General features: G+C 43.1%; 3 protein-coding genes across 5 annotated transcripts; all 3 read right to left on the reverse strand.

Moving 5' to 3' along the window:
- Positions 1-10,354: 10,354 nt before the first annotated feature.
- Positions 10,355-39,715, reverse strand: LOC311135613 (uncharacterized protein). The gene is made up of 11 exons (XM_084169626.1): positions 39,394-39,715; positions 31,042-31,162; positions 25,878-25,988; positions 25,661-25,709; positions 23,562-25,375; positions 23,303-23,336; positions 21,364-23,174; positions 21,165-21,213; positions 19,146-20,953; positions 15,014-15,050; positions 10,355-13,329 (listed from the first exon to the last, which is right to left on the reverse strand). Exons 1-11 carry the CDS (start codon positions 39,492-39,494, stop codon positions 11,156-11,158), a joined length of 8,109 nt encoding a protein of 2,702 aa, XP_084025752.1. The 5' UTR covers positions 39,495-39,715; the 3' UTR covers positions 10,355-11,155.
- A 450-nt stretch (positions 39,716-40,165) lies between these two features.
- On the reverse strand, positions 40,166-45,673 carry LOC311136603 (52 kDa repressor of the inhibitor of the protein kinase-like). The gene is made up of 5 exons (XM_084170795.1): positions 45,433-45,673; positions 44,802-44,922; positions 44,534-44,641; positions 44,375-44,411; positions 40,166-42,586 (listed from the first exon to the last, which is right to left on the reverse strand). The coding sequence occupies exons 1-5, from the start codon at positions 45,519-45,521 to the stop codon at positions 40,725-40,727; spliced, it is 2,217 nt and encodes a 738-aa protein (XP_084026921.1). The 5' UTR covers positions 45,522-45,673; the 3' UTR covers positions 40,166-40,724.
- Positions 45,674-46,025: 352 nt separating this feature from the next.
- On the reverse strand, positions 46,026-59,872 carry LOC311136036 (cytoskeleton-associated protein 2-like). Of its 3 annotated transcripts, none has more exons than XM_084170100.1 (7): positions 59,811-59,872; positions 49,072-49,139; positions 48,172-48,962; positions 47,707-48,061; positions 47,540-47,600; positions 46,992-47,277; positions 46,026-46,816 (listed from the first exon to the last, which is right to left on the reverse strand). In XM_084170100.1, the coding sequence occupies exons 2-7, from the start codon at positions 49,108-49,110 to the stop codon at positions 46,540-46,542; spliced, it is 1,809 nt and encodes a 602-aa protein (XP_084026226.1). In that variant the 5' UTR covers positions 49,111-49,139; positions 59,811-59,872; the 3' UTR covers positions 46,026-46,539. The 3 variants fall into 3 exon arrangements, with proteins under 3 accessions (XP_084026226.1, XP_084026225.1, XP_084026227.1); XM_084170099.1 differs by lacking the exon at positions 59,811-59,872 and adding an exon at positions 49,511-49,589; XM_084170101.1 differs by lacking the exon at positions 59,811-59,872 and adding an exon at positions 49,511-49,579 and having other exon boundaries at positions 48,172-48,852.
- Between the last annotated feature and the right edge of the window lie 5,721 nt (positions 59,873-65,593).

Consider the following 65,593-nt stretch of genomic DNA (forward strand, 5'->3'; position numbering starts at 1 on the left):
GTCCAGGCCCGTCTGAAGTTTGCTAGAGTGCATTTGGATGATCCAGAAGAGGATTGGGAGAATGTCATATGGTCAGATGAAACCAAAATATAACTTTTTGGTAAAAACTCAACTCGTCGTGTTTGGAGGACAAAGAATGCTGAGTTGCATCCAAAGAACACCATACCTACTGTGAAGCATGGGGGTGGAGACATCATGCTTTGGGGCTGTTTTTCTGCAAAGGGACCAGGACGACTGATCCGTGTAAAGGAAAGAATGAATGGGGCCATGTATCGTGAGATTTTGAGTGAAAACCTCCTTCCATCAGCAAGGGCATTGAAGATGAAACGTGGCTGGGTCTTTCAGCATGACAATGATCCCAAACACACCGCCCGGGCAACGAAGGAGTGGCTTCGTAAGAAGCATTTCAAGGTCCTGGAGTGGCCTAGCCAGTCTCCAGATCTCAACCCCATAGAAAATCTTTGGAGGGAGTTGAAAGTCCGTGTTGCCCAGCAACAGCCCCAAAACATCACTGCTCTAGAGGAGATCTGCATGGAGGAATGGGCCAAAATACCAGCAACAGTGTGTGAAAACCTTGTGAAGACTTACAGAAAACGTTTGACCTGTGTCATTGCCAACAAAGGGTATATAACAAAGTATTGAGAAACATTTGTTATTGACCAAATACTTATTTTCCACCATAATTTGCAAATAAATTCATAAAAAATCCTACAATGTGATTTTCTGGATTTTTTTTTCTCATTTTGTCTGTCATAGTTGACGTGTACCTATGATGAAAATTACAGGCCTCTCTCATCTTTTTAAGTGGGAGAACTTGCACAATTGGTGGCTGACTAAATACTTTTTTCCCCCACTGTACTTTGTGCATGACACAAGTAATTTTTCCAACAATTGTTTACAGACAGATTATTTCACTTATAATTCACTGTATCACAATTCCAGTGGGTCAGAAGTTTACATACACTAAGTTGACTGTGTCTTTAAACAGCTTGGAAAATTCCAGAACATGATGTCATGGCTTTAGAAGCTTCTGATAGGCTAATTGACATCATTTGAGTCAATTGGAGGTGTACCTGTGGATGTATTTCAAGGCCTACCTTCAAACTCAGTGCCTCTTTGCTTGACATCATGGGAAAATCAAAATAAATCAGCCAAGACCTCAGAATAAAAATTGTAGACCTCCACAAGTCTGGTTCATCCTTGGGAGCAATTTCCAAATGCCTGAAGGTACCACGTTCATCTGTACAAACAATAGTACACAAGTATAAACACCATGGGACCACGCAGCCGTCATACCGCTCAGGAAGGAGATGCGTTCTGTCTCCTAGAGATGAACGTACTTTGGTGCAAAAAGTGCAACTCCATCCCAGAACAACAGCAAAGGACCTTGTGAAGATGTTGGAGGAAACAGGTACAAAAGTATCTATATCCACAGTAAAACAAGTCCTATATCGACATAACTTGAAAGGCCGCTCAGCAAGGAAGAAGCCACTGCTCCAAAACTGCCATAAAAAAGCCAGACTACGGTTTGCAACTGCACATGGGGACAAAGATCGTAGTTTTTGGAGAAATGTCCTCTGGTCTGATGAAACAAAAATATAACTGTTTGCCCATAATGACCATCGTTATGTTTTGGAGGAAAAAGGGGGAAAATAAAGTCAATGCTACCAAATACTAATTGAGTGTATGTAAACTTCTGACCCACTGGGAATGTGATGAAAGAAATCAAATCTGAAAGAAATCTCTACTATTATTCTGACATTTCACGTTCTTCAAATAAAGTGGTGATCCTAACTGACCTAAAACAGGGATTAAATGTCAGGAATTGTGAAAAACTGAGTTTAAATGTATTTGGCTAAGGTGTATGTTAACTTCCGACTTCAACTGTATATCAAATAAAATTTTATTGGTCACCTACACATATTTTGCAGACATTATTGCAGGTGCAGCGAAATGCTTATGTTTTTTAGCTCCCACAGTCCAGTATACCTAACAATACAAAAGAATACACACAAATCCAAAAACTAAAAATAAAGAAATTAAGAAATATCTGTCACGCCCTGACTCTGGGGACTGGTATTTGTTGAGTCAGGGTGTGTATTTTCTGTGTGGTTATGTTCTAGGTTGTATTTTCTAGGTTTAGATCTAGATCGTCTAGATCTATGTTGGCCGGTTTGGTTCCCAATCAGAGGCAGCTGTCGCTCGTTGTCTCTGATTGGGGACCATACTTAGGTAGCCTATTGGCACTAGTGGGTTGTGGGATCTTGTTCCGTGTGAGGTATGTTGTTGTGTCTACCTTGGACTCCACGTTTCGTTTCGTTTATTGTTTTGTATTCAGTATAAATAAACATGTATGCATATCACGCTGCGCCTTGGTCCGTCCAGTCTGTAAGCGAACGTGACAGAAGATCCCACCAAACGAAGACCAAGCAGCGTGTTCAGGAGCAAACGCCGGGAATTCAACAGGAGGTTACATTAGTAGATGTCCTCCTCGGTTGGGGGAGAATTACGGAGGAGGAGGCCGTCCGTTACCGGAAGGCGATGAAGGAGGATGCCCAGGTAGGAGAGGAGAAACGGTGCCAACAGTGCCGACGACGGAGACCCGAGATGCAACCCCAAGAAAAAAAATTTGGGGGGCACACGGTGTGGACGACGAGGCAGCAGGAGGCCGCGACAGGGCGGATCTGCAGGTTAGGAGAAGAGGCCACCATTTTTTTATTTCATGTTACGGGGGCTATTGGTTCAGAGGGAGCAGGAGTTATTCGGTCAGAGGGAGGCGCTACAGGAGGCTATAAGGGAGAAGGAAAGTGTAGAGGCACGGCGAGAGGAGCTGGTTAGGCAGCAGAAGGAGCGGGGGTTAATAAAGGAACCCAGTCCCGCTCCTCGCACCAAGCAAGTGGTGCGTGTCGCCAGTCCGGTCCGGCCCGTTCCTGCTTCCCGCACTAAGCCAGTGGTGCGTGTTCCCAGTACTGCCCGACCCGTTCCTGCCCCTCGCACCAAGCCAGTGGTGCGCGTCGCCAGCCCGGCCCGGCCTGTTCCTACCCCTCGCACCAAGCCAGTGGTGCGCGTCGCCAGCCCGGCCCGGCCTGTTCCTGCCCCTCGCACCAAGCCAGTGGTGCGCGTCGCCAGCCCGGCCCGGCCTGTTCCTGCTCCTCGCACCAAGCCAGTGGTGCGCGTCGCCAGCCCGGTCCGGCCTGTTCCTGTCCCTCGCACCAAGCCAGTGGTGCGCGTCGCCAGCCCGGCCCGGCCTGTTCCTGCCCCTCGCACCAAGCCAGTGGTGCGCGTCGCCAGCCCGGCCCGGCCTGTTCCTGCTCCCCGCACCAAGCCAGTGGTGCGCGTCGCCAGCCCGGTCCGGCCTGTTCCTGCCCCTCGCACCAAGCCAGTGGTGCGCGTCGCCAGCCCAGCCCGGCCTGATCCTGCTCCCCGCACCAGGCCAGTGGTGCGTGTGTCCAGTCTGGCACGGCCCGTGCATGTTCCACCGGTGCCTGGTCCGGCACCGGTCAGCTGCTCCACTCCGGAGCCAGAGCAGTCCGCTCCACCGGTGCCCAGTTCAGCTCCGGTCAGCTGCTCCACTCCGGACCCAGAGCAATCCGCTTCACCGGGGTCCAGTCCAGCTCCGGTCAGCGGCTCCACTCCGGAGCCAGAGCAGTCCGCTCCACCGGTGCCTGATCCAGCTCCGGTCAGCTGCTCCAGTCCAGACCCAGACGTCAGCCCCTCTCCAGGTTCGGGGTCTCCTACACCAGGGTCCAGACAGGGCTTGGTACTTCGTGGGAGGAAGGAGAGGGGAAGCAGCGCGCCGAGGTCCAGACCAGACCAGGGGCGCAACAGGAAGGCGGAGAGTAAGAGGTCGTCACGCCCTGAGCCGGATCCGCCTCCGAGGCGGAATGCCCACCCGGCCCCTACCCTGTTATGGTTATGTTGTGCGGTTGGAGTCCGCACCTTTGGGGGGGGGGGGGGTACTGTCACGCCCTGACTCTGGGGACTGGTATTTGTTGAGTCAGGGTGTGTATTTTCTGTGTGGTTATGTTCTAGGTTGTATTTTCTAGGTTTAGATCTAGATTGTCTAGATCTATGTTGGCCGGTTTGGTTCCCAATCAGAGGCAGCTTTCGCTCGTTGTCTTTGATTGGGGACATACTTAGGTAGCCTATTGGCACTTATGGGTTGTGGGATCTTGTTCCGTGTGAAGTATGTTGTTGTGTCTACCTTGGACTTTTATTGTTTTGTCGTGGTGTTTATTCAGTATAAATAAACATGTATGCATATCACGCTGCGCCTTGGTCCGTCCCGTCTGTAAGCGAACGTGACAATATCAGAACGAGCAATGTCAGAGTCCGGAATATAAATATATATATGGATATAATGGTGTGTATATACATTATGGACAGTATATGAATAGGAAAGGTGTGTACAGCAGTAGTTATATAGGATGAGCCTTGACTAGAATACAGTATGTAAACATTATTAAAGTGACCAATGTTCAATGACTATGTACATAGGGCAGCAGTGGTAGCCAGCTAGTAACAGTGACTAAGTTTAGGGCAGGGTACTGGGCGGAGGACGACTAGTGGTGACTATCTAGATGGTAGCGGGGTGAACAGGCCGTGGCTCGGGTGGCTGAGGTCCATAATGATCTTCTTGGCCTTCCTGTGACACCGGGTGCATTAGATGTCCTGGAGTGTCCTCTTGTTGATGATACAAGTAAGAAGCACATGTCCCAGCTTAATATTTCAAAAGATCCTCACTGTAAGCTTAGCTTCTTCTGAAAGCAGATGGAAATGCTGAAAATCTCTGAGACAGAGACAGCTCTTTCTGGCTTCCTGCAACATTATTTCATAAATTATTACCCCTTATTAGCACTGAATTTGCTGAAAATGGTCTGTTTTAATTTTTCATCAAATGTCTACCACCAAACACTGAACACTACAGGATTCTATTGTCAGTTTGTTCTGATATAAAACATAACATTTGTGTCTACGGCATCCTATATAACACAACACCATAATCAATGACTCCAACACCATCATTAAGTTTGCCGACGACACAACAGTGGTAGGCCTGATCCCCGACAACGATGAGACAGCCTATAGGGAGGAGGTCAGAGACCTGGCCGTGTGGTGCCAGGACAACAACCTCTCCCTCAACGTGACCAAGACAAAGGAGATGATTGTGGACTACAGGAAAAAAAAGAGGACTGAGCACGCCCCCATTCTCATCGACGGGGCTGTAGTGGAACAGGTTGAGAGCTTCAAGTTCCTTGGTGTCCACATCACCAACGAACTATCATGGTCCAAACACACCAAGACAGTCGTGAAGAGGGCACGACAAAGCCTATTCCCCCTCAGGAGACTGAAAAGATTTGGCATGGGTCCTCAGATCCTCAAAAAATTCTACAGCTGCACCATCGAGAGCATCCTGACTGGTTGCATCACCGCCTGGTATGGCAACTGCTTGGCCTCCGACCGCAAGGCACTACAGAGGGTAGTGCGTACGGCCCAGTACATCACTGGGGCCAAGCTTCCTGCCATCCAGGACCTCTATACCAGGCGGTGTCAGAGGAAGGCCCTCAAAATTGTCAAAGACTCCAGCCACCCTAGTCATAGACTGTTCTCTCTGCTACCGCACGGCAAGCGGTACCGGAGTGCCAAGTCTAGGTCCAAAAGACTTCTCAACAGCTTCTACCACCAAGCCATAAGACTCCTGAACAGCTAATCATGGCTACCCGGACTATTTGCACTGCCCCCCCACCCCATCCTTTTTACGCTGCTGCTACTCTGTTAATTATTTATGCATAGTCACTTTAACTCTACCCACATGTACATATTACCTCAACTACCTCAACTAGCCGGTGCCCCCGCACATTGACTCTGCAACGGTACCCCCCTGTATATATAGCCTCCCTACTGTTATTTTATTTTACTTCTGCTCTTTTTTTTCTCAACACTTTTTTTGTTGTTGTTTTATTTTTACTTTTTTTTTGTTAAAAATAAATGCAATGTTGGTTAAGGGCTGTAAGTAAGCATTTCACTGTGATGTCTGCACCTGTTGTATTCGGCGCATGTGACCAATACAATTTGATTTGATTTGATTTGAATGAACGCACCAAACTTTCCCTTTAAAAAGGGAAAAAGTATCATCAGAGGCAGCACCAATGTGAAAATACAATCTTGATGTGTGGATTTTCAGGTGCTATTCTTTTGAAATAGGCAAGAGTGTACCTCACAGCAGGGTCCACAACAGAAACAACTATCACCATCCAATTTGTGCTCTACAGCCAGTAGAAGATAGGAGCACATCTTCTGTGTACCATTTGTTTATAACCATTCTTCAACTCTGCTTTGAGGAGCCTAAACCCTTTCAAGTGACAGATGGGTGGCACTTCATGTGGTCTTCAAGGAGGAGTGCTCAGGCATGTACCCACACAGTGTATAGGACTATTTATCCATTCATGAACCCTTTGGCAAATGTACTTCTCTGGATCCAGAGTCCAACATCATTGGTTACTAATTTCAAAGGTGAAATGATATATTTACAGATTAATTTGAAATTAATATCATAGTTCCATACTAAAATCCGGACACACTATAATATTAAACGGATACTTCAGGATTTTGGCAATGAAGCCCTTTATCTACTTCCCCAGAGTAAGATGAACTCGTGGATACAATTTTTATGTCTCTGCGTGCAGTTTGAAGGAAGTTGCTAACTAGGGTTCGCGCAATTGCTAACTAGCGTTAGCGCAATCTGGAAGTCTATGGTAACTGCTAGCATGCTAGTAGATACAATAGACTTCCAGTCATTGTGCTAATGCCAGTTAGCATTGGCTACCTCTAATTTCCTTCATACTGGATGCAGAGACATAAAAATGGTATCCATGAGTTAATCTGACTCTGGGGAAGTAGATAAAGGGCTTCATTGCCAAAATCCCAAAGTATCCCTTTAAGAGATTTCTCAATTTGCTCTACTGTAACTGTCAGGGTTTATAAAGCACTTATAAAGCACATACAAAGGAGGCCTTCACAAAGATTATGAATGTTGTTCCTTGAGGACATTGTGAGACAAAATTTAATAATATATTAGCATTAAACTACTGAACAAAACCAATCAATCTTTTCTTTAGGGTATTATGGCATGAAATTAGGATCATAAGTACTTTTTTGCCACATGCAGAAAGAGACATTTCATGTAACATGAAAAGAGATGTCAGTGTCGGCTTCTACAGACCCTCCATCATATGAGAGCATATTATGTCTGACGAGGTGTTGCTGAAAGAGGAGGAAAGGGGAGAGCAGGTGATAAGGGTAGCGGCAGGATGTAGGTAAACTACCTGGGTGGGGTGATGCTTCCCTTCACAGTTCAGATTCACTCTGCCAACACCTCTCAGGAAGACTGACTGAGTGCCGCCACCACAGGACCACAGGCCTCTGCAAAGCACATAGATAAATTGTACAGCAGAAAGACATCTGTTTCTTTTCTCCTCCTCAGAATGGGTGGAGGGGTATCAGAGTACTGGAGCACTCTTTATTAATGCGTGACGCTTAATTCTGAAAGTGGAGCAGCAGTAGAAAAAGGGGTTACCAAAGCAGTAACCTAATCACTAGTTAATCGCCCTCTGCTGGTAAAGGGGCAAACTTTTACTGGGCCAACCTCAGCGCATGAGCAATCAGTGACCGACTGCTGATGCCCTGGCTTTAGGAGAGGGAGTATATTTAAGGAAATGTCAGCAGTATAATTAATATCTCAAGCATATCTATCTGTACGTTGTATACACACAGCTTTGGAAGCATAAAGTTTATCAATGGCATTTCTATACATCACAAAGATATATTTCCAATAGTACGGTTTAGTTTTACATGTCTGTCCAGTGCATGAAAACGTTTTTCCGGGTCTGATCAGCAAACTTGGCGTTGCGATAACTCAAATCAAACGGTCTATTTGTTGGTGGTTCTGAATTCTGGTTGGCGATGCCATTTGTCCCCTGCAAAAGGAACCTTTAAATAAAATCCAGTTAAGCCTGTCTGCCTTCCCCTACTTAAATAATAGCAATGGACATGATTAGAGTGCCACAGGTCTTACATCAGAGCAGAACCTTGACTTCCAATAGGAAACCAGCGCAGAAGTTCAATTATGGCAGGCGATTCCTTGTTTTGCTGAGAGATGAGAAGGCATTTCTTGCTTGGTATAGCAAGGGGTCCCAAAAACAACCAACCAAAAAGAGTCAACATGAGATGCAGTACTAAACACCTGCAATGAGGTCCACCTTTATTTCTGGATTAGTGGGGTTGAGAGGAATACCAATAGCTTATGGGACTGAGCAGAGCAAAGTTTTGGAGTTCCTTAGCTGGATGTAGCCACCAGGGTTGGGGTCAATTCCATTTCAATTCAGTCAATTAAGGACGTAAACCGAAAATGTTCTCATAAAGCATCGAGTAAAATTGGAATTTCAGTGTACTTCCTGAATTGAAAAGGAATTGACCCAGCTAAGGAGAATGGGCTCGACTGTAGACTGTAATCCCGTCTGCAAACAAGGCTCCTGGCTTGTCGGTGACGACCCAGAGCACAGCAGAGACAAATCTGTTTGCTCAGCAGCTGACTGAGGACATGGAGATGTTCCTTTCACACGGAGCTGAGCGCCAACAATCAACTCTTTCTTGTCAGGGAGGGTTCTGCTGTTACAGCTCACAGGAAGAATACATATCCCTTGAAGTACACTACTAATAGTTGAGATCCCCATTCTTTGAGATGGGAATGCACTGCTCCTTAATGCATAGATGGAACAAAACAGTTTTTCTGGGTGTGTGAGTCCCAAGGTGATGAAAGAATCACTGGGTCAAACATATTTCCAGTTTATAACCAGTTTGTTTTTGCCAAAATACTAATCGTACAATAATGGTTTATTGTGGTCATTTCAATTCCATAAACAAACACACAACTGAACAAGATTTCATTGGTTTTAAGTCAGTATCTACCTGAGATTATGAGTTATTTTACAAATCAAACGCTTTCCTCAAAACACTTTCTTCTAAACACAAAACATTTTTTTTAAGGAAAATATATTATACCTATGGGACTTACAAAATCAGTTGGGTATTCTTAAATTTGAACACATTTGAGAGCACACAGAACCCCAGTCCCTTCTGCTGAGCACTAAACACAGAAATCTGGCAGGCAGATCACAAAAATAACAATTTATTACTTGTGGAAAATGTGGTCAGTCCCTAGCTTGAAATCTAGAAATGACTGGGAAATTCTCCCAACAATGACAGAGGAACAAGAATTTGGCGCATCATCCATCTTTTCACAAAACCTTTCCAGCTTATCACATCAGGAATGGTTGTCAGGATAGATTCAAGAAGGCAAACTTCTGGCTTTCAAGACTTCTCTGTAGACGACAAACACAATGTAGAAAAATGTAAAATACAGTGGTTTCGCTCACCCAAAACCTGAAAATGTCTTTCTTTTCATAGTATAATATCTACACCATAGTTATACATTTTGAAAAGCCCATGATTCCTTAAAAAAATACTGCATATTACATGTGTTCTACTGATGGCCATAAAATAGTTGATTTGTGGGAGCAATTATTGCATTGTCATATTGTTAATAGCTTTGTCCTACTTGGGTTCATAAGCCTTCTGAAGTGCCTTCCTCACAACAGCTAACCCCAGAAAGAGCATAGGTTATTGCCCTAAACTGATCCAGAGCCCAAGGTCTCACTGAAGACAGCCTAACTCCCTTCAAGATTTGAAGAAGTCAGCTTGAAAACAATACCCCAGTGATTAATGCCCAGTCCAGAGACTAGGCTGAGGATTTGTTGCAAATCATCCACAGACAAAAAAAAATCACCCCACCATTCAACACATTAACTATGACACGGTGGGAGGAATTACACTATGTAGGAAGTGAAGAATCAAAAGCAACCACTGGGAGGAAAAAGTTGGAAGTGTATAGGCCTACTGCACAATAAGCAATCATATGTTTGAGACTTGTCTTCATATGTTTAAGATTTCCCATTAAGATTGTAAACTGGTAAGATATACAGCAAGCTTCATGGTTTATATGACTTTGGATCATATAAAAGGCATGGCAATGCTTACATTCTCCAATCCTCATCAGAGCAGACAGCTCAGACAAAATCGAATTACTTAATTAAAATATGCTTTATAATCAAACATTTTCTTTATCAATAAAGACAAAAAGACAAGGGCACTAAATATATCCCAAATTAAATGCCAAAATAATGTCGCCCTCTTGTGACTGCTTTGAAAATCGATTTACTCATGATGGTCTACTACTGCAACGTGAAGAGTCATACAATAAGAACATTGAGTCTTTTTATAACTTTATTAATTTTTTTTGACAAATATATATGAATGTTTAACTCTTAAGGAGACAGTATTTGGAGAATTCTTTACAGAAAATGAACTCTCCTAAATAGACAAGAAACCAACATAAAATACATCTACATGATTGAACTAACCATTTCTATTTGTGCCAAGGAAGAGAATGATACAACTTATTAAATTGACAGTGAATTGATGCAAGTGATTCTTAAATTCAGTCCAATGTTATTTGGTGCTGACAAAAAAAGTTATTTCAAAAAGCCTGATGGGACTGTCATTTTCAGACATCTGTATTTTTCTGATTCATGGGGTTGACTGTTAGTTTTGCATAAAGGCACACAAGCATTGGTAACCCTCAAGTGAGCATTGCTTTTTTTGGCAAGACATTGGTCCCATTAGGCAGTACAATTATCCAAACAACTTAAACAAAAATATGTTTGCAAAAAAAAAACTAAAAAACTATACGAATAAAATGACCAAAAGATTTAGATCATTCATGTATACAGGGAAATGTCTTCTAGTAAGTAAAAAATTGTAGAGACCTAAATTAATAATAATAATAATAATAAGCCATTTAGCAGACGCTTTTATCCAAAGCGACTTACAGTCATGTGTGCATACATTTTTACGTATGGGTGGTCCCGGGGATCGAACCCACTACCCTGGCGTTACAAGCGCCATGCTCTACCAATTGAGCTACAGAGGACCACATTAGATTGGATATTTACTCAAGGGTACAGTGGGTCAGCAGTATAGGACACCAACTCAGAAACCTGCTTTATGCTAATGAGAGCTTGAGGGAACACCAACTTATTTACAGAGGATGAAGTTCAGAAAGGGACCTGGTCTCCTGCTGTATGAACCCCTGGAGGCTTCGCTTTCCCTGCCTGAAGGTACTTTCCCTCCTGGAAAATGGTAGGATGACCAGGAGCCTTAGGAGGGTTTCAATGTTACTAAAGCTCCTAATGTCTGATGCCTTCAGGGTGTCGAGCACAGTGGCTGGAAGATACCCGGACATGGGATCCAACCACTTCTCTCTCCAAGACTTAATCTCTGTTGGGAGTGAGACCAGGTCAGGCATGTCGTCTTTGAACATGCGGAAAACATGGGCATTTACAATGCAGTTTTCTAGCTTCGACATGGCGTAAGGCACAATCTCCAGGCACCTCAGGGTACTGAGGACCTTCTCTGTGAAGAACTCACTGACCTCAGCAATGGAGTGCTCTATCACCTTATGACTCACCGCCATTTTGTAAAACTGACTCAGGGGTTCTAGCAGTGCAGAGTGCAACAGCGTTATCTGCAGCTTGGAAGCTAAAGCAACAGCTTCCTTGAACCAGGCCTTGTGATGTGTGTCAATATCGCGCTTCAATTCATTGAGGGAAGTTAGGAGATCAGGCAAGCTATTCATAGCTAGCAACACATCTAGGGGTTTGCCTTGAAGAGATTGGCTCAGATTTTTGGTCGAGCTCAGGACATTCTTCAGCACGACAGCCGAGAAGATGAACTCAAAACTTCGGACTTTATTGAAGTAAAGCAGTGCTTGGCCACTCCCTAAGCTATTCTCTTTGCTTTTCAGCTCGTTCAAGCACAGCATGACTACCTCTAGGAGCGCTACCATCAAATCATGCATATCATGACTCTTCTCCCAGTTCTTAATAAGCTTGTCCCTAAACTCATTACCCTTCCCCTCATCATGTTGGAATATGGCAATGATCACCTCTTCCAGTTTGGTCTGTCGTTCTGCATCATCTGTGAGCCACTGTAACATGTTTTCTACAGACACTGCACAGTCTGCTGCCGCCACTGCAGGAGATGACCTGGCTAGCCACACATTCAGAGACACAGCAGAGCTGACCGTCCGCATGGCCAGAGGGTATTTCTGGGATATTACAGCAGAGACATCCCTCATCCGAGACCCTACCTCACCAAAACTTAGCAAGGCTTGCCCTCTACAGTACTCCATATTGAGCCCCCATTTCTCTGATAGGGCTGTTTCAATAGCATCAGCCAAGACAGCAGTGTCCTGGCTAAACGGGATGAAAGCTACAGTCTCCTCGCACTGAGTGTCCTGTTTGTCCAAGTACCTGATGCACAGGGGGACGTAGAGCTGTCCCTCAATCTCAACTGCCTGTTCCGTTATTATTGTAAAGAACTGTGAGTCCCAGAGTTCCTTAAGGATTTCCTCACGCACAGGTGGGTCATAGAAAGACATAGCCTGCCTCTGACCTATGACCCCATCCTCTACCATCACAACACCGTCCTCTGCCTTCATGCTGTCCTCGGCTATCACAATGTCCTCTGCTTTTACACCGTCCTCTGCAAACATGACTTCTTCTGTTATCACGGCGCCTTCTACTTTCAACCCACCCTCTGCTTGCACGCCGCCCTCTGCTCGCACGACGCCCTCCGCTTGCACGATGCCCTCCGCTTGAACGCCGTCCTCCGCCATCACGCCGTCCCCCGCCATCACGCCGTCCTCCGCCATCACGCCGTCCTCCGCCATCACGCCGTCCTCAGCCATCACGCCGTCCTCAGCCATCACGCCGTCCTCAGCCATCACGCCGTCCTCAGCCATCACGCCGTCCTCAGCCATCACGCCGTCCTCCGCCATCACGCCGTCCTCCGCCATCACGCCGTCCTCCGCCATCACGCCGTCCTTCGCCATCACGCCGTCCTTCGCCATCACGCCGTCCTCCGCCATCACGCCGTCCTCCGCCATCACGCCGTCCTCCGCCATCACGCCGTCCTCCGTCATTACGCCGTCCTCCGCCATCACGCCGTCCTCCGCTATCACGCCGTCCTCCGCTATCACGCCGTCCTCCATTATCACACCGTCCATCTCCATCACGGCATCTTTCACGCTGTCCTCTGCCTCTTCCACCGCCTTCAGCTCTCCTGCAGGGGGTTGCTCTGCCATATCAGCTTGGTGTTCCTCAACTGTCTGCTCATGTCTCTCATCAGGGTTTACATCCAAAGCTCTGAAATCTAAACACACAGATAAATAAAACACCCCTCTTTCCATTATTGTCACTCTAAATGATATACTATTACATGGTTCATGTAGAATACAGTGCCTTGCAAAAGTATTCATCTCCCTTGGCGTTATTCCTATTTTGTTGCATTACAACCTGTAATTTAAATTGATTTTTATTTGGATTTCACGTAATGGAAATACACAACATTGTCCAAATTGGTGTGAAGTGAAATGAAAAAAATTACTTGTTAAAACAAAATCTAAAAAAATCAATAACGGAAAAGTGGTGCGTGCATATGTATTCACCCCCTTTGCTATGAAGCCCCTAAATAAGATATGGTGCAACCAATTACCTTCAGAAGCGACATAATTAGTTAAATAAAGTCCACCTGTGTGCAATCTAAATGTCACATGATCTGTCACATGATCTCAGTATATATACACCTGTTCTGAAAGACCCCAGAGTCTGCAACACCACTAAGCAAGGGGCACCATGAAGACCAAGGAGCTCTCCAAACAGGTCAGGGACTAAGTTGTGGAGAAGTACAGATCAGGGTTGGGTTATAAAAAAATATCCAAAACTTTGAACATCCCACGGAGCACCATTAAATCCATTATTTAAAAAATGGAAAGAATATGGCACCACAACAAACCTGCCAAGAGAGGGCCGCCCACCAAAACTCACGGACCAGGCAAGGAGGGCATTAATCAGAGGCGCAACAAAGAGACCAAAGATAACCCTGAAGGAGCTGCAAAGCTCCACAGTGGAGATTGGAGTATCTGTCCATAGGACCACTTTAAGCCGTACACTCCACAGAGCTGGGCTTTACGGAAGAGTGGCCAGAAAAAAGTCATTGCGTAAAGACAAAAATAAGCAAACACGTTTGGTGTTCGACAAAAGCCATGTGGGAGACTCCCAAAACATATGGAAGAAGGTACTCTGGTCAGATAAGACTAAAATTGAGCTTTTTGGCCATCAAGGAAAACGCTATGTCTAGCGCAAACCCAACACCTCTCATCACCCCGAGAACACCATCCCCACAGTGAAGCATGGTGGTGGCAGCATCATGTTGTGGGGATGTTTTTCCATCGGCAGGGACTGGGAAACTGGTCAGAATTGAAGGAATGATGGATGGCGCTAAATACAGGGACATTCTTGAGGGAGACCTGTTTCAGTCCTCCAGAGATTTGAGACTGGGACGGAGGTTCACCTTCCAGCAGGACATTGACCCTAAGCATACTGCTAAAGCAACACTTGTGTGGTTTAAGGGGAAACATTTAAATGTCTTGGAATGGCCTAGTCAAAGCCCAGACCTGAATCCAACTGAGAAGCTGTGGTATGACTTGTGGCTAGATGTGCCAAGCTTATAGAGACATACCCCAAGAGACTTGCAGCTGTAATTGCTGCAAAAGGTGGCTCTACAAAGTATTGACTTTGGGGGGGGTGAATAGTTATGCACACTCAAGTATTCTGTTAATTTGTCTTATTTCTTGTTTGTTTCACAATAAAAAATATTTTGCATCTTCAAAGTGGTAGGCATGTTGTGTAAATCAAATGATACAAACCCCCCAAAAAATCAATTTTAATTCCAGGTTGTAAGGCAACAAAATAGGAAAAATGCCAAGCGGGGTGAATACTTTCGCAAGCCACTGTATGTCATGATGAATCTTCATATGATTTAAACATTCACTTACCACTTTCCAGCTTCAGACGTTTAATTTGTTTCTTCACCTAAATCACATAACAGAATTGAATACATTAAAAACACATTTAATTGCTATGCATATCTCCTTTATCATGGGATGGGGGGGGGTTCTTGCTGTATTTTTTGCTGTTATTATCTGTGTTTGGTAAAACTAAGTATTCATAAATAATATATAAAAGAATTGTATGCATGTCTATACCAGGAATTTTCTGGATCAAAATGGGGCTTAGGTGGTGGGCCATGGGACTGGCCAATGGTGCGGTTGATGACCAAACATTTTAGAGGCCCTCTTTTAGGCCGCAGTGACAAAATGTAGCGGTTTTAAAGCCAATTTCCTGCAATTCTATAAAATGTTGCCATGTGGCAGAGATAACATTTAGCAGTTTTCAAGCTTATTTCCTGAATTCTACACATTTTGCCATGACTTATGCTATCTAAGGGACTCAAGCAATACAACAAAATCAATGGGGGACCCATGCAATGACATAAATACTCCTGAATGCATCATTTTTGGAATTTTAGATTCTCCCTGACTGTCTTGCTTTATTTTGGTGATTCGTTCTCAAATATTATCTTATTTTACAATGTATAGGTCCATTATCGTTTCTACATACTTTATATCTGGTTTTAGTGGTTTAATTTAACACTTAAAATGGTTTTCCATCCCATGTAAAACAAATTACAATAAAACAAAATACATAAATAAATAAATATATACAGTGGGGAAAAAAAGTATTTAGTCAACCACCAATTGTGCAAGTTCTCCCACTTAAAAAGATGAGAGAGGCCTGTAATTTTCATCATAGGTACACGTCAACTATGACAGACAAAATGAGGAAAAAAAATCCAGAAAATCACATTGTAGGATTTTTAATGAATTTATTTGCAAATTATGGTGGAAAATAAGTATTTGGTCAATAACAAACGTTTCTCAATACTTTGTTATATACCCTTTGTTGGCAATGACACAGGTCAAACGTTTTCTGTAAGTCTTCACAAGGTTTTCACACACTGTTGCTGGTATTTTGGCCCATTCCTCCATGCAGATCTCCTCTAGAGCAGTGATGTTTTGGGGCTGTCGCTGGGCAACACGGACTTTCAACTCCCTCCAAAGATTTTCTATGGGGTTGAGATCTGGAGACTCCAGGACCTTGAAATGCTTCTTACGAAGCCACTCCTTCATTGCCCGGGCGGTGTGTTTGGGATCATTGTCATGCTGAAAGACCCAGCCACGTTTCATCTTCAATGCCCTTGCTGATGGAAGGAGGTTTTCACTCAAAATCTCACGATACATGGCCCCATTCATTCTTTCCTTTACACGGATCAGTCGTCCTGGTCCCTTTGCAGAAAAACAGCCCCAAAGTATGATGTTTTCACTCCCATGCTTCACAGTAGGTATGGTGTTCTTTGGATGCAACTCAGCATTCTTTGTCCTCCAAACACAACGAGTTGAGTTTTTACCAAAAAGTTATATTTTGGTTTCATCTGACCATATGACATTCTCCCAATCCTCTTCTGGATGCACTCTAGCAAACTTCAGACGGGCCTGGACATGTACTGGCTTAAGCAGGGGGACACGTCTAGCACTGCAGGATTTGAGTCCCTGGCGGCGTAGTGTGTTACTGATGGTAGGCTTTGTTACTTTGGTCCCAGCTCTCTGCAGGTCATTCACTAGGTCCCCCCGTGTGGTTCTGGGATTTTTGCTCACCGTTCTTGTGATCATTTTGACCCCACGGGGTGAGATCTTGCGTGGAGCCCCAGATCGAGGGAGATTATCAGTGGTCTTGTATGTCTTCCATTTCCTAATAATTGCTCCCACAGTTGATTTCTTCAAACCAAGCTGCTTACCTATTGCAGATTCAGTCTTCCCAGCCTGGTGCAGGTCTACAATTTTGTTTCTGGTGTCCTTTGACAGCTCTTTGGTCTTGGCCATAGTGGAGTTTGGAGTGTGACTGTTTGAGGTTGTGGACAGGTGTCTTTTATACTGATAACAAGTTCAAACAGGTGCCATTAATACAGGTAACGAGTGGAGGACAGAGGAGCCTCTTAAAGAAGAAGTTACAGGTCTGTGAGAGCCAGAAATCTTGCTTGTTTGTAGGTGACCAAATACTTATTTTCCACCATAATTTGCAAATAAATTCATTAAAAATCCTACAATGTGATTTTCTGGATTTTCTTTTCTCAATTTGTCTGTCATAGTTGACGTGTACCTATGATGAAAATTACAGGCCTCTCTCATCTTTTTAAGTGGGAGAACTTGCACAATTGGTGGCTGACTAAATACTTTTTTTCCCCACTGTGTATGTATATATATATATATATATATATATATATATATATATATATATATATATATATATATATATATATATATATATATATATATATATATATATATATATATATATATATATATATATATACACACACACACACTACAGTTCAAAAGGGGCCCCTTGTAGCTCAGTTGGTAGAGCATGGCGCTTGCAACGCCAGGGTTGTGGGTTCGTTTCCCACGGGGTGCCAGTATGAAAAATGTATGCACTCACTAACTGTAAGTTGCTCTGGATAAGAGCGTCTGCTAAAATGACTAAAATGTAAACGTTTGGGGTCACATTTCCTTGTTTTCGAAAGAAAAGCCATTTTTTGGCCCATTAAAAGAACATCAAAATTGATCAGAAATACAGTGTAGACATTGTTAATTTTGTAAATGGCTATTGTAGCAGGAAACGGCTGATTTTTTATGGAATCTCTACATAGGCGTACAGAGGCCCATTATCAGCAACCATCAGTCCTGTGTTCCAATGGCACGCTGTGTTTGCTAATCCAAGTTTATCATTTTAAAAGGCTAATTGATCATTAGAAAACCCTTTTGCAATTATGTTAGCACAGCTGAAAACTGTTGTGCTGATTAAAGAAGCAATAAAATAACTTTCTTCTGAAACTCGTCAGTCTATTCTTGTTCTGAGAAATTAAGGCTATTCCATGTGAGAAATTACCAAGAAACTGAAGATCTCGTACAACGCTGTGTACTACTCCCTTCACAGAACAGCGCAAACTGGCTCTAACCAGAATAGAAAGAGTGGGAGGCCCCGGTGCACAACTGAGCAAGAGGACAAATACATTAATGTCTAGTTTGAGAAACAGACGCCTCACAGGTCCTCAACTGGCAGCTTCATTAAATAGTACCCGCAAAACACCAGTCTCAACGTCAACAGTGAAGAGGCGACTCTGGGATGCTGACCTTCTAGGCAGAGTTGCTCAGTTGTGCACCGGGGCCTCCCACTCCTCTTTCTATTCTGGTTAGAGCCAGTTTGCGCTGTTCTGTGAAGGGAGTAGTACACAGCGTTGTACAAGATCTTCAGTTTCTTGGCAATTACTCGCATGGAATAGCCTTCATTTCTCAGAACATGAATAGACTGATGAGTTTCAGAAGAAAGTTATTTGTTTCTGGCCATTTTGAGCCTGTAATCGAACCCACAATTGCTGACGCTCCAGATACTCAACTAGTCTCAAGAAGGCCAGTTTTATTGCTTCTTTAAATCAGCACAACAGTTTTCAGCTGTGCTAACATAATTGCAAAAGGGTTTTCTAATGATCAATTAGCCTTTTAAAATGATAAACTTGGATTAGCAAACACAACGTGCCATTGGAACCCAGGACTGATGGTTGCTGATAAATGGGCCTCTGTACGCCTATGTAGATCTTCCATAAAAAAAAAAAATCAGTTTCCAGCTACAATTGCCATTTACAACATTAACAATGTCTACACTGTATTTCTGATCAATTTGATGTTATTTTAATGGACCAAAAAATTGCTTTTCTTTCAAAAACAAGGACATTTCTAAGTGACCCCAAACTTTTGAACGGTAGTATATATATATATATATATATATATATATATATATATATATATATATATATATATATATATATATATATATATATATATATACACACACCATTTTTTTTTTTTTTTTTTTGGACATAGGCGGCCCGAAAAAATACTTAAGGGGCCCACCCAATAATTTTCTATGCAGAAAAAATCCTGTATACCAATAAAAATCAGTCACTAAAACATCAGCATTGGAATGTTAAAAGGAGTATTGCTGTTAATTTACCTGCTCAAGACATGGGCTGCTTTCTGGGTCAACTTCGATGCACTTCTCAATGACCTCCCTTAGTCTTTGAACAGTTGGGTAATGCATGAGAAGCATCACAGTGTCGGTTTTGCTGCCCTTGCAGACCGTGTTCTTCAGCAGAGCCCTCATGGAGTTCAGGGTGGTCTTCATGAGGTCCCACTCCATACTGACGCTGGGTAGAACAGCCACCAGTCTGAGCAGCATGGTCACTGTGGGATGGCTTTGAGACTCTGGGTGAAGCAGTATCTCAGAGATAGAAGCTGGTGGTGAGATGTCCTGATATTTATCTTTCCACACTGTGGCCCAGTTACTGATATCCTGCTCTACTGTGTCAGGATCAGGGAGGTCAGACAGGTAGAGACTGTATAGCTTGTCTGTGGACTCTGCACGGATTGGCTCTGAAATGGGCTGTGGATTGCAGGTGGGAAGCAGAGACAGGATCTTCAAGGCTTTTAAATGACTGTCGGAGAAGTTGTACTTCATTTCATCAATGAGGCAGCTCAGTAGAGGAACACTCAAGTTGTCCCTGTAGTACATCTCTGGAGACTCGTAAGAATTAGCTTCCTCTGGGAAACACACTTGCTGAGTGGCCACCTTGGATGCTAGTTGGAATGCCTCTTCAAACCAAGGTGAGTGTACAGTGCTTATGTTCTCCAGCATCTTGTTCAGTGTCTCTATGATTGGTACGATCTTCTCCACCTCACAGATGATGTCAGCAGGGTTACCACAGCGAAAGACAGTGCTGCAGTTTCGAAGAGGAGCACAGGCGTTCTTCAGGATCACAAGTGTGACGACAAAATCCACATCTCTCAAAGCAGTGGCGAGGACCTGTGCATGTAGTGACATAGTGCCCGTGGCACTGGAACTAACTGAATCCAGGCAACTCAAGACTCCCTCCAATGTGTCGACTAGGAGATCAAAAAAGTCCTCCCTCTTCTTCCACCTGGAGCAACAGGTTTCTGGAATCTCCTCCAAGGCCTCTCGAGGTATATTCAGTAACCCATCCACGGCCTGTGCTAGCTCTGCCTCCAGTCCAGGTGACTGGTCAAAGAACAGTAGAAGGTCTTCCACAATTCCCAGAATCTTTGTGACAGGTGGGCAGTGTACACTTCCTGCTAGCCAACAGGCAAGACCACAAGACTCACTGGGTGTGATGACAGACAGAGGATAGCTCTTGAGAAACTCCAAAGACATCTTCTTCAGGCTGTGACAACTTGAGCCCATGCGCATGAATGCTTGTCCACGACACTGACTCATTGGCAATCCCCAGTCTTCGGTTATAGTTGCTGAAAGATTTTTGGCTTGAACATCAACATCACAGGTTTCAAAAAATCGCAAAAAACCAATGAGCTCTACCTTGGGGGCACATTCCCCAACATATCTGACGAAGACAGGCAGATAGCTCTTATTAGCAATTACAACAAGTTTATCTGTGATAAGAGAAAAGAAGGGGGACTCCTGTATTTCTAAGAGTATGACTTCCCTAATGGATTTTGTGAGAAGCTGTACCATTTCCTCCTCTCCTACGTTAAGAGTGAACTTGCCATCTCTTCCAAACCAGTGGCACAGGCCGAGATCCTGTATGAGAAGAACATGATCTTCTTTGGAGAGTTCGGAGAGCTGCCACTTCTTTTTCCCTAGACGTGCAGCCAGTCTGAACACCGTTTCCAAACTCTGTCGATTATCTCCAGTGTGCCCATTCTCATCCACCGCTTTCATTTCCAGGTTCTCTTTCTTGTCAGAAGACTGATTCTCAAGCTCCTCTGTTCTATCTTTGCCATGATCCACTGAAAATATAAAAAGGTAAATTATTTAGTTCAAATTCTATAAATCTTCTAGAATAGAGAGTTCATTTAATTCGTCACTTGACAAAACCTGGGCCCATCCCTATTACCGAACATATACTAAATGGTAACAGTGTTATTACATAGGTATTTCCTAATAATTACTTCATGGTCACATGGGGATTCATTGTAACAAAGCTTTGCTATCACACACCTTCAATTTTGGCTTCAGGGTTCTTCATCAGACTTTTGGATTCCTTATCCTGAAAGAAAAAAAGAAAGAAACATTAAAAGGAAATAATTTCCTTAAAAATGACAACATTTTAGTATAGGCTGCTCTGAAAAACTACATATGCCTAATGTATTACACAAAACAATCAATCATGGAAGTTTATTTAAACAGTGAAACTTACCAAGCAGATGCCCTCTAAAGCCTGGGGAGTGACCTTCAAGCACTTAGTCACCATCCGGTCCAGATCTCTGCTGAAGTTGGTTCCCACTTGCAGCATGGCTAGACATGGGGACCTGTCCTTGGGGCTGGTGTTCCTCAGGTATTCCTGGAACATCTTGTGGCGCATCACTTCCCCACAGTTCTCCAGTACTGTGCTGGGTAACACAGACATGATCCTCAGCAGTGTGTTGATGTTCCCAAAGTATTGCATGAGTGGCAGACGGAGAGTCTGAAAGATGGTGTCTGGGATGGTCACTGACGCAACTTTGGTCTTCCACTTCACCCTCCAGCAGCACAACTCGGTGAAGAAGTTGTCGGAGTCAGGTAGATCACTGGCGTAGAGAGGAGGCTTTGACCTCAGGATCTCAAACATGTAACTCACAGTCACAGAGCAGGGAACCAGGGAGAGGAAGTTTAGGGCCTCCTTGTGGTCCTCAGAGAAATGATCCTTCACAGCATTGGTGAGGTTGTCCACTAGGGGCACACTCAGTGCATCTTTGTAATACAGAGCTGGTTTCATCATGCTATCCCTGGATGCAGATGAATTATCAGGCACTTTTATCTGCACACCTAGACTCTGGGAAAGGGCACAAGCTTCGTCAAACCAATTCTGGTGAAATACTTTGATGTTTGTTTTGACCCTGTTGAGAGTAGCCACTATACCACTGATCTGGCAGAGCTGGGACGCTGCGCTGAAATGATCCTTCTGGAGTCCTGCACTCAACTCCCTGGTGAAGGATGAGGTGTTCTTCAGGGCTACCATGGGCACAATGAAATCAAAGTCCCTTATCAAACGCAGCAGTGCTCCAGCTTTTAGCGAGAGTGAGGATTTCCACCTCTGTGGGTTGCTCTTGATTTTCTCCAAACATTCGACAAGGGGCTCCAGCATCTGCACAAAGACTTCATAGGAATCATGCTTCTCCTGCCAAACGGTACAGAACTTCCCCTGCAATTCTTGAACCTTTTCATAGCTTTCCCTAAGACCAAATGCAATGACATGATCCAGCTGTTTCTCAAGCATAGGCGTGCTCCCAAAAAACATCAAAACCTCTTCAAAAACATCCAGGGCCCTTTTGACTGATGACACAGGGGTGGATTTTGACCACCATGTGTTAAAGGAGTAACAAGAGCAGTGTGTGCATATTGCAAGGGGGTACTTTTCCTGGATTTTGCAGGCAAAGGCTTTCAGCTTGTAGGAGACATCGCCGGATCCTAGGTAGGCTTGACCTCTGCAGTAACACAAATCTAGATGCCACTCTTTGGTGACAATTTCCAATATGCGCTCTGACATGGCATCACAGTCAAGATCCACATCCAGAAATCCCATGAGCTCCAATCGCATGACATCAAAACTGTCCACAAACCTGAGGAAGAGGGGAAGATGTTTTTTCTCCCCTAACTTCACAACGCGGTCGATGAACAGAGAAAAAAAGGAAGTGCCCACCTCCACAAGAATTCCCTCCCTGACTGCATCCTCACATACTCTGAGAACTTCTTCCATCTCAGACTTCGACACATATTTCAATGAGTCTTCAACCTCGCCATCCTGTTCAGCAGAGGCCTCACCAGGCTGTCTGCTCTGGCTGTTATATGCAGCTGTCACAGCAACCTGCAGAGCAGATTTGAGTGCCTCCTTATTAGTTTCTGTGGCTGGGAGTTTCAGTTGCCCCACTCTCTCGGTCTCCAGCTCGGAAGCCATGTCCTGTGGTTCTTCTTGTGTTTCTTCAACATTCTCCTTTAGAGTGTGATTCCCATCATTCTCAGAGACTGGTTCTGAAATAAATCAGTGAAGCGCATGAGCCAAGAAGGAATAATTAATAAAACATAGGTATAAAGGCAAATATTTTGATATATACACACAATGGGGCAATAAATATTATAAAATATATATTAATCCGTACCAGCTTCAGGCTGCATCTCTATTACCTCATCATCCTATGAACACAGAAAATAAAAACATTAGCAAAATAACGCTTTTGTTCCGTTACGGAGACCTACAAATGCAAATATTAGTAAGAAAACAAGTTAAGAAATATCCAACACCCACTTATGGTACCTTCATTTTGTTTTGTTTTTCAAATTATTTGAAATCTTCCGTTTATTTGATTGCTAAGCAAAAAACAACAAGAACACATAACTTTTATATTAAAATAAACTTACCATATGCAAAAACTGCAATATGTCAGGATGCTTCTCCACATAGGACTCAACCATGTCTTCCACATTGAAGTGCACGTCTTGATTGACATAGACAAATGCCATGTTGCACAGTCTCTGATCCTCCGGTGTGGCTTTCAGGTAGGACTGGTACCGCTCCAGCACCATGTTGTACTGCCCATACACGTCTGCCTCTGCGTTCACACAAGGGATGGTGCCCAAAACTCTCAGCAGGCTCTGCACATTTGGGTAAAATGCAATGTCTGGGATTTTCAATGTTGCAAACACTGTTGTGGGCAGGATCCTCCGCTTGCTAGCATGTCTCCACTTCACCTCCCAGCAACCAAGCTCATCATAAAACGTGTCAGGCCGGGCAAGGTTGTTCAAGTTTGCGTCCGCCACTTTATCCCTGCGGATACTGAAATTGTGGTCAGCCATGTAAGACGGCACCAATGAGAGCCATCTCAGAATCCGTACCATCTCAGTGCTGAACACCCTCTTTACCTCCGCAACAAGGTACTGTAAGATCTGCCTGCTCAGAGTCTCTCTGTAGAAATCCTCCAGAGGGGTTTCAGTTGCACCTGCCTCGCCCATCTCAGGTGAGCTCTCCTCCGGCCTAGCGACCTCCACTCCCAGCTTCTTAGCCCTGCCCACCGCATCAGAAAACCACTTCCTGTGGAATATTGCGATCTCCTGCAGATGTTTGTTGACCAGCTTTAAGGCGTTGGAGATTGTGTACTGCAAGGTGCTGCTGATGCTGATGGCTCCCCTGAGACTCGGGTTGAGGATGCTCACGCAACAGAGGGTATTCTTCAGAACAACCAGGGTGATAATGAAATTGAAGTTCTTCAGGATCGGCTTGAGCTTGGCCATCTGCTCACACGTAGCTGTGTCTGCGTTTGCAGTCGAGCACACCTCGTTGATGCAGGCGAGGAATGGCTCAAGAATGTCCAACATGGTCTGGAAGGCATCAACACCATACTCCCAGGTGTTCTGGGAAGCCTCTATGATCCTGTCCACTTCACCTTTAAGGTGGCCGTATGATGACTTGATTTTCACCTCCAGTCTTTCCCAAAGATCTGGGGATCCTCTAAGCATTGTGGCGACCTCCTCCACGGTGTTCACAACCTTCTGGATAGAAGGTATGGGCATGGAGCGGATAAGCCACATGTTAAAGGCGTATGGGTCACTAGGTGCTAGCACTACCTGAGGAAACTCCTGCAGAATCCTGCTGGTGAGATCCTTCATTTTCTGACATAGACTGCCTGTGGTCAGGTAGGTAAGTCCTCGACAATGCTCCATCCGCAGCCCCCACTTATTCCGAATTTCTGAAAGCAGCATGTAAAACAGACCCTCAGCATCTGCATAACAGGGCAGGAAACCCATGAGGTGTTTCTGAGGGAACCCTGCCACTGTGACGGACCTGATGAAAACTGGGATCTGATCTTTTCCCTCGATGTTTGTCACATCTTGTAGCAGGATGGAGAAAAAGCGTGCCAACCTCAAACTGTTCCGGATCTCCTCCCGCATGAGGTCCTCGCTGAACTGGAGGACTTCTTTCTGGTCGATTTTTTCAACACAGATGGGGTTGAGAGACTGTTGTCCTCTGTGGTCTCCCATTGGCTCATCTGTGTTGGGGTTTGCATCGTTCCCTATGCTGAATCCAGTGAAGGCAAGGGTTTCCTTGAAGTAGACTTTAAGGACTTCCTTTGCTTTGGAGTTGGCGACATCCTCTCTCCTTTGGTCCTCTTGCTGTAAATCACATGTTGTACTATTCTCTCCTGGCTTATCTTTCACCTCAGATGGAGCATCATCTTCTGTAGTAAAGGAGAAAACATGGACCGGAAATTGAAAAAGTGTTACTGAATAAATATGTTGAGCAATTTCTGCAAATACCCTATTAAAAGGTGTACTTTCCTTACTTAACATATAGGCTTTGACAATACAGACCACATGAATATGCACTGCCATTAAGTTGCTACCCAACTACATGTCATTCTTGGTAGGAAAATAGATGAAAGCATTTTGCAGTGAGTGCCCAAATATGGAAATATTATATTCTTATGGTAAAACAAACAACAAATGAGAAGAAATAGATTTACCAAACCAATCCCCTTTAGCCTTCTTCAAGGATGCAAGCTCCGCCTCAGTCTAAATGGATAAAATACATACTTAGTCAGATGTAAACTGGAATAAATGCAATGGTATCAGATTATACACTTACTGAGATCAGGTTTGGATGACTATATTGGGTACAACATCATGACTTTATATGGGACACTATAAACTACTTGTGTGTTTTAACATGACAATACTTACAGGTTCTCTTATTCTCTTATTCCTGTTGCGGCCTGATGGATTGTTCAAATGGCTTGTAAAATCAAATATGGTTGGAATAGCACCCTCTTTCAAGGATGTTCTTAAAGTGCTCTGAAAAAGAAACAAGCAAATCATTATGACAATTCCAACGCCACTCTGTTGCATGCCTGAGAGTAAGAACCTACAGGGAGAAGCATGACCTATTAATACTGATAAAACCTTGTTTTCAATAGAGACCTACCAGTGGTCTTCAGATAGACCTAGTGCATTACGATTACGCTAGTCCCAACAAAGGTCTACATGACTTAAACATCCAGTATATGGGAGACCTATTCTACAATAGTTTTTGATTCTCCTAAGCACGTGACAAGACATTATTTCCAGTGGACAAGAGATTTCCCTCTGAGAGCCATGTACATAATATAATATATATTCTTATTGTCACATACATTTACGTCATTTAGCAGACGCTCTTATCCAGAGCGACTTACAGTTAGTGAGTGCATACATAATTTTTTTTTTTTTTTTTCATACTGGCCCCCCATGGGAATCGAACCCACAACCCTGGCGTTGCAAATGCCATGCTCTATCAACTGAGCTACATCCTCGGAGTCTCGGAACTCTACGGACAATTCCTTCGACCTCATGGCTTGGTTTTTGCACTGTCAACTGTGGGACCTTATATAGACAGGTGTGTGCCTTTCCAAATCATGTCCAATCAATTGAATTTACCACAGGTGGACTCCAATCAAGTTGTAGAAACCTCTCAAGGATGCAACTGAGCTCAATTTCAAATCTCATAGGAAAGGGTCTGAACACTTATGTAAATAAAGGTATATGTTTTTTTTTTTTTTTTTTTATACATTTGCAAAAATTTATAAAAACCTGTTTTCACTTAGTCATTATGGGGTATTGTGTGTAGATTGCTGAATAAGGCTGTAACGTAACAAAATGTGGAAAAAGGGAAGGGGTCTGAATACTTTCCGAATGCACTGTAACTAGTGATGGCCAATATTATATCGATACATTGACTCCGGGTATCAATTTGTTTAAAAAAATAAAATAAATACAGTGGGGAAAAAAAGTATTTAGTCAGCCACCAATTGTGCAAGTTCTCCCACTTAAAAAGATGAGAGAGGCCTGTAATTTTCATCATAGGTACACGTCAACTATGACAGACAAATTGAGAAGAAAAAAATCCAGAAAATCACATTGTAGGATTTTTAATGAATTTATTTGCAAATTATGGTGGAAAATAAGTATTTGGTCACCTACAAACAAGCAAGATTTCTGGCTCTCACAGACCTGTAACTTCTTCTTTAAGAGGCTCCTCTGTCCTCCACTCGTTACCTGTATTAATGGCACCTGTTTGAACTTGTTATCAGTATAAAAGACACCTGTCCACAACCTCAAACAGTCACACTCCAAACTCCACTATGGCCAAGACCAAAGAGCTGTCAAAGGACACCAGAAACAAAATTGTAGACCTGCACCAGGCTGGGAAGACTGAATCTGCAATAGGTAAGCAGCTTGGTTTGAAGAAATCAACTGTGGGAGCAATTATTAGGAAATGGAAGACATACAAGACCACTGATAATCTCCCTCAATCTGGGGCTCCACGCAAGATCTCACCCCGTGGGGTCTAAATGATCACAAGAACGGTGAGCAAAAATCCCAGAACCACACGGGGGGACCTAGTGAATGACCTGCAGAGAGCTGGGACCAAAGTAACAAAGCCTACCATCAGTAACACACTACGCTGCCAGGGACTCAAATCCTGCAGTGCCAGACGTGTCCCCCTGCTTAAGCCAGTACATGTCCAGGCCCGTCTGAAGTTTGCTAGAGTGCATTTGGATGATCCAGAAGAGGATTGGGAGAATGTCATATGGTCAGATGAAACCAAAATATAACTTTTTGGTAAAAACTCAACTCGTCGTGTTTGGAGGACAAAGAATGCTGAGTTGCATCCAAAGAACACCATACCTACTGTGAAGCATGGGGGTGGAAACATCATGCTTTGGGGCTGTTTTTCTGCAAAGGGACCAGGACGACTGATCCGTGTAAAGGAAAGAATGAATGGGGCCATGTATCGTGAGATTTTGAGTGAAAACCTCCTTCCCATCAGCAAGGGCATTGAAGATGAAACGTGGCTGGGTCTTTCAGCATGACAATGATCCCAAACACACCGCCCGGGCAACGAAGGAGTGGCTTCGTAAGAAGCATTTCAAGGTCCTGGAGTGGCCTAGCCAGTCTCCAGATCTCAACCCCATAGAAAATCTTTGGAGGGAGTTGAAAGTCTGTGTTGCCCAGCGACAGCCCCAAAACATCACTGCTCTAGAGGAGATCTGCATGGAGGAATGGGCCAAAATACCAGCAACAGTGTGTGAAAACCTTTGACCTGTGTCATTGCCAACAAAGGGTATATAACAAAGTATTGAGAAACTTTTGTTATTGACCAAATACTTATTTTCCACCATAATTTGCAAATACATTTATTAAAAATCCTACAATGTGATTTTCAGGAAAAGAAATTCTCGATTTGTCTGTCATAGTTGACGTGTACCTATGATGAAAATTACAGGCCTCTCTCATCTTTTTAAGTGGGAAAACTTGCACAATTGGTGGCTGACTAAATACTTTTTCCCCCCACTGTGTGTGTATATATATATATATATATATATATACACACTGAGATCATGTGACAGATCATGTGACATTTAAATAAAGTCCACCTGTGTGCAATCTAACTAATTATGTGACTTCTGAAAGTAATTGGTTGCACCATTTAAGTCATTTAGCAGACGCTCTTATCCAGAGCGACTTACAGTTAGTGAGTGCATACATTATTTTTCATTTTTCATACTGGCCCCCCGTGTGAATCGAACCCACAAGCCTGGCGTTGCAAACGCCATGCTCTACCAACTGAGCTATATCCCTGCCGGCCATTCCCTCCCCTACCCTGGACGACGCTGGGCCAATTGTGTGCCGCCCCATGGGTCTCCCGGTCACGGCCGGCTACGACAGAGCCTGGATTCGAACCAGGATCTCTAGTGGCACAGCTAGCACTGCGATGCAGTGCCTTAGACCACTGCGCCACTCGGGAGACATATGCACACACCACTTTTCTGTTATTTATTTTTTAGAACTGTTTTAAACAAGTTATGTTTTTCATTTCACTTCACCAATTTGGACTATTTTGTGTATGCCCATTACATGAAATCCACATAGAAATCAATTTAAATTACAGGTTGTAATGCAACAAAATAGGAAAAACACGAAGGGGGATGAATACTTTTGCAAGGCACTGTAGCTTGTTCCCCATCTTCTTTTTAAATAGTGAGCCAATAACATGTTTTCAACACTTATTACCATGACTGATCAAAACTCATTTTCACATGCTCTCTCGTCTCTCTGCAGCAGACATACACTGCTCAAAAAAATTAAGGGAAAACTTAAACAACACATCCTAGATCTGAATGAATGAAATAATCTTATTAAATAATTTTTTCTTTACATAGTTGAATGTGCTGACAACAAAATCACACAAAAATTATCAATGGAAATCAAATTTATCAACCCATGGAGGTCTCAAAATTAAAGTGGAAAACCACACTACAGGCTGATCCAACTTTGATGTAATGTCCTTAAAACAAGTCAAAGTTAGGCTCAGTAGTGTGTGTGGCCTCCACGTGCCTGTATGACCTCCCTACAACGCCTGGGCATGCTCCTGATGAGGTGACGGATGGTCTCCTGAGGGATCTCCTCCCACACCTGGACTAAAGCATCCGCCAACTCCTGGACAGTCTGTGGTGCAATGTGGCGTTGGTGGATGGAGCGAGACATGATGTCCCAGATGTGCTCAATTGGATTCAGGTCTGGGGAACGGGCGGGCCAGTCCATAGCATCAATGCCTTCCTCTTGCAGGAACTGCTGACACACTCCAGCCACATGAGGTCTAGCATTGTCTTGCATTAGGAGGAACCCAGGGCCAAGCGCACCAGCATATGGTCTCACAAGGGGTCTGAGGATCTCATCTCGGTACCTAATGGCAGTCAGGCTACCTCTGGCGAGCACAAGGAGGGCTGTGCGGCCCCCCAAAGAAATGCCACCCCACACCATGACTGACCCACCGCCAAACCGGTCATGCTGGAGGATGTTGCAGGCAGCAGAACGTTCTCCACGGCGTCTCCAGAATCTGTCACGTCTGTCACATGTGCTCAGTGTGAACCTGCTTTCATCTGTGAAGAGCACAGGGCGCCAGTGGCGAATTTGCCAATCTTGGTGTTCTCTGGCAAATGTCAAACGTCCTGCACGGTGTTGGGCTGTAAGCACAACCCCCACCTGTGGACGTCGGGCCCTCATACCACCCTCATGGAGTCTGTTTCTGACCGTTTGAGCAGACACATGCACATTTGTGGCCTGCTGGAGGTCATTTTGCAGGGCTCTGGCAGTGCTCCTCCTGCTCCTCCTTGCACAAAGGCAGAGGTAGCGGTCCTGCTGCTGGGTTGTTGCCCTCCTACGGCCTCCTCCACGTCTCCTGATGTACTGGCCTGTCTCATGGTAGCGCCTCCATGCTCTGGACACTACGCTGACAGACACAGCAACCTTCTTGCCACAGCTCGCATTGATGTGCCATCCTGGATGAGCTGCACTACCTGAGCCACTTGTGTGGGTTGTAGACTCCGTCTCATGCTACCACTAGAGTGAAAGCACCGCCAGCATTCAAAAGTGACCAAAACATCAGCCAGGAAGCATAGGAACTGAGAAGTGGTCTGTGGTCACCACCTGCAAAACCACTTCTTTATTGGGGGTGTCTTGCTAATTGCCTATAATTTCCACCTGTTGTCTATTCCATTTGCACAACAGCATGTGAAATGTATTGTCAATCAGTGTTGCTTCCTAAGTGGACAGTTTGATTTCACAGAAGTGTGATTGACTTGGAGTTACATTGTGTTGTTTAAGTGTTCCCTTTATTTTTTTGAGCAGTATATATTGAGCAATATTGTTTGCATCAATATGCCTTCAACAATAAATATAGAATTGGGAGCATCGCAATACAACTCGTATCGGCACCTAAGTATCGTGATAATATAGTTTCGCGAGGTCCCTGGCAATTCCCAGCCCTTAATAACAACTGGTCTCTTCAGTAAATAATAATACTTACGTCACGACAGATCAAGGAAGGCTCAAAATGATTTGCACAAATTTTGAAGGAATTGTGCAACTCCTCAGGGGTTTTTGGCTCCAAGTCAGATCGATGACAATTATTTAACCATTGTTTACATCTGAAAGGAAAAATTCACAGGATTAGATTTCAAAACTGCAATATGGATAGGCCTGCCCCCATGTTATAGACCGATGAACAAGATCTATCTGCATATCATTAGCAAATCATTCTGTGACTGTACCTGTTTAGCGACATGGAAGGTAGGCCTAAATCCATAAACCACGGTAATGGAATTGCACTGAGACTCCGATTTTTCACACAAAACAAAAACCATTGATTTCAAAGTTTAACAAATCATCTAACTCTATGAACAAGGACTACTTCAAACAATTTACACAGACATTTTTACAAACACACATTTACTGGAAGAACTGTGCAGATGCAAAGTTAGGTAACAGAATTTCGGTAAAATCTCCCTCAGTTTTTCTGCATGACCACGTTTGCCCAAAAAAATCTTAAATCTGCTCCGAATTAAGATTCAAATATGTCTGCAGAAAGAATGGGGTGTCAGCTATTATATGACACATTGGGTTTGAAAAAAATCTGTTTTGGTTATTGAACTACAGTAAGTGAAGTGGACTTACACCCAGTAACATAATTGTGGTAACGGAATTTCATCATGGATCTGTACTACACAGAAATGCATTGTTATGGATATAAATGTTATTCTCTTCGTGGTGATGTATCCTAAATAGGTATACAAAAAAGGTATAAACATGCAATATCCTCCTTTGCATATTTGGGCTTCATTCTACACACTGGCTATTATTTTAATGAGCTCCGCCCCCAAACAAGACCACATTTGGTTGGTCCGGACCAGACCAAATCTGAACCAATAATAGATGTCTATGTTTCACAAGTTTGGACATCAAAGTATAGTACAGTGCTCAACTGTAGTGTGCTCTACTGTACAGTACTGAACTATACTCTACTTGGGCCCTATACATTTTATTATTCTTTCTTAATGATTCTATTTTCCCAAAATTCTGTTTTCTCCGGTTTCCATTTTACCCAGTTTTTTCAGGTTTTCACTCTCAAAATCACACTTTTTAAAAAATAGAAAAACAACTAAATTGGATGTTCTATGTTCACACAATGCTTAAACCACATCAGTAGACCACTTTTGAGGTCTGTATTTTCTTTTTGACATTTCGATTTTTGGGTGTAGTTACCCTTTAATGCCAGTGGGCACCTAGCAAGAGGCTGTTGTTTAGTTGTTTTTGTAGCGCACATGTGATGGTAGAGTTTGCAAAATAAATACCGGATTGATGCAAATAACATTCTGCCAGGTAAGCATAGGCTACTTTGTAGTTAACATTTAATTTAGAAGGTTTTTGGGAAAGCCTTTCCATCTACCAGAACACTATTCATTAGCATCATCGCTAACGGCTACACAAAGTGGTAGACGCCATGGGGAATTCCCATTGCCTCTTCAGAAAGTTGCAGGAAAAACGAATCACTGATGCATCCTGTTCATGTCTTAAGATAAACTTGGTCGAATTAAAATATTTAATACATTTAGTTGATTCAATAAATTCCATTTTTAAAGTCCATTTTAATGTCTGGATTCCGTGAGTGTTCTCTGCATCGCAGATTTTATAGGGCCCTACTCTACTCCATTTTCTTTACTGTACTGAACTGTCCAAACTTGTGAAACATAAACGTCTATGATTGGTTCAGATTTGGTCTGGTCCGGACTGAACCATATCTGAACCAATTATGGATGTCTATGTTTGGGCCAAATCAAGTCCGGTCCATAAAAAAAATCTACGTTATGTCTGTGGACTTTGAAATTAAAGCCGGTCCGGACCGTACCAAAAAAAGTTGCCTTTTTGGGGGATGTGGGGGGGGTAGCATCTAACAACCGGATTGAATACTTTATTGTACACTGCTCACTGATGTAAGGATGGCAATTAAATAAGAACGGTCTACCACCTTTGGATATGCCTTCCAACGTGGGACATGTACTGCTAAACAGATACAGTCATTTCAGCGTAACTTAAAGGGCGACTACACTTCCTGATTTGGCCTCGTACAGTTAGTGAGTGCATACATTTTTTCATACTGCCCCCCCGTGGGAATCAAACCCACAACCCTGGCGTTGCAAGCGCCATGCTCTACCAACTGAGCTACATGGGACCGTGTAAATGGGACAATATATTAATGTTGCACAATATTTGTATATGAATTTCTACAATTTATAGTTGCCTTGAGGTTAAGTAATTGAAATGCGGCGCTATTGACATTTAAAATATTGTCCCATGTACATTAAGTAATTTACTGATGGTCCCCAACTAGACCCATAGAGATATCAAATGTCATTACGATCGGGTCGTGTGCAGCTGCACTCTGAATTGATGATTACTTGTGTGCTGCCAGCTGTGGGCATGATTTGGACAAGACTGACTTGAAATCAAATCACATTTTATTTGTCACATGCGACAAATACAACAGGTGTAGACCTTACCGTGAAATGCTTACTTACAAGCCCTTAACCAACAATGCAGTTAAGAAAATATGTACTAAATAAAAAGATTTAAAAAGTAACACAATAAATTAATAATAGAGGGGGTACCGGTACTGAGTCATTGTGCGGGGGTACAGGTTAGTTGAGGTAATATGTACATGTAGGTAGGGGTAAAGTGACTATGCACAGATAATAAACAGCGAGTAGCAGCAGCATAAAAAAAAAGGGGGGGGGGGGGGGGGTTGGGGGGCAACGCAAAATAGTCTGGGTAGCCTTCTGATTAACTGTTCAGCAGTCTTATGGGTTGGGGGTAGGCTGTTAAGGAGCCTTTTGGACCTAGACTTGGTGCTCCGGTACTGCTTGCCGTGCGGTAGAAAAGTCTATGACTAGGGTGGCTGGAGTATTTGATCATTTTTAGGGCCTTCCTCTGACACCGTCTGGTATAGAGGTCCTGGATGGCAGGAAGCTTGGCCCCAGTGATGTATTGGGCGGTACGCACAACCCTCTGTAGTGCCTTGCGGTCGGATGCCAAGCAGCTGCCATACAATGCAGTGATACAACCAGTCAGGATGCTCTCGATTGTGCAGCTGTAGAACATTTTGAGGATCTGAGGACCCATGCCAAATCTTTTCAGTCTCCTGAGGGGGAATAGGCATTGTTGTGCCCTCTTCACGACTGTCTTGGTGTGTTTGGACCACATCAAGGAGCTCTCGACCTGCTCAACTACAGCCCCGTCGATGTGAATGGGGGAGTGCTCGGCCCTCCTTTTCCAGTAGTCCACGATCAGCTCTTTTGTCTTGATCACGTTGAGGGAGAGGTTGTTGTCCTGGCCCCACATTGCCAGGTCTCTGACCTCCTCCCTATAGGCTGTCTCATTGTTGTCGGTGATCAGGCCTTCCACCGTTGTGTTGTCAGCAAACTTAATGATGGTGTTGGAATCATGCTTGGCCACGCAGTCGAGGGTGAACAGGGAGTACAGGAGGGGACTAAGCACGCACCCCTAAGGGGCCCCCGTGTTGAGGATCAGCATGGAGATGTGTTGTTGCCTACCCTCACCACCTGGGGGGCAGCCCGTCAGGAAGTCCAGGATCCAGTTGCAGAGGGAAGTGTTTAGTCCCAGGGTCCTGAGCTTTGAGGGTACTATGGTGTTGACGCTGAGCTGTAGTCAATGAATAGCATTCTCACGTAGGTGTTCCTTTCGTCCAGGTGGGAAAGGACAGGGAAATAGAAATTGCCTCATCTGTGGATCTGTTGGGAGGGTATGCGAATTGGAGTGGGTCTAGTGTTTCTCGATGATGGTGTTGATGTGAGCCATGACCAGCCTTTCAAAGCACTTCATGGCTACAGACGTGAGTGCTACAGGTCGGTAGTCACTCAAGTTAATGGCTCGTCAGTGGGAAATTGTCGACACCTAGAGGTTATACGACATCAGGAAGAACTATGCCCAAGGGTCTCTGCGCTAGAGAAGCATTGGAATTAGAGGTCAACTGCCCCTAAAAAGCAACTTCTTGTTTTGAAAACGGCCTGTGGCATCGATATGAGTCACATTTATTTTAGTGTCAGAATTGACTACAAAGTTTAGATAGAATAATTTGGCAAGTGTCTTCAATGACATTTTCAACCTGTCCCTGACCGAGTCTGTAATACCAACATGTTTCAAGCAGACCACCATAGTCCCTGTGTCCAAGAATGCCAAGGTAACCTTCCTGATGTCGTATAACCTCTAGGTGTCGACAATTTCCCACTGACGAGCCATTAAATCGAGTTAAGGAGGAAACCGATGCCTTTGCATCCTGAATGGAAGATGTTTCAAGTACAAGCCGGTCCATGGGGGATGTGAGTGTATTGCCAGCTGGCCACATTAAAGTCAGATGTAAGATGACAAACGACGTAAAAGGAATAATAGCACCATCCTGTGGCTGGTTGGCTTCTACAATGTTAAGACGGAATGTTACAGTTAAAATAACTGTACTTACCGTTATTAACTGTATACATGATGGCAAACTTGCCCCCTGACCTGACTTCTGTAAGGTTACATTTCTAATGACTATTTTCAGGGGGTTTATATTCATAACGCTCACACACTCGATGCATTGACTCAACATACACTCAGTGGACAGTTTATTAGGTACACCCATCTAGTACCGGGTCGGACCCCCCTTTGCCTCCAGAACAGTCTGAATTCTTCAGGGCATGGAACCTAACGTGTCAAGAGACCTAACGTGTGCCAGCAAAATATCATCACAATTACACCACCTCCACCAGCCTGTACCTTTGACCCCAGGCCGGATGGGGTCATGGACTCATGCTGCTTACACCAAATCCTGACTCTGCCTTAAGCATTACGCAACAGGGACCAGGATTCGTCGGACCAGGCAATGTTTTTCCACTCCTTAAATTGTCCAATGTTGGTGATCGCACGCTCACTGGAGCCGCTTCTTCTTGTTTTTAGCGGATAGGAGTGGAACCCGGTGTGGTCGTCTGCTGCAATAGCCCATCCGTGACAAGGACCGACAAGCTGTGCGTTCCGAGATGCCGTTCTGCGCCGTTATTTGCCTGTTTGTGGCCCGCCTGTTAGCTTGCATGATTCTTGCCATTCTCTTTCGACCTCTCATCAACAAGCTGTTTTTCGACCACAGGACTGCCATTCTCAGTAAACCCTAGACACTGTCATTTTGCATATACAGCCTGAAACTAATGCCTGCAAAATCGTGTAAAATGTTCCTTACAAGCCAGAATGTTGAATACAATTAAATTTAAACTTTACTGGCATGCCTGGTTCAATAGCTATTGACAAGCGAAAATCGAACATCCAATATAAAACGAACTTTACCTCGGTGCCAAACCGAACATATAGAGAGCAATAGTAATGGCTAACTCCACCATGGTTGGACCAAACCTATGGGGAAATTGAGTTTTTGTAGGGTTTTTGGATAAATGCCAAAAATAAGGTCTGTGATAAACACAGGCTTAAGAGATCTTATACATTTTGTTCTAAGAGATAATCTTCATCACCTGTCACTGTGAATTTTGAAGCATTTATCTATATATATATATTTTTTGTAAGCACATAAAGGATATTGTCATAGAACAAAACGTATAAGATCTCCTAAGCCTGTGTTAACCTCAGACCTTATTTTCGGCGTTTATCCCAAAACCCTATTCTTCCCCATAGGAATGGCTGAAATAATTTATGTTTTTTAGGACTACAAGCTGGCGACCTCTATAGACGGTTTGGTTGTTTAGCAACAAAAGCGACATGTGCGCAACTATGGGGAAAACAGACGGGGTTGGCTAGATTGTTGACAACATGTCAACTATATTTAGTCTCCAATGCTTATTGAAAAAATAAATTTGCACTTGTCTCAAATACATTGTTACAGTTGTTGGTTAGCTAGCTATTAGCATTGACATGAAATCAGTCAAAACAAGACATGGTATCAAAACCAAGATGAAACTAGCTGAAACTAGTCACTTATGATTCCCTGCATGGCAGTTTGTCATTGTTGGAAGCCATCTGGCCATCCAGAATCACAAAAACTCATGGACATCTGCCCCATTGAAGCATGTGCATCGTTTTCGGGACGTTGTCAGCTAACCCATCTATACCTACAGGCCCTCTAAAAAGTTGGGTAAACAATAACTAGCTACTTTGCTGTGGATATTTTGTCTCAAAATTCAAGCAGCGGAAGGACAAACCATGTAGACAATCGGCAGAGTAAGTTTAAATGTAATTTATTCAACATTATGGCTTGTAGGAACATTTACACGATTGTGCATGCATTAGTTTCAGGCTGTATATGCACCAATTGGGGATTTTGTGGAGGGTAAACACAGTTTAAGTACCTTTTAATTTGTGAAATAGCGTTTACTCGCCTTTTTATTTAGTTAATTAACATTTACCCACTTATTATTGTGTTCCCAGCGTTGATCAACGGTCACAATACTAATATTCTTGATCTGAGTTCTAAATCGCGACTGCCTCTCTGCGAAGAGTGGAATCACGATTTAGGTATGCTCATTATGTTCGCCTACTCCCCCCGGATTTGTCTTGTTAGCAGCATATTCATTCACCACTCTGTCCAAAGTCAAACTCCGCCCACGGCACAGGCCAAGACGTGGAACGAACTGCTTCAGCCCAGACCAGTGGTGTATAGTACTTAAGTAAAAATACTTCAAAGTACTACTTAAGTAGTTTTGGGGTGCATCTGTACTTTACTATTTATATTTTGGACTACTTTTACTTTACTACATTCCTAAAGAAAAGAATGTACTTTTTACTCCATACATTTCCCCTGACACCCAAAAGTACTCGTTAAATTTTGAATTCTTAGCAGGACAGGAAAATTGTCAAATTCACTCACTTATCAAGAGAACTTGAGTCATTTTCTATTAAGGTATCTTTACTTTTACTCAAGTATGACAATTGGGTACTTTTTCCACCACTGGCCCAGACCAAAGCTGGCAAGTGAATTGGCAGAAAGACGCCGTTGACAGTGGCCTTGTGAGATGCCGGACATAAGGCAATTTTTTTACCGTCCCGACTCCTGCCGTGTCAACAAACATCCCCCAAACAAAAAAAAAACTACTCTCTGAGAATGAGTGTACAACTGGTAAATAGTCGCTGATATTTCAGTCAGATGGCTATCCGGCTTTAAGGATGGCGTTAGAAGCTAACGTTTAACAGAGCTTGACCTCAGCAGGAGCAATTGACTGAAATTAAGCTAGCTATAATCTTAACAAAAGACAGGCTACATAAATTCACATAACAAAATAACTTTGCTTTACAGACAGTGGTGAGGCAGACCGTGGTGAAGCTGAGGCAGGCTGCAATGCAAGAGGCAATGCAGGAGACACAGAGAGGAAGCAAGCTGAGAGGTTAAAGCGGTTCCCAAACTTGGGGTCCCCTCAAATTTAAATGGGATCCCCTGAGAGAATCTGTAATCGCATCAAACACAATAACATGTTTCTATTCAAACGCATATAGGTGTACAACATTTTAGAGTCAACTATGGGACTTTTATACAGGGGCATTTTACAAAACAGAACTGAATTGCAGTGCAGCTCACACGAGATACTAAGAACATGAACGTGATTAAAAAGATAACACATTTCAATATAAAGATATCCACATCCTATCTCTCTGGACATTTCTAGTGTCCAGTCCAAATAACTATTTTTCGAGGGCGACCTGATGTGCATTGTGTAATTTATAACTACATAAAATTACAGTAGGCCTTCCCTATAGACCTGCATGAAAATGGAATCAAACAATGCAGTTCTAAAAATGTAATGTTTTGGTTTATATCGGTGGTTGTTCGTCTGATCTCGATCGCCCACTGGAATGTATAGTTTACCCACCTTTGTTTTACCACTACATCACTGATACAAATGAATTGTGTATTACAGCCTGATTAATATGACTACCCAATTTAGCTAGCTAGCTAGCTAGCTAGCTAGAGTTCAACATTTCAAGAGGATGTTGTCAGATTAAAGATAACTTTCATAACTTTGAGGGCTGACCAGGGACCACACTCTCACTAAAACATACTTTTAATTCATCCTTAACATTACATAAATAATACTGTTTCCTTAACCATAATGTAGCCTTTTAGCAAGCTAGCTAGCTGGCTAGCAAACAACCCATATTTGCCATTACCATCAACGTTAGCACAAGCTAGGCTAGCTAGCAAGCTCGAGAGGTTTCAATGGATCAGCCAGCTAGCTAGCTTGCTAATGAAGAATACAAACTTAACTTTAAAAAGTATAGTTTGTAGTGGATTGTACACTATGTACATCTAACACAACTACATTGCACTTACCGCTCCGAGTCCAATGGAAATCTGAAAAATGGGACGTCTGATTTATCTGTATAAATATTACAATTTGGTGCGGCACAGCGGTTGGGCATTTTGGGATCCATGCACTCACTGGTTCAGAATAAATCGTGCATCGTGCAATTAATCAGAAATCCACCCGTATTGAATCTTTAGCTCAATATTTGCACAGTGTCTTGAAATTAACTTTGTACCTAGCTAGGTCATTTAATTATTTCATTCCGTAAAAAGTTGATTTGTTGAGCGGCGTTGTCGGAGTGTTCATAAACCAGGAAGAACACCTATGTAAAGCGGAAATCGACACCGCTTGGCGCATTGATCTCTGTACAATGTGCACAAATCCATATCTTTGTATTTTCCCTTCTATGTATGCAGTGGAGTATCAGTACGATCGTAATATCAAATGTATTTTGATAACTGTATTTTTGAAAGTTCCGCATATGACAACCGAGTAAATTATATCGGAATACCACGAGGCCTCAAAAACGCCTACTTGTCACGTGACAAGATGACTAAACGAGTTCATGGTTGTCAAAAACGCCTATTAAAAGCTTTGAAAACTGTGGTTGTAACAGAAATAGCTACATCTTATTATAGACATACATTGTGTTTATATTGGGGAAAAATTTACCTTATACTCTGAATTGTGTGATCAAAGCCAATTTTCTACAATTATTTCACAGAGATGCTGCTATCACACAAACTAACAGGTAGCCCCAATAAAATTGTGTAAATAAATGAATGACAATAATTGCAATTCTCATTAGAAACATTAATCTTTATTTGTAATCATTCTTACAAAAAGAACACACAGTCTTACATCAAAGCAGGTAGCCTAACAGTTAAGAGCGTTGGGCCAGTAACCGAAAGCTCGCTGGTTTCGAATCGCCGAGCAAGGCACTCAACCCTAATTGTTCCTCTTTGTCGCGCTGGATAAGAGCGTCTGCTAAATGACTAAAATGTAGCATTATTTCAATCACATTGGTCTTAGAAGAAATAACTTCCAAAAGCCTTATGTAATAAGTATACATTTCCAGTTCTGTAATTTACATAACCAGTTGCATAAACATAAAAAAAAGAGTTGAAACAGTGTTTTGTTGCATAATAAATCTTATGATTTTCACAAAAAACATATTTGCAGTGGTCATTGGTCAACTTTATACAGCCAAAATAAGTGGTTTCAAGTCAACATATTAAACATCCAATAAGTAAGAGGTCAGACCATGTCACAAATGCTGAAGACAGACTACGGTTTATACAAGAACAAGTCAACAGGCTGGCACACTTGCTCATTAGGGTCATGAAATTAATTGGATTTAACTTTCATTGTGAGGGTACATCTTAATGTAACTATCAACCATGAAGTCCAGGTCATGTCTGGCATTATAATGTATGTTCAGAAATGCCAGACTCTTGGATCTGTGTTTGTCAGGTGTGTTCTCCAGGTACATCTGAAAGCGTTTACGAGAAGCATCGCCATCCTCAAGGCCCAGGACTGGCAGGTTGCCAAGCACCCTCAAGAAGGCAAGCACATTGGGGAAGAACTTCACTTCAGCAAGCTGCAGCGTCTCATGGACAGTGGAGGGCAGGGTTACCTTGCCCCTATGCTTCCACTTCACCCTCCAGCAGTGCAGCTCAGCGGGGAGTGTGTCTGCGTTGGGAAGGTCGTTCCTGTACATCTCCACGTTGTTCTCTTCAGACGTGTTGAACTTCAGCTGCCCCATGACAGCAGGGACGAGAGTCAGATATCTCAGGGCGTTGAGGTGGTTCTCAGAGAAGAGGTCGTTCAGTTCTTTTATGACGTGGCTCACCACAGGGGCAGTCAGGTGCTCTTTGAAGTAGCTCTCTGGCTGGAGCTCTGTTTCAGTTTCTGGGCGGTGCTTTCTCAAGTACAGCCTGGGAACCTTGACCGGAATCTCTAGTGCAGCAGCTAGGTTAACAGCCTCTTCGAACCAGAACTCATGGTACACCTCAATGTTATCCAAGACCTCGTTCAGCGAGTGTAACACAGCGGTCAAACTGTTTGCAGCAAAGTAGACATCGATCGTTGGCCCTTGCAAGTTCTTGCCGAAGGCTCTTGTGAATGACAGGGTGTTTTTCAGCACAACCAACGCTGCAACAAACTCAAAATCAGCCAGAGCCTCTGATATCTCCAAGGCATTATGTGTGACTTGGTCACTCCACCTCAGATCTTCATTGTCGTGAACACAATCCACGCAGAGCAGTAGAGATTCCATGACATCGACTGCCACCTCGAATGAATCATGCCTCATTGTCCAGTTGGTGCGGCAGGCCTCTTTCAGATCATTGGCCTTCTCTTCATTGCCCTGGTAGAAAATGGAGATGGCATTCTCCAACTCCAATTGCAGTGAAGGTGACTCGTTGAAAAAAGACTCAATCTTCTTGAAAGTAGACATGACAATCTGAACACCTGTCAAAGCCACTCCACTTGCCAGTGAGACATTCAAGGCACAGGTGGAACTTGGTGTGTACACTGCTGTGGGATACTTCTCTGTGAGTTTGGTTGCAATGGCTTTCATTTTGCTGGAATGCACACCGGAGCTGAAGTGGGCCTGCCCTCTGCAGTAGTCCATATTCAAGCCCCACTTCTTTGTCACCTCATTCAGCAGCCTCTCCATCAGGGTCTCCTCGTCTCCCTCAAAAGGAAGGAATCCCACAAACTCCTCTCGCAAGCAGTTGGCCTGGTCAAAAAAACGTACGAATATGGGGATATGGCACTCACCCGAGATCTCGACCACATCGTCAGTGACCAATGAGAAGAAGTGACCCTCTCTGACTTCCTGTAAGAGTTCCTCACGGATACAACTCTCACAGACCTCCATCATCTGCCTCTGCTGTGTGGAAGTGCAGCACTCTGCGTTTAGAGCGCTCATCTCAAACCTTTTCCTGAGTTCCTCGTCACCACCAGCATTCATTCGGTACTCCAACAATGCCTGGAAATTGCTTGGAGTGAGACAGTCACTCTCCTGCACCACCTCGGTATGTCTATTCAGAGGTATGTTCTGTTTCCCCAACACAACAAGAACTTCAAATAGTGATTTGAGGTATTCTCTGTGCTTCTTCTCCTCAGAGGTCAGTTGGGAGGGGTGGTTTGTCTCAGAGTCATCTTGGCCTTCACCATCATCTTTGCTAATCTTTGATTGATCCACAGAGTCCTCTATAGGAAAATAAAGTAATATTGATAAAAAGAGGATTAGTGTAACTTTTTACCTATGTGGGTCCTGTGATACGGCATTGTCTCATGATGAAGAGGGAAAGACATCCTTCATTACTAGTCATTCAATTTAAACCTTGATTATTATTGTATTACAGTGCATTCAGAAAGTATTCAGACCCCTTGACTTCTTCCACATTTTGTTGTTACAGCCTTATTCTAAAATTGATGACTTTTTTTCTTCTTATCAATCTACACACAATACCCCATAACGACAAAGCGAAAACAGGTTTTTATAACTTTAAATGTATTACAAATACACTTATTTACATAAGTATTCAGAGCCTTCGCTATGAGACTCGAAATTGAGCTCAGGGGAATCCGGTTCCCATTGATCATCCTTGAGATGTTTCTACAACTTGATTGGAGTCCAGCTGTGGTACATTCAATTGATTGGACATGATTTGGAAAGGCACACACCTGTCTATATAAGGTCCCACAGTTGACAGTGCAAAAAACAAATGAGGTCGAAGGAATTGTCCGTAGAGCTCAGAGATAGGATTGTGTCGAGGCACAGATCTGGGGAAGGGTAGCAAAAAATGTCTGCAGCATTGAAGGTCCCCAAGAACACAGTGGCCTCCATCATTCTTAAATGGAAGAAGTTTGGAACCACCAAGACTCTTCCTAGAGCTGGCCGCCCGGCCAAACTGAGCAATCGGGTGAGAAGGGCCTTGGTCAGGGAGGTGACCAAGAACCTGATGGTCACTGACAGAGCTCCAGAGTTCCTCTGTGGAGATGGGAGAACCTTCCAGAAGGACAACCATCTCTGCAGCACTCCACCAATCAGGCCTTTATGGTAGAGTGGCCAGACGGAAGCCACTTTTCAGTAAAAGGCACAACAGCCCGCTTAGAGTTTGCCAAAAGGCACCTAAAGGACTCTCAGACCATGAGAAACAAGATTATCTGGTCTGATGAAACCAAGATTGAACTCTTTGGCCTGAATGACAAGTGTCATGTCTGGAGGAAACCTGGCACCATCCCTACGGCGAAACATGGTGGTGGCATCATCATGCTGTGGGGATGCTTTTCAGTGGCAGGGACTGGGACTAGTCAGGATCGAGGGAAAGATGAACGGAGCATAGTACCGAGAGATCCTTGATAAAAACCTGTTTCAGAGCGCTCAGGACCTCAGACTGGGACGAAGGTTCACCTTCCAACAGGACAACGACCCTAAGCACACAGCCAAGACAATGCAGGAGTGGCTTCGGGACAAGTCTCTGAATGTCCTTGAGTGGCCCTGCCAGAGTCCAGACTTTAACCCGATCTAACCTCTCTGGAGACCTGAAAATAGCTGTACAGCGACGCTCTCATCCAACCTGAATGAGCTTGAGAGGATCTGCAGAGAAGAATTGGAGAAACTCCCCAAATACAGGTGTGCCAAGCTTGCAGCGTCATACCCAAGAAGACTCAAGGCTGTAATCGCTGCCAAAGTTGCTTCAACAAATTAGTGAGTAAAGGGTCTGAATACTTACGTAAATGTGATATTTACGTTTATTTTTTATTTTAATACATTAGCAAAAATTTCAAAACACCTGTTTTTGCTTTGTCATTATGGGGTATTGTGTGTAGACTGCGGGGGAAAAAATTATTTAATCCATTTTAGAATAAGGCTGTAATGTAACAAAATGTGGAAAAAGTCAAGAGGCCTGAATACTTTCTGAATGCACTGTACATTGTGAAACAGCATGAACAAATAAAATGTTCTTCAACGTAATCAGATGCACAACTTACTTTTCCTCTCTTTCATTTGCCTTGCTTCATCATCACTCTGTAGAATATAATAGCAAGAGAGAAAGTCAGTAACAAGCTATTAGATGTCTTTAAAAATGGAAGACTTCAATACATTGAGTATTTGACTAGTGATTTGTTAAATGGAAAAGAAACCCCTACCAGGTCTTTAATCCTTTTGCGTGGCCTACTTTGTGGATTATTGAGTTGGCTTGATAAATCAAAGATGGTTGGTGTGGCATTATCCTTCAGCCTTGTTCTGTAAGGACTCTGGAAATATGAAAGATTAGATGATTAACCTACCTATCTGATGGGTGTGTAGCACTGAGGTACACATCTCTGTTCAACTACATCCATTTCAAATGTTAAACATTTCAGCTAAGCCAAAAAAACAAACAAATGCCAAGCAAATTGGATCAGCACTACTTACTGCTTTACAAATCACGGATGGTTCAAAATGCTTAGCACAAAGTCTGTAGTATCTGTTCAGCTGGTCAGGTGTTTTATCTTCAAGATCCTTGCAATGACAGTTTTCCACCCACTGCTTGCATCTGTGCGCAGACAAAACAAACAATTCTCATTCATACATGTAGCTATCATTGAATGAGATTGAACATGAAGAACTAGGTATTCAAACGCTGATCGTCAGTGACCAACGAGAAGAAGCGACCCTCTCTGACATCCTGTAAGAGCGCCTCACAGATACAACTCACAAAACAAACACAATTCTTATACATGTAGCTATCATTGAATGAGATTGAAGAACTAGTCATTCAAATACTGATGAAAATATGATTGCTATAGTCAATGGTATAATCACACAATCACATTGTGTGCTATGTTGACAACAACATGCAAACTAAAACATTGTCATTCTGAATTCTGTCTCGCTAGCAAGCTGCTTGCTGTATGTTTAAATAACCTACTGATTTGTAAACCCCAAAAGTCTAGATATTGCTAGAAGGTGGCTAAATAGCTTACACAAAGCACATATCTAGCTGAGCGCTTACGTTAGTTAGCATACCGTGCAAAGTCAAGTAAGGAACACCGTTTTAACGTACCTTTCAATGTCCCTTGGAAACCTGAAGAATGGCGATGCTGACCGATTGCTTTTCATGGTGCAATTTGGAGCTGCGCAAAAGTTTGACATCGTTTGTTTATGCTAGTATAATGCTTTTCAAAAGTAATTTACTTCAATATGAATTTATCCAGAAATTAGTAAAGAACGGACTCGCACGCAGCAGTGCTTTATGGGGCCTGAAGGAATCAACGCGACGCGCGATTAAACCACAACCTTCCCACAATGCCTTGCTAACATCGCAACCCAGTGCGCATGTCTGTCACTGTCCGTGCCTTATTCATATCGCCCGTGGTATAACAGCATTCCTTACGCCCTTCGGATCAAGACATGCCCGCACAATTATCCACTCATGACATTTCAAAGGACTTTTGGCATTGTTCATGTTTGGCCCTCGAAACTCGTTAGCCAGGTATAGGGCGACAGTATTTTCTAATTTACCATATACCTATTTGACTAGCATTACGGTCTATCAAGAGGCCAGTTGGATGGTGAATAGTCAATGAAGACATGTATTTGTTAAGGTATGTTATTGTATGATTTCCCATTTCAAAAGCAATAATTCCACCAGAGAACCATTTTCGTAGAATTGTATTGAATATTGTAACTTTTCCTGGCTGTGCAACATACATTTCCTTATTTCCTACAACATGATTGGGGGTGATAAAAAGGTGTGCTGTACGTAATTTATTTATGGTAAAACCTAGTGGTAGATTAAATTATCAACTCTGCATTAAAATAATAAACAGTACATAAAACTTAACACAGTAAGACAGCAGAGAGAATATATACAATAAATAAAAGAGAAGGTGTAGCAGGTCAAGATATGGCAAATGCCTCTTCCTTATGAGAAGTAACAACTCAAAAGGGAAATAAGACAAACAGAAAACAAAAGGCATGCATAATTGAGGCACCCAGTCTTTGTGGATTAGTAAATCTTGCCACGCATAGCCCATATTATCACAATTTGGATTAACAACCATTATGGAAGGTAAGACAGCAAATAATCTGTTTTCATTATTTAAAAACCCATCAGTTCCATTTTCTTTCTCTTCCTTTTCAGGCCTCTTCGTCCCACTCATCCAAAGACTCAGATCCTCTCCAGGTCTTTGGGATGGTCAGGCAGGTCCTCCAGGAGAGCAGGGTTCTTCCTGTAGATGTAGGCGTTGGCATTGTCATCCAGATTCACCAGCTCAGCCAGCGAGGACACACAGGTGTCGTGGTCTGTCAGCATCCCAGGCAGGTGGGATGACTTGCGCTGGATGCGACAGGAACGACGGACTGGTGTCAGGAACTTCAGATCCTTGATGGTGTTTTTTCGCCTGGAACCACTTGCACATGCCTCACTGTTGATTGTTCTCTTGACACTAGAAGGGGAAAGAGATGGACATAATTGTGTGGTTAGTTGACAGCCATGTTCAGTATAATATCCATTTCAATATAGAGACGTGAAGTAGTGATGTTCTCCATGACCTCCAGAATTTGCAATAATTGTATGGAAGTGATGTCAAAATAGGTATGTTTTAAGATAAGAAATATCACCTTTGAAGATATGGAGTTGTCTTCAGATTGTATTTCACCATGGAGGCTTCCTCTGCCTCTGGTGTAGTCTCCATCAAGCATTCGTCATCATCACTATCAACTTTCTCAACATAACCCTTCCTTACTTTCTGCTCTGAAGCTCCCTCTCCTACTTCACTTTTCACTTCAACATCCTCCGATCTGTCAAAATAATTGTCAGCAAACTCATTCCTCTCTTGAAATTCATAATTTGGCTCGCTCTCCACCATTTTCTCCTCTTCAGATTCCTTATTTTTCTCATGTGGCTCTAAAAGAAAAACACACCAATGAATATAACACATTACTAAAGTTTACATGATAATAATAATATAATATGCCATTTAGCAGACGCTTTTATCCAAAGCGACTTACAGTCATGCGTGCATACATTCTTTTTGTGTATGATAAAATGTTAATCTCTTACATGATTTGAACCTTCATGTTGCATAATTTGAAATCAGACGATGCCAAGTGAGCAAGTAAATTTGACTGTTTGCTGTGAATGTAAATGTATTGACCGCAAAACTTACCATCCACACATGCTGAGGGTGTCTCCAATGCCTCCAAAGCATCACAAAGGTTGACCACAACCTGTGATAAGACATAGGACAGAGGTGGTTAGGTTATATTTAAGAGTTTTGATGAATACAACTACAGTATAAAATAAATAAATTACTAAACACAGAAGGTTTCTTACATCATTCATTCGAACCTCTGGATCAACAGGGAGAAAATCTGTATCAGAGTTGTCAAGCAGGTCAAGTGTCATGTTCATTATCAGTGGAGTTGAGGCACAGGCTGCCTCCAGCTCAGGGACCACCTGGTCATTTTTAGGCCGAACAGTCGGTTCAGGCTCAGGACCAGGTTGTTGTGACTTCTGGTCAGAGGGCTGAGGCTCAACATTGGTATTTTGTTGAGAGAAGGCTGTGGATTCTGGGTGGACTTCAGGCTCAGGCTGCACAACTGGTTTATACTTTGGGAGTGCCACTGCTGATATGGGAGGCCTTTTCAGAGTCTTTCCCTTGGATGCCAGCCACTCTGCCAGCTTTGCTCTGGGAATCAAAGATTAAAAACATCAGTTAAACTATTTTGAGCAGTTGACCAAATTACCAACAATAACAGTTATTGGACCATTTAAGAACGTTAAACAAAAAAATGTAACCTTTTCTCTTCAGCAGTCTCTGTGTTAGCCCTGTACTGGCTTAGCGTGCTGGCAACCGGAGGCTTGCGAACGTTCTTGTCAGTTGTCATCTTAGGCTTGGTTCTCTGTGGCTGCTCTTTCCCCTTTGATGTCATGGCAGACCTACTGGACCTTTGGAGAGCTGTGGTAAACAGAACCACTCTGGCAGGAGGGACTGCAGAGCGAGAGCCTGTTGGACAGCGTGTGGCTGGGACTGGGCACTTGGAGACTACAGGAGGCCCATCGGACACAGACTTGGATCTTGAGGGTTGACATGATTGAGGGGGCTTGAACGAGGCGCGCTGAGGCAAGTCAGCAACAGCTTTGGGCCTGACCTTTGTCAAATTCCCAGGCTTTTGGCTGTCAGCTTTGGGTGCCACGGTCTTGGTAGCTGCTTTTCTTTCTACCCCTCCCTCCAGGCCACTAGGCTTCCTGAAGGAGCTTATTTTGGATTGGACAATCTTGCCTTTGTAGGTGCCAGGGACAGGTTTAGCTGGGACAGTAGCTGGCTTTGAGGGCTCTGCAACCAGTTTCCTCTCTCTGACAGCCTGTTTGGTGAGGAAGGTTTGGCTTAAAGTGTTGCGTCTCTTCATATCGCCAGCGGTTGCAGTCATGACCTTCTTCAGAGCATCTTCTCCCTTTCCTAAGTCCTCCTTTTTATTGCTTTTGGAATACAGAGGGGCAGATGGAGAGGCCACTGTTTTAGTAGGAGCAGCTCTGGTAATAAAGGACTTAGTGGGTCCACTTGCTGGTCTGGCATTCTCTTTGTTACCCTAATAATAGCAGACAGGACAAAGAAACAAGACCGAGAGAAATCAGACATAATAGATAGATAGGCCTACTACTTTTCTGTATTAACAGAAAGAAATATCGCTACATTACCTTTTTCAAGTTGGTGTTCTTTCTTGTAACTGTATCCATTTTCTTTGTTGTCACAAATGGCAGACCCCCTAAACATTTACAAATATAGATGTTCAGTAACAGAGCTTGAATAAATAGTGAAAAAGCCCAGAAAAATTCATGTTTTACAAGGAATTCAGTTTGTATAGCTAGCTAGTAAAACGTCTTATCTGTTTAGTCATAGATATGGCTAGTTACCTACCCAACTAGCAGCTTAGCTACTAGTAATAATAATATTTTATATTATTATTATTATGTTAGATAGTTAACATTTTTCGACCACGTTGTCTTGCAAAACGCAGATTAAACGGGCTACATTTACAGACGTTAGCTAGCTGGAAACAGAGGTTGCTGGAAAATGTATCAATAAGGATGTCAATTTAACAAGCAAAGTAGATAAACAATTTCAAATCGCACTTACCTTCTAATTAAATGTATTGTAGACAAAGAGAAAAACCGACTGGCACAGCCAAAAGCTAAAACGTTTCTCGCAAAACAAACCCAGATTCAATTTTGGCGCTGTATTACGGAAAATGAGATTGGTCCGGATTGGTCGAGATGTTGTCGGGAAAACTCAATTTAGCCAATCGAATGTCTCGAGATTAGGTCATGGGACAATTTGGAGGAGGGTTTGGGCGGGTTCATCTGAGAAGAAGGCATACGTCTGTACTTTTGAATGTTTGAACCATAATAGAATTCCTAAAATACTGTCTGGCTGCTACACCCAAATCGGAGAGGGAGACAACAACATTTGATATAACTTTTATAAACATTTTATAGCCTGATTAAAATGCCCTAATGGTAATCCAACTTTAGAATCACCTACATGCTACTTTATTGACCAAGATCAACTGTGTATTGCTGCGTTCATAACCAAGTGTGAAGATGGTAATTACAAGTTGTGAAGTCGTAAATACCAGTTGGATGCATTCACGTGCTTTGACCTCGTTGAGAAACGCTGATAGGCTAATGGCCAACAAGCTGTGTCAACCATAAACTTAAAGTACAGCTATTATGCTTGTAAACAAATTAATGCTTGAAACCCATTTTTATACATTGCTTTTTTGTATTGTTTTTTTTGTTACATTTAAATGCCGAAAATGCTGTTATCGAGGTAATTTCCTTAGTAGGTGAAGTCAGAGGTCAGCATGTGGGAGAAGTCGGAGCTCACGGATGATAGACATGTTTCCCATTAGTATGTACTCAATTTCATTGAAGGGGACTATGGATCTGTCTCCGTCTGAGCTAGTCATGACATGTTGTACATCTCCTCATGAGCAACAAGTTCCCATAATGACCGATAAGCTCGGCCCATTACATTTTCAGCAAATTATACTTTTTTCCCCCCACCAAACTTTGAACAAGGATATCTCCTGTCCCTTTTGAGCTACAGTCATTACATTTTGTACATACAGTGCCTTCGGAAAGTATTCAGACCCCTTGACTTTTTCCACATTCTGTTACGTTACAACCTTATTCAAAAATGGATTAAATAAAATCCTCATCAATCTACACACAATACATTTACATTTACATTTTAGTCATTTAGCAGACGCTCTTATCCAGAGCGACTTACAGTTAGTGAATACATTTTTTTTTTTTTATACCCCATAATGACAAAGCGAAAACAGGTTTTTTATTTTTAAAACTAACATAAATATCTTACTTACATAAGTATTAAGACCATTTGCTATGAGACTCGAAATTGAGCTCAGGTGCATCCAGTTTCCATTGATCAGCCATGAGATGTTTCTACAACTTGATTGGAGTCCACCTGTGGTAAATCCTATTGATTGGACATGATTTGGAAAGGCACACGCCTGTCTATATAAGGTCCCACAGTTGACAATGCATGTCAAATCAAAAACCAAACCATGAGGTCGAAGGAATTGTCCATAGAGCGCCGAGGCACAGATCTGGGGAAGGGTAGCAAAACATTTCTGCAGCAAGGAAGGTCCCCAAGAACACAGTGGCCTCCATCATTCTTAAATGGAAGAAGTTTGGAACCACCAAGACTCTTCCTAGAGCTGGCCGCCCGGTCAAACTGAGCAATCGGGGGAGAAGGGCCTTGGTCAGGGAGGTGACCAAGAACTCGATGGTCACACTGACAGAGCTCTAGAGTTCCTCTGTGGAGATCGTTGTCCTTCTGGAAGATTCTCCTATCTCTGCAGCACTCTACCAATCAGGCCTTTATGGTAGACGGAACCACTCCTCAGTAAAAGGCACATGACAGCCCGCTTGGAGTTTGCCAAAAGGCACCTAAAGACTCTCAGACCATGATAAACAAGATTCTCTGGTCTGATGAAACCAAGGTTGAACTCTTTGGCCTGAATGCCAAGTGTCATGTCTGGAGGTAACCTGGCACCATCCCTAGGGTGAAGCATGGTGGTGGCAGCATCATGCTGTGGGGATGTTTTTCAGCGGCAGGGACTGGGAGACTAGTCAGAATCGAGGGAAAGCTGAACAGAGCAAAGTACAGAGCCATCCTTGATGAAAACCTGCTCAGGACCTCAGACTGGGAAGGTTCACCTTCCAACAGGACAATGACCCTAAGCACACAGCCCTCGACAACGCAGGAGTGGCTTCGGGACAAGTCTTTGCATGTCCCTGAGTGGCCCAGCCAGAGCCCGGACCTGAACACAATCGACATCTCTGGAGAGACCAGAAAATAGCTGTGCAGCGACGCTCCACATCCAACCTGACAGAGCTTGAGGATCTGCAGAGAAGAATTGGAGAAACTCCCCAAATACAGGTGTGCCAAGCTTGTAGCGTCATACCCAAGAAGACTCGAGGCTGTAATCACTGCCAAAGGTGCTTCAACAAAGTACTGAGTAAAGGGTCTGAATACTTATATAAATGTCATATTTCCGTTTTTTATTTTTAATAAATGTGCAAACATTTCTAATAACCTGTTTTTGCTTTGTCATTATGGGGTATTGTGTGTAGATTGAGGGGGGGGGGAAACTGTTAAATACATTGTCAACTGTGGGACCTTATATAGACAGGTGTGTGCCTTTCCAAATCATGTCCAATCAATTGAATTTACCACAGGTGGACTCCAATCAAGTTGTAGAAACATCTCATGGATGATCAATGGAAACTGGATGCACCTGAGCTCAATTCTGAGTCTCATAGCAAAGGGTCTTAATACTTATGTAAAAAAAACTATTTTCGCTTTGTCATTATGGGGTATTGTGTGTAGATGAGTATTTTATTTAATCCATTTTAGAATAAGGCTGTAACAAAATGTGGAAAAAGTCAAGGGGTCGGAATAGTTTCCAAATGCACTATATATGCATCTCTTCAGGAGAAGCAAATTTCCCACAAGGATCTTTAAGCCCCGCCAATTCACAAAAGGGTGTGTAGACTATAGGCACTGTAATTCCATTCAGATACAGTTGACCATAATGTTGGCAATATAATCAACTGAAAACTTTGAACAAGCATATCTCCTGTCCTGTTTTAGTAGTGCCAAAAATAAGGGGTCTAATACATTAAAATATATATAGTTTTCTGACCTTTATCTCTCAGGTATAGGAGAGAAACTTCAGAACAAAGTCCCCCCAAAAATCTAAGGGAAATATGTTGGGCTAATAGCAGTAAGGCCAAATAAAAAGATTTGACACTTCAATGGGTTTTAAAATTCTAAATCAAATAGCTAAATTATCTTTGTTATGACTTTCAAACAATTCCATATACTGTAGCTTAGTAGTAATCAACTAATCAAGCTTTAATTATTTGAATCAGCTGTGTAGTGCTAGGGCAAAAAACAATACGGGGTCCCGAGGTCCGAGTTTGGGAAACACTGGTGTACACTGTCCAAGAATCTCTCAAGACTATCCCGCACCTGCTAATGCGGCTTAACATACCAAGTTTTGAGCATCACCCTCCCTCTGCCATCAAGTGAGTATGAATTAATTATCAGCAATTGTCTATATGGTGTAGCTAGCTATAGCTGGTCCTTCCCTCCACCTAATAATGAGAGATTAAAGGAATTAAGATTGTTCAATTATTCTCAATGGTAATTAGTGAGTGTACTCTATATCTGTAGAGAAATAGGTGGGCATACTGCGTATGGGTGAGATTGACGCTGGCAGTGACACCACACATAGGCTGGCACAACACTGCTGCCCTGCATTACATGGTATGGCTCTGTATATACAACAGTATAATGACATATTTTCCTGTTTTTCTAGAGAGGGACAGGTAGTGTGTAATGTGCGATTAACTAAATTGACTTTGCATTTGACTGTGTATAATCTCCATTCTCCATAGAGACACTGGATGCAGAGTTACAGTCCTTTACAATCCCTCATATCCCACTCATGTTCAGTAGAGAATAAGCTGTCATCAAGGCAAAGGGTGGCTGTTTGAAGAATCTCAAATCTGAAATATATTTGGATTAGTTTAACACTTTTTTGGGGTTACTACAGGATTCCATATGTGTTATTTCATAGTTTTGATGTCTTCACTATTATTCTACAATGTAGAAAATAGTAAAAGTAAAGAAAAACCCTTGAGTGAGTAGGTGTTCTAAAACTTTTGACCGGTAGTGTGTGTATATATACAGCTCTGGAAAAAATTAAGTGACCACTGCAAATGTTTCTTAAATCAGCATCTCTACATGTATGACAGCCATTCCATTCCAGTGTCTGTTGAATTCCAACACAGCACACCTCATTCTACTGAATTAGGTACTGATTAGGTGATCACCTGAACCAAATCTTATTTAACGAGGAAAAGTATAAAAACCACTGCTGTGGTCATCACTATCCTCTTGCAATAGGACCAGCTGGATGGCAAAAACAGTGTTAATAGTACCTCAAAAGTAATATTAATAAAAAAATAACTATTGACCATGCCGAAAGAGTTGAAAAGGAATGTTTTGAGTGAGGAAAAGAAGGGTTCAATTCTGGCTTTACTGGCAGAGGGATACAGTGAGCGTCAGGTTGCTTCCATCCTTAAAATGTCAATGACGGCGGTTCATAAGAACAAGCAGCAGACATTGGGGACAACAAAGCCACAGACCGGCAGAGGGTGAAAACGACTCTACTGACCGGGATGACCGCCAACTCATTCGAATGTCACTCAACAACCGTAGGATGACATTAAGTGACCTACAAAAAGAATGGCAAACGGCAGCTGGGGTGAAGTGCACGGCGAGGACGGTTCGAAACAGGCTCCTAGGGGCAGGGCTGAAGCCGTGCAAAGCTAGAAAAAAGCCCTTCATCAATGAGAAGCAAAGAAGAGCCAGGCTGAGGTTTGCAAAAGACCATAAGGATTGGACCGTAGAGGACTGGAGTACGGTCTTCTCTGATGAGTCCAACTTTCAGCTTTGCCCAACACCTGGTCGTCTAATGGTTAGATAGAGACCTGGAGAGGCCTACAAGCCACAGTGTCTCGCACCCACTGTGAAATTTGGTGGAGGATCGGTGATGATCTGGGGGTGCTTCAGCAAGGCAATGGGGCAGATTTGTCTTTGTGAAGGACACATGAATCAAGCCATGTACAAGGTTGTCCTGGAAGAACACTTGCTTCCTTTTGCTCTGACATTGTTCCCCAACTCTGAGGATTGGTTTTTCCAGCAGGACACTGCGCCATGCCACACAGCCAGGTCAATCAAGGTGTGGATGGAAGACCACCAGATCAAGACCCTGTCATGGCCAGCCCAATCTCCAGACCTGAACCCCATTGAAAACTTCTGGAATGTGATCAAGAGGAAGATGGATGGTCACAAGCCATCAAACAAAGCCGAGCTGCTTGAATTTCTGCACCAGGAGTGGCATAAAGTCACCCAACATCAATGTGAAAGACTGGTGGAGAGCATGCCAAGACGCATGAAAGCTGTGATTGAAAATCAGAGTTATTCCACCAAATATTGATTTCTGAACTCTTCCTAAGTTAAAACATTAGTATTGTGTTGTTTAAAAATGAACATGAACTTATTTTCTTTGCATTATTCGAGGTCTGACAACACTATCTTTTTTGTTATTTTGACCAGTTGTCATTTTCTGCAAATAAATCCTCTAAATGACAATATTTTTATTTGGAATTTGGGAGAAATGTTGTCAGTAGTTTATAGAATAAAACAAAAATGTGTAAATGTTTTACTATAAATAGTAAAACCAGAGAAACTGATAATTTTGCAGTGGTCTCTTTTAAATTTTTTCCAGAGCTATATATACAGTGAGGGGAAAAAGTATTTGATCCCCTGCTGATTTTGTACGTTTGCCCACTGACAAAGACATGATCAGTCTATAATTTTAATGGTAGGTTTGGCAATCACAGAGGTCAGATGTTTCTTGTAGTTAGCCACCAGGTTTGCACACATCTCAGGAGGGATTTTGTTCCACTCCTCTTTGCAGATCTTCTCCAAGTCATTAAAGGTTTCGAGGCTGACGTTTGGCAACTTGGACCTTCAGCTCCCTCCACAGATTTTTTATGGGATTAAGGTCTGGAGACTGGCTAGGCCACTCCAGGACCTTAATGTGCTTCTTCTTGAGCCACTCCTTTGTTGCCTTGGCCATGTGTTTTGGGTCATTGTCATGCTGGAAAACCCATCCACAACCCATTTTGAATGCCCTGGCTGAGGGAAGGTGGTTCTCACCCAAGATTTGACGGTACATGGCCCCGTCCATCGTCCCTTTGATGCAGTGAAGTTGTCCTGTCCCCTTAGCAGAAAAACACCCCCAAAGCATAATGTTTCCACCTCCATGTTTGATGGTGGGGATGGTGTTCTTAAGGTCATAGGCAGCATTCCTCCTCCTCCAAACACGGTGAATTGAGTTGATGCCAAAGAGCTTGATTTTGGTCTCATCTGACCACAACACTTTCACCCAGTTCTCCTCTGAATCATTCAGATGTTCATTAGCAAACTTCAGATGGCCCTGCTTTCTTGAGCAGGGGGACCTTGCGGGTGCTGCAGGATTTCAGTCCTTCACGGCGTAGTGTGTTACCAATTGTTTTCTTGGTGACTATGGTCCCAGCTGCCTCGAGATCATTGACAAGGTCCTCCCGTGTAGTTCTGGGCTGATTCATCACCGTTCTCATGATCATTGCAACTCCACGAGGGGAGATCTTGCATGGAGCCCCAGGCCGAGGGAGATTGACAGTTCTTTTGTGTTTCTTCCATTTGCGAATAATCGCACCAACTGTTGTCACCTTCTCACCAAGCTGCTTGGCGATGGTCTTGTAGCCCATCCCAGCCTTGTGTAGGTCTACAATCTTGTCCCTGACATCCTTGGAGAGCTCTTTGGTCTTGGCCATGGTGGAGAGTTTGGAATCTGATTGATTGATTGCTTCTGTGGACAGGTGTCTTTTATACAGGTAACAAGGTGAGATTAGGAGCACTCCCTTTAAGAGTGTGCTCCTAATCTCAGCTCGTTACCTGTATAAAAGACACCTGGGAGCCAGAAATCCTTCTGATTGAGAGGGGGTCAAATACTTATTTCCCTCATTAAAAATGCAAATCAATTTATAACATTTTTGACATGCGTTTTTCTGGATTTTTTTGTTGTTATTCTATCTCTCACTGTTCAAATAAACCTACCATTAAAATTATAGACTGATCATTTCTTTGTCAGTGGGCAAACGTACAAAATCAGCAGGGGATCAAATACTTTTTCCCTCACTGTATATATATACACTGCTCAAAAAAATAAAGGGAACACTTAAACAACACAATGTAACTCCAAGTCAATCACACTTCTGTGAAATCAAACTGTCCACTTAGGAAGCAACACTGATTGACAATACATTTCACATGCTGTTGTGCAAATGGAATAGACAACAGGTGGAAATTATAGGCAATTAGCAAGACACCCCCAATAAAGGACTGGTATTGCAGGTGGTGACCACAGACCACTTCTCAGTTCCTATGCTTCCTGGCTGATGTTTTGGTCACTTTTGAATGCTGGCGGTGCTTTCACTCTAGTGGTAGCATGAGACGGAGTCTACAACCCACACAAGTGGCTCAGGTAGTGCAGCTCATCCAGGATGGCACATCAATGCGAGCTGTGGCAAGAAGGTTTGCTGTGTCTGTCAGCGTAGTGTCCAGAACATGGAGGCGCTACCAGGAGACAGGCCAGTACATCAGGAGACGTGGAGGAGGCCGTAGGAGGGCAACAACCCAGCAGCAGGACTGCTACCTCCGCCTTTGTGCAAGGAGGAGCAGGAGGAGCACTGCCAGAGCCCTGCAAAATGACCTCCAGCAGGCCACAAATGTGCATGTGTCTGCTCAAACGGTCAGAAACAGACTCCATGAGGGTGGTATGAGGGCCCGACGTCCACAGGTGGGGGTTGTGCTTACAGCCCAACACCGTGCAGGACGTTTGGCATTTGCCAGAGAACACCAAGATTGGCAAATTCGCCACTGGCGCCCTGTGCTCTTCACAGATGAAAGCAGGTTCACACTGAGCACATGTGACAGACGTGACAGAGTCTGGAGACGCCGTGGAGAACGTTCTGCTGCCCGCAACATCCTCCAGCATGACCGGTTTGGCGGTGGGTCAGTCATGGTGTGGGGTGGCATTTATTTGGAGGGCCGCACAGCCCTCCATGTGCTCGCCAGAGGTAGCCTGACTGCCATTAGGTACCGAGATGAGATCCTCAGACCCCTTGTGAGACCATATGCTGGTGCGGTAGGCCCTGGGTTCCTCCTAATGCAAGACAATGCTAGACCTCATGTGGCTGGAGTGTGTCAGCAGTTCCTGCAAGAGGAAGGCATTGATGCTATGGACTGGCCCGCCCGTTCCCCAGACCTGAATCCAATTGAGCACATCTGGGACATCATGTCTCGCTCCATCCACCAATGCCACGTTGCACCACAGACTGTCCAGGAGTTGGCGGATGCTTTAGTCCAGGTCTGGGAGGAGATCCCTCAGGAGACCATCCGCCACCTCATCAGGAGCATGCCCAGGCGTTGTAGGGAGGTCATACAGGCACGTGGAGGCCACACACACTACTGAGCCTCATTTTGACTTGTTTTAAGGACATTACATCAAAGTTGGATCAGCCTGTAGTGTGGTTTTCCACTTTAATTTTGAGGGTGACTCCAAATCCAGACCTCCATGGGTTGATCAATTTGATTTCCATTGATCATTTTTGTGTGATTTAGTTGTCAGCACATTCAACTATGTAAAGAAAAAAGTATTTAATAAGATTATTTCATTCATTCAGATCTAGGATGTGTTATTTTAGTGTTCCCTTTATTTTTTTGAGCAGTGTATATCACACACACACATTTAAATACAAAAACACAGTCATGGTAAGCACAAATAAAACATCACAAATCACCCAGAAAAACAGTTACTTTCCTCCACAAATAAATCCCCAATCAATACTTTAAATTGACCGAATGGCACCAGACATCAAGATAAAATGTATTTAGAATGTTTTTCCAACAATACAGTGCATTAAAACTAAAAGTAAATTTACCTAGCTCGGTGGAGACCCTAGGAACCTCAAGAGTTAACCAATCCTGTGAACGGGTTAGGCAACTCAGGTGTCTTCAATTCAACAGCAAAGTTAGGTAAGACGGAAGATTATGAAGTTCGGCCTTGTAAACAAAAAGGGAGTAATGTAGAGATCTACAGGTCTTTAGCGAAGTCCAGCCAGCATTTTGCCAACCTTTTGATACAGGATACAGTGATGAGTATCAAAACTTAACTTCATAATAGCTTTAAGTTATTAAGTAACTTCAAGCGTAGACTAGTAGATCACTGGGGACGAGCTCCCTGCCATCTAGGACCTCTATACCAGGCGGTGTCAGAGGAAGGCCCTAAAAATAGTCAGACTCCAGCCACCCAAATCATAGTCTGTTCTCTCTGCTACTGCACAGCAAGCGGTACCGGAGAGCCAAGTCTGGGACCAAAAGGCTCCTGAACAGCTTCTACCCTCAAGCCATAAGACTGCTGAATTAATCAAATGGCTACCCGGACTATTTGCAATTTATCCCTACCTACATGTACATATTTCCTCAAATCACCTCAACCACCAGTACACTGACTCGGTACCGGTACTCCTTGTATATAGCCTCGTTGTTATTTTTATTGTTTTACAATTTCCTTTTTTTATTTGCTAATTTTCATACTTTTTAACTGCATTGTTGGGAAAGGCTCATAAGTAAGCATTTCAAGTGTACACCTGTTGTATTCGGCGCATGTGATAAATAAAATGTGATTGATTGATTTGAGGGGTCAGCCTGATGAACCAGACTACCCAGTAATCTCTTCTATGCAGTCAAACACTCACACACACAAAAACAAACATGTTTTTATGTACACTGAGTCTATCATGTTCAATTGTAATTAGTATGCTTTGTGTAATTGATTGAACAAACTGTTTAGTAGGTATATATTGTGTAGTGTTATTTTCTTTGGTGTGGTTTTCATATAAACCCTCATGGAGTTGCTCTATCTTTCCTCAGTACCCACGCAGCCTTTGACCAGAGCCTTTGATACGGATGTAACCTCCCAACCTTCCTACCCCACCCAGGCTCAGTTCACCCACATGGAGTCTTATAGTGCAACAAATAAATAATATATATTTACTCATTGATAGTGCAACATATATCAGAACCCCACCTCTCTTTTTCCACAGTATCCACACTCCCCCATCACCTGTATGTAACAGATACAGTATATTACCCCTCTCCTTCTCTTCCACCCCTCTGTCACTGATATGAAAGACACCCATCGCCCTGCTCTCTCTTTCCCCAGTACCTAAAACTGGCAGTCTGGGCAATGTCCAGGAAAGGATGGGTCTGTGAAATACCCCCGCAGAACTCCACGCTTCCCATTCCCATGCACATCAAAACTTCAAACATCTGTAGCATGCTCTCCATGTTCACCATGCCTGTATCAAGAAACAGAGGGAGATTCAGGGAGAACATAACATTATTAAAATGAACATTCTTATAATTATAATAATACTGCCTAAGACAACATGAGACATGAAATGGGTGAAACACTAAGAGTTGATGGAAAATTCCATTCTTGAATCAATCAACTGTGCTGTAACATTTTCATGCCACTGTTGCTCTGCTGCCTGAGACAAGTAAAGGTTTCATAAAAACAGACGTTGTTTTGGCATCTGAATGGCAAATTGCGAATTCAGTGTATTGTAAGGGTTGTTACTATTACCAATGGACAATGCATACATGTTTGTAATTACAATAATTCTTCATTATTCAAAGTCATGTGTAGGACTACCTGTAAAAGGAGGGCAGTGTCTGGTGGCTTTCTAAATTGATGTCTATTCAGATTCTTGTTGTTTAGCCATAAACTGCATTTAGGACATTTGATCTTTGGCTTACCTAGAGGTGCCAGGGTTGAATGAGCTGGTCCTGGGGGTTCCGTGGCGGGAAGGGCTGGTCCCAAATTCCTGTGGTGGGAAGGGCTGGTCCCGTGGCGGAAAGGGCTGGCTCCGGGAGTCCCATGGCGGGAAGGGCTGGTTCCGGGGGTCCTGTGGTGGGAAGATATGGTCCAGAAGGTCCCTTGGCATGAAGGGCTGGTTCTGCACAAACTGCAAATAAATATAGTGAATTGTGTAATGGAAAACATATATCCCACTGTTAGTTTTCACGCTAGGAGATAAAGCATAACATAATTGGTATTAAAGCTGAATGATTTCAAACACTATTTAATTTGTAGGAGCAAAAACATTCAAGAAAAGCAGAAGCTGTTTTATACAGTGGTACAGTACCATTCAGGGCTCTACAGTGCGACCATTTTACTCGCATGTGCGCCTAAATATTTTGCTGTGCGACAATTTTTATTTAGGAGCCTAGAAAAATTAAGAATTCTAGCTTTAATATTTTTCATTATGCTCCTAAATGTCTTTGTGTGCGTCTACATTTTTCAACTGAGGTACACACGTGCTCCTTGTAAAAAAGGTCAGCGTAGAGCCCTGCCATTGCAATGTGTTATCCTTGTAAACTCAATGACGGAGATCGGCAATACCAACCTCTACAGTGAGGGAAAAAAGTATTTGATCCCCTGCTGATTTTGTACGTTTGCCCACTGACAAAGAAATGATCAGTCTATAATTTTAATGGTAGGTTTATTTGAACAGTGAGAGATAGAATAACAACAAAAAAATCCAGAAAAACGCATGTCAAAAATGTTATAAATTGATTTGCATTTTTAATGAGGGAAATAAGTATTTGACCCCCTCTCAATCAGAAGGATTTCTGGCTCCCAGGTGTCTTTTATACAGGTAACGAGCTGAGATTAGGAGCACTCTCTCAGCTTGTTACCTGTATAAAAGACACCTGTCCACAGAAGCAATCAATCAATCAGATTCCAAACTCTCCACCATGGCCAAGACCAAAGAGCTCTCCAAGGATGTCAGGGACAAGATTGTAGACCTACACAAGGCTGGAATGGGCTAAAAGACCATCGCCAAGCAGCTTGGTGAGAAGGTGACAACTGTTGGTGCGATTATTCGCAAATGGAAGAAACACAAAAGACCTGTCAATCTCCCTCGGCCTGGGGCTCCATGCAAGATCTCACCTCGTGGAGTTGCAATGATCATGAGAACGGTGAGGAATCAGCCCAGAACTACACGGGAGGATCTTGTCAATGATCTCAAGGCAGCTGGGACCATAGTCACCAAGAAAACAATTGGTAACACACTACGCCGTGAAGGACTGAAATCCTGCAGCACATATACAGGGCCGTCTGAAGTTTGCCAATGAACATCTGAATGATTCAGAAGAGAACTGGGTGAATGTATTGTGGTCATATGAGACCAAAATGGAGCTCTTCGGCATTAACTCAACTCGCCGTGTTTGGAGGAGGAGGAATGCTGCCTATGACCCCAAGAACACCATCCCCACCGTCAAACATGGTGGTGGAAACATTATGCTTTGGGGGTGTTTTTCTGCTAAGGGGACAGGACAACTTCACCACATCAAAGGGACGATGGACGGGGCCATGTACCGTCAAATCTTGGGTGAGAACCTCCTTCCCTCAGCCAGGGCATTGAAAATGGGTCGTGGATGGGTATTCCAGCATGACAATGACCCAAAACACATGGCCAAGGCAACAAATGAGTGGCTCAAGAAGAAGCACATTAAGGTCCTGGAGTGGCCTACCCAGTCTCCAGACCTTAATCCCATAGAAAATCTGTGGAGGGAGCTGAAGGTTCGAGTTGCCAAACGTCAGCCTCTAAACCTTAATGACTTGGAGAATATCTGCAAAGAGGAGTGGGACAAAATCCCTCCTGAGATGTGTGCAAACCTGGTGGCCAACTACAAGAAACGTCTGACCTCTGTGATTGCCAACAAGGGTTTTGCCACCAAGTACTAAGTCATGTTTTGCAGAGGGGTCAAATACTTATTTCCCTCATTAAAATGCAAATCAATTCATAACATTTTTTAAATGCGTTTTTCTGGATTTTGTTGTTGTTATTCTGTCTCTCATTGTTCAAATAAACCTACCATTAAAATTATAGACTGATTATTTCTTTGTCAGTGGGCAAACGTACAAAATCAGCAGGGGATCAAATACTTTTTTCCCTCACTGTATATGCAGGACTACCTTCAACCTATGAGACTTCAGGTGTGTAAACACTGGCCTGGTCGCAGGACTTGTAGACAGAGGGTAAACAAAATACACAACCGGTCAAAAGCTGAGCAATTGTTGGCTGCTTTTCCTTCACTCTGCGGTCCGACTCATCCCAAACCATCTCAATTTGGTTGAGGTCAGGGGATTGTGGAGGCCAGGTCATCTGATGCAGCACTACATCACTCTCCTTCTTGGTAAAGTCGTCCTTTCACAGCCTGGAGGTGTGTTGGGTCATTGTCCTGTTGAAAAACAAATGATAGTCCCACTAAGCCCAAACCAGATGGGATGGCGGATCGCTGCAGAATGCTGTGGTAGCCATGCTGGTTAAGTGTACCTTGAATTCTAAATAAATCACAGACAGTGTCACCAGCAAAGCAACCCCACACCATAACACCACCTCCTTCATGCTTTACGGTGGGAAATACACATGCAGAGATCATCCGTCCAACCACACGCATCTCACAAAGACACGGCGATTGGAACCAAAAATCTCCAGATACCCAGAAAGACTCACAGCTGTAATCACTGCCAAAGGTGCTTCTACAAAGTATTGACCCAGGGGTTTGAATACTTATGTAAATGAGATTTGCAAAAATGTTTAAAAACATGTTTTCACTTTGTCATTATGGGGTATTGTGTGTAGATGGGTGAGAAAAAAATATAAATGTAATCCATTTTGAATTCAGGTTGTAACAACAAAATGTGTAATAAGTCAAGGGGTTTGAATACTTTCTGAAGGCATTGTATGTTGTTCTCTAGAGCGCATAAAAATAACTGATTTAAGCATATGTACTTTGGATGGTGTCCATATTGATTGTGTCACTTCTTACACATATCTGGGCATCTGGATAGATGAAAAGCTGTCTTTTAAAAAGCATTTAGAAAAGTTAGTTAAGAAGCTGAGAATAAAAATGGGCTTCAGGAAACCCTGATCTATGTGAACGCAGCTACCACTTCATTGAAGCCGTTAAATGCAGTTTATTGTAGCTCACTGCGCTTTATTATGAGCAACAATTTTAGTACTAATCAGTTCATTCTCTACCAGAAAGTTGGTTGGCCCTCTTTGATGTTACTTAGGTTGATACATTGTTTTCATTTATAAAGGCCTTTTACAAAAAGTCCCACTGTACCTAACATCTTTACTATACTTTAGACATTACCACACCCGGTCTCAGGGATGACTAACTCTGGAAATTCCTTTGGTCTCTACGGAGTTAGGAAAATCAGCTGTATTTTCTGTAATTTATGTCATTCAGGGCCCATCTGTAAAAGAGATCTTGGTCTCAGACTCCCTGAAAAATAAAGTACAAAATATATTATTGGGTATGACACTACAAGCTTGGCACACCTGTATTTGGGGAGTTTCTCCCATTCTTCTCTGCAGATCCTCTCCAGCTCTGTCAGGTTGGATGGGGTGCGTCGCAGCAAAGCTAATTTTCAGGTCTCTCCAGAGATTTTAGATCGGGTTCAAGTCCGGGTTCTGGCTGGGCCACTCAAGGACATTCAGAGACTTGGCCCCGAAGCCACTCCTGCATTGTCGAGGGCTGCGTGCTTAGGGTTGTTGTCCTGTTGGAAGGTGAACCTTCGCCCCAGTCTGAGGTCCTGAGCAGGTTTTTTATCAAGGATCTCTCTGTACTTTTTCTGTTAATCTTTCCCTTGATCCTGACTAGACTCCCAGTCCATGCCGCTGAAAATCATCCCCACAGCATGATGCTGACACCACCATGTTTGACAGTAGGGAGGGTGCCAGGTTTCCTCCAGACGTGACACTTGGTATTCAGGCCAAAGAGTTCAACCTTGGTTTCATCAGACCAGAGAATCTTGGTTACTACATGATTCCATATGTGTTATTTCATAGTTTTGATATCTTCACTATTATTCTACAATGTAGAAAATAGTAAAAATAAAGAAAAACCCTAAAACTTTTGACCGGTAGTGTATATATGGGTATATCAATCTCCTGCATATTCTGCTTTTATTTCTTTCTTTCATGTACAAATGAATAAACTAAATTATTGGTAAAACATCCTCCTAGATTTTACCTTGAAAATGTCAAACATTCAGAGACTAACACTGCAGCTGGCCACCATGTAAATTATGTAAATTATGAATGAATAGTTTTTTATGAAAGAAAAGGAACACGTCTTTCTCACACTATATTGCATGCCCTTGTAAAAGTAGATTCTATAACTATAGTAACTGTGTGGTTAAACCCAGTTAAACTTAGTTACTTCATGTTTCTACATGAGGCAACAAAAGTGGTACCAAAAGAAGAACAACCAAATGCAAAGCTTGATTTCATGCTTTAATTTTGAGAAGGGCAAGGGATGCATGGGATACAGTGTCCCTTTTCCTACAGTTCCTCTAAGACAGGATAGTAACTGTAAAATAAGTGTATCCAAATTCCCACTCCAAAAATCAGGGCCAACATGTTGACACCCAAAGAAATGTCTGATGTCCCCCTTGCCCCTTCCACACTTCTCCATCAGCCAATTTCTTCTTCAAGCAGCAAAATATTTTTATGGTCAGTTTTGTATTATGCTAATTAGATTTCCACAGGGGCGCGGACATCGACCTTTGGGGGTAAAATAAATAAAAATAGTACACCTCCACCAAGGCATCATACCCACCTGCCAACCACATTTGTGACAGAGCACAAGCCATAACTAGGCCAGGCTTCACTTTGTTTCAGAGAAATTATCACCAACAACCTAAGTAAACTATTGAACCCTTGCAACGAAGAAGCATACAGTGGGGGAAAAAAGTATTTAGTCAGCCACCAATTGTGCAAGTTCTCCCACTTAAAAAGATGAGAGAAGCCTGTAATTTTCATCATAGCTACACGTCAACTATGACAGACAAAATGAGAAAAAAAATCCAGAAAATCACATTGTAGTATTTTTTATGAATTTATTTGCAAATTATGGTGGAAAATA

This window comes from Coregonus lavaretus, assembly GCF_964263955.1.
Source record: "Coregonus lavaretus genome assembly, chromosome: 10".
NCBI lineage: Eukaryota > Metazoa > Chordata > Actinopteri > Salmoniformes > Salmonidae > Coregonus > Coregonus lavaretus.

Excerpts from the sequence above, each read along its gene's own strand:
- LOC311135613 (XM_084169626.1), bottom strand. The coding sequence starts at position 39,494 with ATGGATCCCAAAATGCCCAACCGCTGTGCCGCACCAAATTGTAATATT. Across the intron at positions 20,954-21,164 it reads CCCTGAAGCCAAAATTGAAG|TGGATCATGGCAAAGATAGA; the intron begins GTGTGTGATAGC and ends TTATATTTTCAG. Across the intron at positions 13,330-15,013 it reads ACGTCTGAAGCTGGAAAGTG|ATTTCAGAGCTTTGGATGTA; the intron begins GTAAGTGAATGT and ends CTGTGTGTTTAG.
- LOC311136603 (XM_084170795.1), bottom strand. The coding sequence starts at position 45,521 with ATGTCAAACTTTTGCGCAGCTCCAAATTGCACCATGAAAAGCAATCGG. Across the intron at positions 44,923-45,432 it reads TTTCCAAGGGACATTGAAAG|ATGCAAGCAGTGGGTGGAAA; the intron begins GTACGTTAAAAC and ends GTCTGCGCACAG. Across the intron at positions 44,642-44,801 it reads CATCCGTGATTTGTAAAGCA|AGTCCTTACAGAACAAGGCT; the intron begins GTAAGTAGTGCT and ends TCATATTTCCAG.
- LOC311136036 (XM_084170100.1), bottom strand. The coding sequence starts at position 49,110 with ATGGATACAGTTACAAGAAAGAACACCAACTTGAAAAAG. Across the intron at positions 48,963-49,071 it reads AGAACACCAACTTGAAAAAG|GGTAACAAAGAGAATGCCAG; the intron begins GTAATGTAGCGA and ends TGCTATTATTAG. Across the intron at positions 47,278-47,539 it reads ACCCTCAGCATGTGTGGATG|AGCCACATGAGAAAAATAAG; the intron begins GTAAGTTTTGCG and ends TTTTTCTTTTAG.